This window comes from Tetrao urogallus, assembly GCF_951394365.1.
Source record: "Tetrao urogallus genome assembly, chromosome: 2".
Lineage (NCBI taxonomy): Eukaryota > Metazoa > Chordata > Aves > Galliformes > Phasianidae > Tetrao > Tetrao urogallus.
The window spans coordinates 41,100,774-41,172,862 of NC_136814.1; the positions used below are offsets into that span (position 1 = coordinate 41,100,774).

At 40.2% G+C, this 72,089-nt stretch overlaps 2 protein-coding genes across 2 annotated transcripts in view; one reads left to right on the forward strand and one right to left on the reverse strand.

Moving 5' to 3' along the window:
- Nucleotides 1-1,946, reverse strand: part of LOC306958726 (uncharacterized protein) — a gene marked incomplete at both ends in the record, with an annotated part of 16,311 nt that extends 14,365 nt beyond the window's left edge. The window contains 2 exons of the mRNA XM_079550317.1: nucleotides 293-432; nucleotides 1,745-1,946. Of these exons, the coding sequence (XP_079406443.1) occupies nucleotides 293-432; nucleotides 1,745-1,946 (342 nt within the window). The remainder of the gene's footprint in view (nucleotides 1-292; nucleotides 433-1,744) is intronic.
- A 30,555-nt stretch (nucleotides 1,947-32,501) lies between these two features.
- DACT2 (dishevelled binding antagonist of beta catenin 2) lies at nucleotides 32,502-45,619 on the forward strand (the record flags this gene model as incomplete). Its single annotated transcript, XM_079550517.1, has 4 exons — nucleotides 32,502-33,152; nucleotides 38,693-38,825; nucleotides 40,247-40,534; nucleotides 43,824-45,619. The coding sequence occupies exons 1-4, from the start codon at nucleotides 32,925-32,927 to the stop codon at nucleotides 45,617-45,619; spliced, it is 2,445 nt and encodes an 814-aa protein (XP_079406643.1). The 5' UTR covers nucleotides 32,502-32,924.
- Nucleotides 45,620-72,089: the final 26,470 nt, after the last annotated feature.

A 72,089-nucleotide genomic window follows, 5' to 3' on the forward strand; every position in this document is an offset into this window, starting at 1 on the left:
TATTTCAATATATAGTTTTTCATGAAACTCTTCTTAAGTACAGATTATGTGACACTGAATTTCTGAAGTGTCTGTATTTCTAATGAGTATGTGCTCCTCTCAAGCCCCCTAGAGAGATCATTTATCCTTCAGCATTCAGTAATGCAGATGAGATTCAGTCTGGCCAGATGCATCCTACATAGAAATGGGATAGTTTCCATCAAAGACTGCAGTATTTCTCAAACCATATATTCAAATATTCAGTGTTTGAAGAACCACATTCTCGCATTTTTAATAATTATTCTGTGCCCACCTCATATTTCTCAGTATCTCCAATTTCAAGATACGGAAATTCTTCTAGCTCTTCATCATTAACACTTTTTTCTTCATCAAGTCTTTTTTTTTCAAATGTGGCCACCAGATCACTTAAGATCTGACCTACCCAGTTTGTACCTGAAAGGGGAAAAAATACAGAATTGCATGTAAAGCATTGAGAAAAAGCATAAATCAATTTGCAAGGACAACCAAGAGGTAGCTGGTACTATCTCATGAATTGTCTGGTTTTCTTTAACATGTCAGCTGGCTATCTGGACAATCAGCCTTCAGGGCCCTACATTTGTTGTTACGTAACAATACATATCTTTCACCAACTTAAATGACTAAGTACATCACGGATTATATATTATAAGTAAGAAAGGAGTAGAACTATTGATTCAAGTAAGAAATATAAGAGCAGATAGGGTGTAAACCTGTACCTCAAAACCCAGTGCATCATATATGTTTTCTGATGTGCTGTACAGTTTTATCTTGAGTAGAAAGATGGGTCACAGAACTTCAGCACATACCAGATCTGAAACTGTGCTCTGTATGTTCATTTTCTTTACCAATACACAGTGTTTTATCCAGAAAACCTCTAAATTATTTTGTATATATTTATTGTATTCTTATTAATAACATAAAATAGAGCTTGTTGAGAACTTGTATGATTAGCTTACCATTTCCTGACCTGTGGACACTGGTTCCTACATCTTTATCATTACAGTCTTAATAAGTGCATTTTGATGCATATCATTTCTTCAAAAAGAAAATAGGCTTTAAAAAAACACAAAATCTTTACAAACATGTAAACTGTGACTATCTTCTGTAAGATGCAGTGAATCCTATTGCTGAAGGGTAAATATAACTATATTAAAATGGATGTGTAACACATCCAAGAGCCTGTGTAGGATACTTTTAGGCAGAAGCAGCAGCTCCATCAAAGATCTCTTGATTTCCCAATAAAGGTCAGTGTGACTAATTCCAGCGTTTACAAAAATGTCTTTTTTATATCAATAGAAAATTTTGACATGTATATGAAAATCGAAAAGTAGAATATGTATCATTGCACGTGAAGGCACCAATAAGTCCATTATATTAAGAAATACAAAACTATTACCAACGATATTATGTAACTGCAAGAACAGACCCTGCAATATCAAGAAATCTAGTTATCTCAAGTTTGAGAATTGCATTTTGATTCTTTCCAATTTGTGCATTCACATTCATAACTTAAAAAATTAAAGATAATAAAAATGTATCACACTATAGCCAAGAAAATCAGATTTCTCAGTCACTTGCAAAATTTCCTATACAATGTTCTCATAATTAGCTCTGTTGTATATGTTTGAGGAAAAAATTAGTTCCGGAAACTTCTGAAAACTGTAAATACAATCTACTTATTTGTTATTACACAAATTAATTAATGAAGAAAGCAAGCAGTATTCACCAGATTTAGGATATCCTGCCAAAATGACATCATCACTTCTGGCTTCAAAGGACTCCATGGCTCTGAACACTTCAAGACTGCAAAAAGCAACAGGGTAGAGAATCCCCTTGTAAGAAAAAAGTAGTTCATCACGGTCCATTGCATTACCAGCAACTATTGCCTTATTTATCACATCAATAAATTTCTTCCTAGATTTTTCCATTCTTCCCTCTCACACACGATCTCTGTCGCAATGTGAAATGCTACACAGACAGAGAGACACCAGTTGCCACATTACAGGGCTTTTTCTTTTCTTTGTATTTTCTTTGTGGAGGGGGTGGAGGGGGGTGGGACACTGTAAGCAATAATTTACTACTCTTTCTGAAACTGCAAAAAAAATACATAACTCCAGACAAAGACCTTAAGTCATCTGAACATCTCAGTATCAACAGAAATTGGATATAATTGAATAAGAGAAACAGAAAAACATAGTTGCATCCTAGGTTAAAGCATTAATCTAACTTGAAAATATCACATGCCAAAAATATGCAAGTAATTACAGCACAGAGTTGATAAACAAAGTACATCAAAATTCAAGAAGGGCATGAATTACAGACTTCAGTTTCAATAACACAAGCATATTCTTTTTATCTGTTCTGATCTTTTCAGTATTCACTCTGGGATGTTTTCTTACATAACTTTTTTTTCTTCGTTTTTTTCCATAGAAATTGGATCAAATGTATTAGGACTGGGAGACAAAATATTCATTATATTAGTGAATGCATTAGCAGCTAGTCTTTTTTTTTTTTTTCTTTAATTTCCCTTGTCATGAGACATGTACTAGCATTATGGAAATGTGTTTAATTGGGATATTTACTTGCTGGCTAAAGAAGGGTTGGGAGAGTAGGCATTTCCTAAGGAAGGAAAAAAAAAAGATATATAAATGGATTCTTCTACTCAAGCCAATAGCATTTCTGGACTAGGTTTTCCATAAAAGAAATATAGATCAGTTACTTCCTGAAGAATTATCTAGAGAAATTTTGAGAGAGAAAAACCTATTGGATCTCCAATGTATTTTTCCCAGAGAAAGAAGTTAGGCCAGCCTTTCCCTGGAGACATGCATTATCCTTAGGAACCAGAAAAACAGTATTATTGAAGAAAAACTAATTAGAAGAAATAAGTCATGTGGAGGGATTTTGAGAAGAATTGAATTTCTTGGCATAAGAAATGAATCAGGCTTAATATTAGTAATGTGAGCTTTTGATATAGCCACCAACCATGACACCATAACTGAGAGAACAGGAGTGAACTTTGCACTGTATGTGTTGCATAAGAAAGACCCTCTGATCTTGCCAAATGCTGAATCAGGAGACTGATGGAAAACATCAGTTGGTTTAAAGTTTCAAAGAAGCAGCTTTTAAAACATGGAGATTAAAAAGAGATTAAAGGATTTGGTAATCTCCAGATTAACGGTGTCTGTTGGTCAAGCCACCAATGTGTCTCTAAATGTTTCTCATTTCCCGTACTTATCAGACCTGGTCTTTCCAAGTTGTGGAGTTTTGCAGAAAGAGGCTGTTGACTTTGCCATGATAGCTACAGGACACTGCCAGCTGTCAATTACCTGGTGAGATGATCTGTTTATGAAGAGCCATCCCAGTTAATGAAACAATGAAACAATCCCAAACATAGCCTCAGAATTCAGAGACTGTCCCCTCAGATGGCATATAAGAAAAGATAGGTTTCCATAACTATCTCTGTGATCTGCATTTATCTCATTAAGATGCTGGAAAAGTCTTCAAAAACAGCTTTCCAAAGTGATCTAAAATGGATCTTGATCCACTCATTATGGTACTCTAAAAATATATGCAATATTGATAGAGAGATGAAAAAGAAATCTTCAGTACAAGATACAGGTTCATATTCTTCACTGCTCTAAACGCTGTTCAAGCTTGGGTGTAATCCTCTGTAAAATTATTGATGATCCTCCTTCATCTTTTGCTTTCTTCCTGAACTGTACAGTCTCCTTCGTGACAGTCACCTCCCCTGACCAGAACAAAGCTAGTCCCACCATCAGGTTAGATGACCACCCCTAGTCTGTAAATTAATATCCAGCTCTGTCTTTCCCATATGTCCCATCTAAGCTTTCACAGCTTTTTTTTCAGCCTCAGCTTTGTTGCCTCTGAAGAATTTTCACTGTCTTAATCTCCTCTCTGGAACAAGGTAGGAAATAAGTAATTTTCCACATCTTTCATCATTCTTATTAATGCACGGGCTAGCTGCCAAAGTACAGATGCAAGCTTGACTTCTCCCTCCTGTTAATGCTCCACTAAGTAATGAGAAAGAACATGCCAGCAAATAAAAAGAATTGCGTGACACACTGTGCTGGAGAAACTGTCTTCTTGTACTATCTAAACACGTTAGCTGTATGTTAACAGACTTCTCAAACCACCACCAAAAGAGATTTTGTTTGTTTTGTCTGATCATCACAAATATTGGTGAAATGAACTTAAAAAATATGTATAGGAGAACATTAACTAGAACTTTATCACCACATAAACGTGTAGAAGTGGGAGACTGAAAAATGATCCAATTCACAGTGTTGGTCAAAAAGTAACTTATTGCATCATCGTGTATCAGTACAACCTGACCTTAAATGTAAAAGAGGAAGAGGAAAAAACGGGCAGGAGGGGACAAAGAAGAATGTTAAGCCCTTTACAAAGCATTCCACAATGTTTTGGAGGATTTTCTGATTGTTGCTAATGTGCTAAATGTTCTGTTTTCTGCAAACCTTTCATTAATCTCACTATGGTCAATACCTCTGAAACAGTCAGACTTCTGGGGTCTTTAGTACAGAAGTAATTATGTCATACAATGTGTAATGAGTTGATACAAATGAGGCTGAGCATATAACACAAATGTAATAGATGTTAAGTAGAGCTGATTAAGGATGTATCTTGAAACAGGATACTCAGATGCCCACAAAAAAAATAAATAAATAAAAAATAAAAAAATAAAAAAAGAACTGCCACAGTTCACAGGGGGGAAAAAAATAAAAAATTCACAGATATTTTCCTGATCACAAATCAGGATGTTAAAGCAAACATAATACGCTCAGTGGAACACATGAGACGTAAATGTATATATCCCTATGGGAGCTGGAAGTATGCAGTTTGGGTCTTAAACATGAAGTCAAAATTTTATGTTTTCACAGAGTAATTCTTTGCCTAAATATCATATTTTAACTGTTTTGTGTGTTGCCTTCTTTTTCACTTAATTTATCAAAGACATTTAGTTTTCTTCAAATATTGTAGCATCAGAACTAAAAAGTCAAGCAAAATGAACTATAGAACATTTTTCTGTGATTTATTTCAGAACATATTCCACCACGGATTTTGCTGAGTCCCAGTCATGATACTGTAAATTAATCCTTCAGAAAGTTTAAGATGAACTGCCAGTGCATAAGCTAATCCAGACACTGAATACCTTGCCACCAGGACAACTTGGGCATTTGCCCGTAGTTCATCCTATTTACTCTTGGCCCATTCTCTAGCATATTCTTTATCCTTTCTTTGTTCTCAAAGGACTGAGCTGACTGCACTCCATGTTTTGTGTTCTGGAGGAGGATGAGGACTGCGGTGTACTACTGGAAGAGAGGTTGGGAAATGGAGGGTTATCAGTTTGCATCCATAGCCTCCTATCCTCATAGAGATTAGTACAGGTGTGAGAAGCTGATGTAGCCAATAGCAGGGGAAACAATAATTTGGGTATCAGTTCTCTAGAAATACTCTCTTCACAATTACCTGTGCCATTTTAGCCCAACTAATGGTTATTAAGATTAATGATATTTAGTGAAGGAATAACAGTTAAAAGCTCAAGTACATAATTTAGTGATAAATACTTTTTTGATGCTTTCATGGTGATCTTACCAGCATAATTCTTTTTGTAAGTGTCACACCTAACAAATCCTGAGAAAACATGAGATGTCTATAAGCAGAGCTTCTCCAGACGTTTGCTCTGCATTTCATAGTACCCAAAGTTACAGGGACAGAGTCTAATATTCTGACCATATATAGAGATAACTACACATCAAATGAATAGAGGTGCTGACATGTTAAGGGCTTTTATCTTTCCTGATCAGAAGTCAGTGGAAAAAAAATCCACTGATTTCTATCATACTCAGATGAGAATTTAATTATGGCAGACACCATTCTGCTAGGAAGTGGTCTGATTTGATATGGTCTTTATAAGGGCTCCCAGGTGCCAAATGGCCCTTAGCCTTCTAGAGACATGGAAGAGAATTTCACAATAGGAGAGGAGAGAGAATATTTCTTTAACATGGAATATAGTGAAGCACGGACATTAGAATCCTCTGTATGTGATCAATTAAAATACTGCCCAGTAAACACACTGTTTAGCACATAATGTTCAGCATTAAAATCTGGTACACACTATAAACACTGTAATGACAGGTGTAGTCTGAATACTATTACAGTTGTCTGCAACCTTGACCTTTCTCTGAAGTATTATGGAACAGCAATTCTGATCAGAGTTCAAGAATTGATTACCAGCTCTGTTTGTCTTTCAGGCTTCGCAATACACGCCGTATTTTAACTTTGTTCCCGAAGTGGTTGCTGCAAGTAGTCCACTGAACATTTGCCAATTTACAATCTATGCTTTTCCTTTAAAAGATTCCTGTAGTCACTAGTGCTGCGTAAAAGAAGCAGTACCAACCCAAGTTTTACTATTCAATATAGATATTTTCATAGGAAACAACATTTATATCTCTCTACACGACAAGTGAGGTGAGGGGTATTTTTTATTTCGGTTTGGTTTTGTTTTTGTGGGTTTTTTTTTCAAGACAGATGTTTTACCTTTTTTTATATTATTAGTGGATGTGATTTCTTTCCAAGCCTGAGCAATTCTGCCAGACTACGGGGGCCCCTTGGTGAGGTGAATATCAGCTCTCTGCTTCACTTATCCAGCAGGTTGTCCCAGGCTCCGGGATGAGTGAGTGGCCACAGACCAACTCCTGGGTTGTGACATGGGTGAAATAAAGTTGACTAGCCTGCTTTTTGATCACCTTAATACACTAACTGGACAGTAGCTGTACTTTGGGAACTCTTTATCAACTAGCTAGTTACTCTTGCCATAGTCTATATCTCTAGATTTACTTCAGTATAAGATGGCAATGACACTTTGGAGAAAAAGGCTTACAGATGTTATCTAATACATGGGTGTCCAGCCTTTCGTCTTGCTTGAGCCACACTGAGTGAACCTCAGTGGGCCTCATACACAAGGTTGCTCTGAAAGTAATGCCTCCTATTTAGTCCCATGGAAACTAAAACTGATACAGAGCACAATAACACTATTTGATAGAACAAAATCTCAGCTGCAAAACACTAACTTTCAAGATAGTCACCACCATTAGCTATGTATTTTCACCAGCAATGAACAAGAGCCTGCATGTTGTGCTCATAAAAATCCGTACCAGCAAAGGTGACCCACTGTCATCGTCACTGTTGCTGAAATGCACCACTATCTCACTGCACTCACATCTGCTGTTCAGTTTCCATAAACACTCACAAGCGTTGATGAATGTCAGTGGGTGCCATTTTCCATTTTTTCTGCATGGAGGAATTCAATGACACACCTTTGTCTCATCAGCACTTCCGTGCCAGATAGTTTTTTCAGATTGCCCCTCCACTGCCGTCTGTCTCACAGCAACAAAATGTAATGGGATATTAGTGGGAAGGTTCAACCTCTACTTCCATACCACCAACATTCACCTCTGATACCATGGCCAACATAATAATATAGCAGGCATTACTTTCAGAGCAGCCCTCATAAAATATATAATATTGTTAATGCATATAAGTAACAAAACTTATTTTAATATTTAATATTTTTTTAGTTTAAAAAAAAAAAAAAGAAAGCAACAAAAACACAGAACTAGTGGGATGTGTGAATCTGTTTCTGTGAAACTAATGCGCCACTCTGGTTCGATGGCAGTGGCTGCAATTCTTAGTGAGTTCTCAATGTGTTCCATCAGAAATTTTTGATGAAATTTTACTCCTCCTGTACTTCATCCATGAAAATATTTGTTCAAAAATGTATGTTCTGCCAAAAAGTGGTGACATGAATGAGGTGTGACTGTGAAGAGAGGGATATATCCCTCTGCTAAGATACAGCATATAAAAAATAAAGAGACACAATCAGAATTTTAAGTAGAATGACTGATTGCAACTCCATACATTCCATATGAAAATTCACAGGTCACATATTTATGTTGACTGAAAATGGAGTTGCAAATACACAAAAAAGAAAAGATAATTTTTTTAGCAATTTTGAAACCTGTTCTCAAATTCCTTTATCAAAATGAAAAGCATGGCTGAGTACTCTTTTCTGTTCACGGGACAGTGTTCAGCCAACAAATCAAAATGCATACAACTATTCACTATAACTTGACTTAGCACTGCACTGCACTCTCCCCATGCCCTGGTTGCAGCTCAGACAGTGTTAACAGCTCACTGATGTTTGGTTGCTACTGAGCAGCGGGTGCACCCCTGGGGCAGGGCCACAGTGGCAGAAGGGGCAGATGGCATGGGGCAGCAGCTGGGCTGCACTGCCAGCAGTACCAGGCCGCATGCTGCCCACAGGCCACAGGTTCGACATGCCTGATATAGTATCTGGTTTTGCTGCAGTAGGACGAGATCCCATTTCCTCTTTGCTGCAAAGGAGGAAAGGAACCACTGCCCTATCACCAGCTCTTTGGTTCACTCTGTCTCAGGTTATCTCAATTTGGTGAATCTGATGCACACGGTTTCAAAAGAGGAAAGGCATGCAGAAAGCTGTGTGCTAAGCCAGTTCCAAGACAGTTACGAATTAATTATTTCTTAAAGTTAGAAAGCCTATTGAATGGATTCTTCATCATTGGGAATATTCAGCTAATGCTTATGAAACAAAAATCAAATTTCTCTTTCCTTGTTTTTTACAGGAATGCTGAGATTGTCTTTAAAATGACTGAAAAATTCACTTTAATGTAAGAGAACACTACCAAATGCCTCATGGTTGCCTTAGAGTTCTTCATAGATTAGAAGCTGCTCCTCTGTACAGCAACATGAAGGTGATCCTTGCTGGTCCTTTCCAACTCAGAATATTCTGTGATTCTGTTCTATGATTATCCTTAAATATGCTATTATTAAATGTCAGAAGTAGTTTTACATTTGAAAATAATGAGGATATACTCTTCAATAGCCTAAAGCTATGGTGAGTAGTGAAGGCTCTCTTACAAAGTCCAGAGTACACCTTCACAATCCTGGATGCTGGATGAACTGCAAGAGAGGTCCTCAGAATTGGGATTAGGTTAGCCAATCTGAGAGCAACTCCATTTGATGGCAGATAGCCTGAACATACATTGCAGTGTCACTGAGCGTCAGACCAGCAGGCTCAGTGTGATGGAAGAAGCAGATCAATGGGCTCTAAGAAGAGTGCACATCTGTGCCTTTTCAGACATTTTCTTTTTCATGAAAAATAAAATCAGTTAGAACAATTAGTCAACATTTTATTGCCACTTAGGGTCTCAGCAAGGCATGGAAACATACTGGCAGGTTTGATATACAAGGATGGGCTAAGTACATCAGAAGTACTTTGATCCCAGATGTAAAATAAAATGTTTACTTTTTATAACCATAGATCTATAAATAACTTTTTACATTAATGAGCTAATAATTCTACTGTTCCAGCTGTAACACAAAGGAAGATGTTCCATGCTACAAGCAAGAGTAGTTTAGTTCTAGCTTCATCTTAATAGCATTTAACCAGCTCAAGCAAATCCTTGCTGCATGATGATGTGGTACTGAAAGCTGAAGAGGTTTTTCAAAGAGCACAAACAAGCTTTAAGGTCACAGACTGTTAGGGACATGGAGACTGTTTTGAGGAATTATTTTTATACAATGGATATTCCCTCTTGTTACACTCTCTTGTTCACTTCTGTACATAGGGCACAGTTAAATATACCTTTAGCCTGATTTAGGATGGAACACTAGAATCTCATATTCTTTAAAGACTTCATTTTAACTTGGACTCTTGTCACGCAACTCTGGCCAGAGTCAATATTTATCATGTAATAAAACAAATAAAACATCTGATCTAAGAAATGTCTAGAACTTCAGTATATGTTATATTAAGTAATACTTGTTTAAAGTGCATAGTTAAGCAACTTCTTAGATTGCAATTTGAAAAAGGATTGGTTTTCAGCTTTTATTTCACTGTTCTGTTTGCTTAACTGACAATTATACTTAAAAATAGAGGATCCTAGCCATACATATCAATGAATGTACTTGTAGGGTCTGTAAGTATGGTTTCATATTATCTTATGGAGAATGAACCATGTCAATATTGTCAATCACCTCAAAAACTTCCAGACTAAGAATTTGACTTTTTGCCAAAGGCTATATTTTTACAGGAACTTATGTGAAAATTAATCTTTCCACTTTTGAGTATGAGAAAAATTATTAGGAAAATAGTTTCCTCTCTCCTTAACATGGCCATTATGACTAGGAATTTAGTACTGTAGTCATGACTCAAGACTTGTCCTAGTTGGGGCTTTAACAGGTATAGTATAAAACATGGGAGTTTTGTCCAGTTGCATTTTCTTCTTGATACTCAGAAGATAATGAAAAAAGCTTTTCTCTACAATAAATCACACCATTGCTTATTATTTTACTTGTTGTATAAATGATAGAAAATTACAAGAATGGAAGCTGTTCTGGCCTGCATACTGCTATTGCCTCACCTATATATGTAGTTGAAATAAAGTACGCTAATGGGGTAAGGAGTAGAAACTTGACTTCATTCTTTGCTATCATAAAAGTACAGACCTCTACAGAGCATGGAAGCAGAAGAGCTGAGCCCTACCTTCTGGGCAAAGCTGCAGTCCACTCAGAAGTAAAATCTCCCATCATGAACCTGGTTCTCAAATAACAGACACATCTTTAAGAAAATGTGACTTACAGGAAAAATTCTCATCAGCTGTACTATGGACACTGGAAAGAAAAACAAACAAACAAAAAAGACTATGGATCACATATGAGTTCCCAAAGTACAGATCTATTTGCCACACATTTTCAAATATGCTATACATTTTCTCAAATATAGAATGTCTTAGAAGACAATGTCACACATTAAAGTTACCAGTTTTTTCATTATTATTCTAAAATAATATTTCCCATCTTATTCTTCTGAATTTCTGGATACACTGTGACATAGTGCCCTGGCTAACACCACATTTCTGCATCTGCTACTACCACAGATGGATAATTGCGCCTGCTCCTTCTCCCCTCAGACAGGTATTGCTAAAGCAAGTTCAGATGCAACTCTCATGAAGAGCAGGATCTTCAAATGTAAAAATTATTTTTAAAAACAACCACTCAAAATGGAAACAGATAAATTTCCAGTGATATGCAGGTATGTTCCATGCTCTTATCTGAGTATTACAGTACAAGTTACCAATCATTAAGTGCCTCTCAAAGATCTAAGACTGACAATTACATGTTTATTAACCCCTAACTCCTGCCCTTCCTAACTCAGAGCTCTCATTCAAGCCTGGAATACAAAACCTTTCCCCCCCCCCCCCCCCCCCAGCTTCACATACACTCACCAGCCAAATATCTGTCAGCTGTTATTTTGGTGTTCAGATGTGCACTGTGCTTTAAGCAAACTGTTGTGTTTGATGCTTTTGCTTATTTATTTATAATGGGCACACCCAAAACGTCCTCTCTATGTGGTAATGGGAAAAAACCATAAAACCAGTGTTACTAGTTGCCTCATTTATCGCTGATTTTGGAAGGCCAAACAGGTCTGGCAATAGACCTGAAAATGAGGACCTGATCCTCAACTACTGAAACTATTAAATGAAGAACCCCAGCAAAAAAGATTTTTGAAAAGCCCAAAGTAGAGTGGAAAACCTGTGCAAAGTATGTGTGAAACATATGGATCCCTCATTTTTTGGATCATGCAACATTCATCACTAACATATATAATGTATACATCATATAATGAGAGTTATTTTACTATTTTTATTGTTGGACTTTCCTCAACACCTTTAGGTGCACAAATCCATAATCACAGCATTATACTACCAATTTTTTTTTCCTCTTGTAAGTGTGGGAAGGAGAAAAAGAGAGATAAAAATGCATATCTGATTGGCTACATGGCTTTCTATGTGCTTTGCTTTAAAGCACTTTGTCTTTCTAATTTTATATCAAACTGAATACCTGTCAGCTTGGTGTTTGTTATAACAAGGAAGAAGACAACTCATGTTTGTGCTGTGCCTAACAATTTGTGCAAGTTAATTTTTAGTATTCATTTTAAAGTTGTATTAATATTCATTTTAAAGTTATATTATCATTAAATGACAGAATCACACACACACACACACACACACACACACATATATATATACACACACACAAAACAAGTGATACACAAAGCAATTGCTCACCATCCACCAACTGATGCCCAGCCAGTGCCTGAGCAGCATCACCCCCCAGGACAACTCCCCTCAGTTTTTTGCTTTTATACATGATGTCATTTGTTATGAATATCGCTTTGGCCAGTTTAGGTCAGCTATCCTGGTTCTGTCCCTTCCTGGTTCCTTGTGCCCTCCCCCAGCCCCTCGCTGGCTGGTTGGTATGAGAAGCTGAAGAACTGAAATGTCCTTGGTCTGTATAGCACTGCTCAGCAACAGCTAAAACATTGGTGCGTTATCAACATTGTTTTTCTCCTAAAACCAAAATGTAACATCATACCAGACACTATGAAGAGAATGCGCTCTGTGTCAGCTGAAACCAGGGCACCACAAAGTTGCACAGAACTCAGCTGAATCATACCCTAAAATTATTCAAATACGTAAGAAGACTATGCCTTACCACAGGAAAACTAGCAGAGGTCAGTGAGTAGGAAAATGCTGGGAAATTCTTCAAGCATAAATCTTCAGTGCAGATCACAAGGCAGACAAACTTGCATCCATGGACTTTGAGCCTTTTGACCGCTATTCAAAATTCAGTTGTAATGTATGTCCATAATATGAGTACATAAATCACTCAGTAAATTCCATCGTCCTGACTGTATTTAGTGTACTCATGCTCTAAATTTCCTTACTAACACATTATTTCTCCTAGTCCTTATTGAGTCTCTTTATTTTATGGAGATTCCCTATTTTCCACCCATCTTCTACCCATCTGTGGGAAGGCTTTTCCCACAGTGAATCTAGTCTCAGTAGTATACAGAACCCACAAATTTATTTTGAAATCCAAAAGGAACAATTAAATGTCTCATCTGACCATCTACAGAGACTGAGGACTGTTACCCAGTTTCCTGGATGATGACCAACAGCTTGCTGTGGACTGGACTTCCAGCAGCAGTCACCTACTTCTCTAATTTTCTTTCACCAAGGTGCAATTTGCACAATTTATTGCTGGACTTAAACTACTCTTGTTCCTTATTTGGCAGTTCTGTGCCAGTACTTGAGAGGGAGCAGTAGCTGATTCTCCAACTATGCACATACCTATCATAAAAGTACTTCTGTATGCTTTCCTGTTTTTAAGCTCCCATTTTTAACATTAATGAAAATGTCAGGTGCAAATAACTAAACTATTCACCTTTTCTTCTAATTGTTTCAAAAAACTAAAGGCAAGTTCTGTTACCAAAAAAAAGCTTCCAATGGGGGTGGGAAGAGTAAAACACTATTAAAAGCAGTATCATGAAAAGGCTTCTATATTCCTTTTCTAAGTCTACACTCGGCAAATAAACTTATTCACCTCTGACCACTAAATAATGATGAAATCTCCATGAGGACCTCTGACACATGAGAAAATAACCGTCTCAAGTTAACAGCTTAGTTCTCTATGCTCACAGCCAACAGCAGTGGACATTCGCTCTGCATCTCCTCTAATCCAGAGCTCTCCTCTTCAGTAGAAGAGTTAAGTGGGCTGTACTATATGTGCCATAACAGTAAAATGCCACCAAGTACTGTATATACACATACAGGTATGGAGGCCAGATGAAGACTGCACATGAACTTCTTTTTCTGCCTATTTGTATATAATTCTGACAGCTTGCAACAAATTCACTCGATTTTGACCTCCACAGCAGGAGTGCTGGTACTGACAAAATTTCTTTCCTTATTCTGCTTGTATGGCTCTATTGCAGCAGAGCAATAAACTGTCAGCAAAAACTGAGCAAGAAATCCTCCTTATATAATGGAGTGGAGTGATTCCCTGACCAACTGCGTAAGCAAAAGAATCAGAGAGTGCATAATATCCTCAGAGATGATGCTGCATTAATGATTTTGGCTGTCTTTTTTCTCTGCAGATCATAGTGCACCAGGCATATGCACCATTTTGGGCTAGTGCTAGTTACAGTGTCTTTCCACAGAGTCCTTTACTCCATATAAATTAGGCTGGAATCAAGCAATGGTTTATTGTGGGTATGGTAAGGAAGAGCCTAAACACCCTGGTTGTCAGATAGCCACAACTTTCAGAATTTTGAGTTTGCCTCCAGGTAGGATAGAAAGAAGCCACCTTCATTTATCAGAAGTTTATTGAAGCCAATGCATTACTAGAAAATGTTTCCTTTGAAAAAATAATTTTCAAATTGAATTTCTTTCATCAAACAACCTCTGATTGCTTCCAGCAGATACTAAGATCCTTGCTAAATGCACCAGACAGGCACCTGTTTCTTCCCTTCCCATGCCTCTTTCAGAGCCCATTGTATCCAAGATCCTTGAAGCTTGTTGGTTGTGGATGCCCCCTCCCTGGAAGCATTCAAGGCCAGGCTGGATGGGGCTTTGAGCAACCTGGTCTAGCGGGAGGCTTCCCTGCCCATAGCAGGGGGTTGTAACTAGATGATCTTGGAGGTCCCTTCCAACCCAAACCATTCTGTGATTCTGAGAGATTACAGAGCACAAAAAAAATGAAGTGATTGGATCAATCTGGGGACAGTATTTTGTCTTACAGCAGAAAAATTCTAAAATGTTTTGATCTCTGGAGAAAAAAAAAAAATATATACTTTTCACTTAGTCTGTTTTACCCACAGCTCCTTGACAGTAGTGCCAGAGCCTGGAGGTGAGCTAGACTGCCAACTCCCACATCCCATGAAAGCAGGGCGATGCCACACTGCTCTGAAACCTGTCAGGAGAGATGCTGCTGGCAAACGCTGGATTAACATCAGTTTCCATAAGGACTCGCTTGCTTCAGTAAAATGTTTACACATACTTGTTATTAGGAAAAGTTTCTCAGCTCCAGAATGAATGGAGACAGAAAGAGACCAGTCTGCCTTGAACAGGATAATGGCAAGAGCATCCAAGGTACAGAGCCTGGAATAAGGATACAGGGGCAATCAGAAACAAAGGTGCTGAAAATAGCTTTTTCTATGGCCCAGGCGTGGGGTCATACTGCATGGTGATTTACTGATCATTCTGAGGCTCTGATGGCTTAACTTCATCCCAAAGTAAAGCAGCAAAAGTCCAAACTTGAGGGACACAACAGAAAAATCACACTAGAAAAAAAACCTACAAGGGGTAGGTGTAACTGGACTGCTAGCAAAGAATTTCAATAGATTGCATTTGAGGACAACTCACTTCAGAGTTGCTATGTGCAGCACCAGTGTAGATCGCACTTCTTTCATTGCTTCCCACACACAGTCCTTGTTGGATTTGAGTAATAAATCTGAGACTAACCTTTTAAAATCTTCTGCTCTCGACTTGCTCACTCTAAAATTACCTGTAAGAAAACCCAAGATGTTTCCTTACACTTTTGCGCCATCTACTGTCTTCTACAGATCTTAGCAGCTTGCTGCTGATTGGATGTTTTTAAAGAAATAATTATAATTGCATGGCCTTGTTTCTGAAAGGTAACAGTCAGCTAAGATTCTCAACTCACACATTTTGTTGTTGATGGTTTTTTTTTTCATTCAGCTAATAGAAGAGATTGTTACCACAGTCAGACTGACCTCTAATAGGTCACAGAGTATTCAGAATTTTTCAGACTTCTGCCCTTTAAAAAGTCACCTCCCATTGGTTTTAAAATGCTCCCGTACTTAATTGTCCTGGCTTCAAAAAAGTATGCATTGTTTCTAATGTCTTGTATTCCCAAATAGCATTCTGGTTTTTTCTCTGAGGTGGGTAAAGGTCTTCAGAAAGAAAACACAATGAAAAAAAATAACACTTTATCTTTCCACAAAGAGTGCCGACAAAGTATGCTTTGTAGGCTCTCTTTGTCACATTCCCAGGCTACTTCCTGGACATTAAATTATGTATAATTAAACACTTTCCCCACAGCTGAAGAAAGAACCAGTGTCTAAAACTACAGACCTCCAGCTGCTGGATACCAAATGCTTTGTGAAAGAAAAGCTCCTTGCCTGAAGGCTAGAGATGTTCAACTGAAAGCCCATTTTGAGCACAATGAATACACTGCAAAGAGAAGCCTAAGGCTACCAAAAACATTTCCAGATTTGCCTCCTTAATTATCATCTAAGACATTGGATATGAGGTTAAAGTGGCATGCCCATAAAGGTACTTCACTTACCTTTAAAATTAGAGCCCAATTGTACTTAGTTTAAGATTTTAACTGCCATTCCAGTTTGAATTATACATGATACTAAAAAAAAAAAAAAAAAAAAAATAAAAAGGGAGAAAAAAAGCCATTATAACAGCCATATGGTTAGACAGCAACACTGCAACTATCTAAAATTCATTCCTGATCATAACTAGTTCTGGATGCTAAAGGAAAAAGCCTGAAATGATGCAGCCAGAGAACAACATACTACAATATGTGTGACAGTGTTTCATTTCCATTCTAAAGTTTTCTGGGCAGAAAGGTAGCTAGAAACTTCCTTATGTAGAAACTCATAAAGAAAATGATTTGAAAATAATGCATGTATATTTAGTGCTACGGCAAAAGGCAAAACCTCATTCTTTTATGATGAATTCACAAGTCTAAAGGAATGAAGAAGGAACACATTACCAGCATACCATGATCAAACAGATGCAAAACACACTAAGGCCACTTTCTCCCATATGCTGCTCAGCTTTTTCAAGGATGGAATCAAAATGAATAGCTATGTATGTGTTTTATGTACTTGTAGGTGAGGCTTTTTTTTAGGGATTCATGCCAGAGTTGAAAACTTACCTTTAAAATGTGTGTGCTCTAATGCCTTTAAGGCATTGATACTTTTTAAGTGTTCTATGCACAAGCTACTTTGTTGTATATATCCATATACACACATACAAGCATATACCTATATATCATAGAATCCTTAGAGTTGGAAAAGACCTTTAAAGGTCATCTAGTCCAATTCCCCTGCAACAAACAGGGACACCCATAGGCTAGGTCAGGTTGCTCAGAACTCACTTCAGACTGACCTCAAACATCTCCAAGGACAAGGCGTCCACCTCTCTGGGCAACCTGCTCCTGTGCCTCATCACCCTCACTAAATAAGACTTTCTAATAATCAAGCTAAACCACCATTCTAAGCCTGAAACCAATTCCTCTTGTTCTGTCACCACCAACCCTGTTAATGAGTCTGCCCCCTTTAGATTCTGAAAGGCCACTATCAGGTCACCTCCCAGCCTCCTCAGCCTTCTCCAGGCTGAACACCTCAAAGAAGTGTTCCATCCATTGGATGATTTTTGTGGCCCTCCTCTGGAGGTGCTCCAACATATGCATATAGATAAAATGCAGTGCTGTCTATATGCATATAGATATAATACAGTTCAATTTTTCCTTCTAATCCTGCAGTTCTGAAGCCATTCTAAATACAATGCCATTCAATACTCAGTACTGAAAATAAAGATCAGTTTACCAACTAAGGTAAAGAGGGAAAATGCTATTTCCCTAAAAGGTAAGCCCTAATAATTCCAAAGCTTCTCTTGCTATTGTTATCCCTTACTTGGGATTGTGTATTTTAAACTCAAGCCTCCTACACTTGAATGCAGTACATGAAATATTTGTCTTGCAATAGTAATTAGTAATGCAAAACCACTTTTATTGGTGCCTAAAAGGTAATTCATACAGCAGCTGTAAATTTATTTTTATGTTGGGAACACAGATCTACAATTTCCATAGTTCAAAACAGCTACAGCACAGCACTAATTGGTTGGAAATGTTAGATACAGGTTCTTGTATTAGAATATGCTGTTTTCCTACAAAAAAAAAAAAATAAATAAAAAAAAAAAAATCCACCAAGCCTATTTTTGTAGCACCTTGCTGATTTTGATAAAAGTTTATCTATGTGAAAAATTTACTCCAAATATTTGGGGTTGACTCATTTCTGGAGCACAGCCAGCTTCATTAAAGTAATGCATATTGAAATACAGCTTCAAATGGAACATTATAGCTTACTTTAATACCGCCATTTATTTATTTATTTATTTATTTATTTTAAGCCCTTGCTAAATTTACCTTGCCTTTGTCACTAGATAAATGATTGGCAACTATTTCTCCTCAGCTGTGGTGCTCCTTGCTGCCATTAGATGTCACCCTGGACCATACAAAAAAAAAAAAAAACCCCACCAATGCATGAACTAGCATGATCAGCAAAAAATAACACCAGTTTCAGAATAGGATATACATCTTCTAAGGCTGCATCTTATCCATTTACTCTCTCCAGTACACACACCTTCAACTCCATCTTCATGTTCCTCTATGGGTACCAGCAGTGCTGAGAAAACAGCACATACTAGAAAGCCAGTTAGGCTTCACCTAGCACAAATTTGGCCCACTGTTCCTTTAATTTCAAAAAGGAACAACTTCTAAGGGCCATAGCCATCAATCATACAGGTAGAGAATTATAAAAAAAACACAGCTGTATGATGCCTCTGGGAGGCAATGCCAAGCATGGTGTCTGAGCAAACAGTTGAGTAAGTGGGATGTTTGCTAGATTGGATCTGAAGCCAACTGATTAACTGCTCTGTTCTTACATTGCTGCTTATGAGATCATCTTCCTTTAGTCTTTTTGGTTAGTTTGTTTGCTGCTTAATCCCTACTGAGTTGTTCCCAGATAAGTGGTTCATCAGTTTGTTGCTAATCCCTCAGGGGAAGTGGGGAGTTGTAACTTTGATCTTAGAGAAGTGTGATGGCAAAGTAAAGCACTCCCACTTGTGTAGGGTGGATTCTACAGAAGCTGAAATCCAGAGAAACCTACACATGCACACACTGACTTCTTATTCCAGAAGGATCAGAGTCTTAACTGCCCTTATGGCATTTATTATATTCCCAGCTCTCTTGTCTAAAAGCATCACAGCATTTTATGCAGAGCAGCCACATCAAAACAGGACAAATTCAAACAGTTCTCAGACTTCCTGCTAACAAGACTGTGTTGCACAGCTGTGGTGTTTCTGATACATCCTGGAATTTAAACCAAAGGGAGAAGTTCTACCCAAGATAGAACTTTTGCCCATTGCTGCATACTTCCAGTAATGCTGGGCAGCTCACGAACATTGGAGCATCTTTTGAGTACTTTGTAATCCAAACACATTTATATATTTTTAGACAGATCACCACTTATGTCTAAGCAAGACAGGTTGGATTAATTTAAAATGAAGAGAGAATCATAAAAATCAGAAGTCTCTTCTTTCTGATAGCAGAAGCATTGTAACCTCTAAGAAACCACACACAGGTGGCAAGCCCAAAGAACAGCGGTTTTGGGTATGAGCACTGACAGCTGCGTAAGTAAGCAAGAATTATTGCTGCCAAGCTGAGAGCTCACATACCAGAAATGACAGCCTTCACTGGAGAACTTAGTTCAGAAACCTTCCAGAGGTCCATAGGCAGAGCACAAGCTCCTGTGTGTCACATCACATGATTGTTCTAGGAGGCCCTCAATACACATGAGAGGGATGAAAGTGGCCAACACCTGCCCCCATACACCAAGCATACAGCACAGCTGAAAAAAATACCAAAGTGTTGTGAAGTCCAGTCTGGCCTGTATATACTGTCCTGAAACTAGCATCACATGATTAGTGTTATCTGAAGTAAGGGGTAAAGCTATGTGATTTCAAATTGAGGGGGCCTATTTTCCAATGGGATACCAATACCTTTCAGTTTCTGACTGTTACCATCACTTTCAACACTACAAGGGGCAAGTTGCTGCTCTATACTCTGGAAAAAGGATGGCTGAAGTTACACCACAACTATTCCCTGGAAAAACTGCTATGATTCAGCTGGCATCCTCAAAGGCTCTGAAGGTTTCTTTTTGCAGGCTGAGAAGACATATCTTTTTGTCCTACCTTCCCTCTCTTTCGCAACATTAAAAAGATAAGTATCTCCTTCACCATTATATCCTCATCAGTCTTACCTTTTTTCCTGTTTCCCATATTTATCCAAAGAACAATCAGAACTTAGTCCCAGTCTCTGTCACTTCAAAATAACTGCAACCATATCTGTATATCAACTTATATGGTGGGGAGCACAGATAATGCCATTCATTCCAACATAACTTCCAGACAAATATAAAGACAAGGACCGCCTGTTGGTACCTTAATTTGATGTCCAGGGAGAGGTGGATTACTGTTTCCTAGCCAGTATGGATTTGGAATGGACCATGCTTATTCACAAAAGAAGATGTATACAAAACAAATCTAGTGTTCCAAATTTTCTCTGGGTACAGCTTTACAGGATTCACACAAGAATTTGCTTGCAGGGAAGGAGATTTAGGCATCTAATCTAAAACATCCTGTCCTGTGACAATGAAATATATCTCTGGGTGCCCACACATGTGGAGGTGCTTTGTTTTTTTTTTTGCAAACGTTTCTGTATTTGTCCTTAATCTGTACTGCAGCTGGTAGATCAGTGTTATTTTACAGGTATTAAAAACATCCACCAATGTAGCTGCCAGCTACGATTTCAGACTGCTGATAAGACTTGACAGATGTTCTTCATTGTAACAATGAGGACAGCAGCTGCCTCAGTTTTGGAAGACCATGGAAAAAACCTCGTTCCTCCCTTTTTCTTGGACAGAGGTTTTGTCTTAAGACTTCTAGCTTTTCTCGTAAGGTTTTTTGTTTGTTTGTTTTATCGTTGTTTCGTTCCTTTTCTAAAAAAGCTCTAATATATTTCACTTAAGGTCAGAGGAATAGGGCAAAAGAGAAATCTACCATATTGCCAGCATGGGTCTGGGTACTAACTTCACGTTTGCAAGGCGAACTCTGGATAAGGATTTCTGCATTGAAATCATTTTTTTTTCCTGCTTTGCTGAGAGCTTTTAAAAATTGCCTTTACAGAAAAGAGAGGAAACTTGTCAGTGCTGCAGGGAATAAAAATCTGAGAAACAGGAAAGGAAACAACCAGATGGATAATTTCAGCTGAGCAAAAGTGATAAAAAGATTCTGTACCTCCTGATCCTACATTACTCTAAAGCTACAGCAAAATTCATAGAAGTGAGAAAGCTACAGCGTCTGCCAGGCAAGTTCACACAATGTATTCAGGGGATACCCAAGCCCAGGTGTGAGGCTGTGAGCTAGCACCACAATCACAAACAATATGGTTGTGCTGGAATTGTGCTGAGGCACAAAAGAGCTTGGGAACACCATCACAGTGACATCTATGCAGTTCTGCCAGAACATGACAAAGCATGCCTGAACTCAGTGACACTGATGTGGCACCTCATTTCAGACCTTCAAAATGGAGCAGTACTTCTGTGGTCAAAAAGACCAGAAGGCTTCCCTGAGAGGGAAAAGTCTCTGATCTGAAAGACACAGGAAACAGATATAATAGAAAGAGAAGCCATAAAATCCAGACAGGACCCGAATAATTTCTGAGGTTCTGTTAACCCCTTAAGTGACTTCTGATTTTCTCTACTTCTCTCTATGACACTCAAAGTTCATGGTTAACGGTGGTGTTTTTTCTGTAATTCTTCTTAAATACCAAGCTGTGGAAACATTTTCAGATCATACATCTTCAAACCCTTCAACAAGTTCCAGGTTTAATTAATGTAGTGGGGTAAGCATTGAGGTAAAGCTTTAACCAAGATCCAGAAATGCAGGCCCTATGCAGACCTAAAAGTCACAGCAGTAATGTTTTTTTTATGGTTCTTATGCCAATACTGAGTATTGTGCACGTGCATGGACAAAAAAAAAAAAAAAATCATATTAACATAATACAAGCCCGAGTGAGGAATAAATGCCCCTCTTAAATTCTTTTGTCATGTCTTTGGCACTGGCATTTTAGAAAATACCTGTGCCCACTGCATCAAAGCATAATTACCTCAGTCAGTGGAAGAAGAGACATAGGAACTCCTGCAATTGTGCTGCTCTCTCACAGTGGCAGCATGTCTGTTGTCCCAAAAACCCGATAGCAATCAGAGGAAACAGCCTGACAAGCAAGCTCAGAGGTAGTTAATTACCTGGACACTTTTCAAGAAGGACTTAGCTATGTTCACAGTCAACCAGGATTAATAGCTTGAATAGACAGACAGTTCATATGTAGGAAGTACTGAGTCCTTACCACATAATACTTCCTAGTATTGCTATGACTGTCGTGCACTCTAGCATCGCTTGTGCTTCTCTAGGATTTAGAGAGTGGCATCTTTTGGGAAAACAACTCTGCTTTCTCAGTCTTGATGGAGGTCTAACCTGGCACCCTCTTCATAAAGACCCCCTTCAGTTTCTGCAAGCTCTTGAACACCTGTCCACACAAGAAAGTACTGCACAAAACCTCTTTGACTATAAGAATATTTAGCAGGAGGTAAAATTCAATATACTTATTTTGTAGCTTGGCACAGGTGGGAAGAAAGTATCTGGTATCACTGCAGCCAAAAGGACAGCAAGAGAAATAAGAGATACCACGTACGCTCACATTCTTATACCAGAAAGGCGTGTGGAAAAGTCGTATGGGCCTCTTGTGTTAAGGGAAAACATGTTAAGTGCTGTAGTATGTATTTCACATAATACTGAATAACCTCAGGCACAATTAACTGGTACTGCATTATATGTCAAAGCAAATGGTTTGATTAAGGAAGATTTAGATACGAGTTGCTGATATTCACACATACAAGTGATTTTAAGGACCTAATATTTTATAAAATGCTCTAATTTCCTGACTTCTATCTTACCCAACTATTCCTATGGTGATGTATTTCGTAGTCAACCAAGTCTAATAAAAATGCAATTTCATAATTCTGTGATATAAATGAGGAATCTTCTCAGGTACAATAAGCGACAATAAATGTAAATTTGCTGAAGAGGAATAAGTTGAAGGATGACACAGCACAGTCAAAAGACATAGATACTATATGCATGCATGTTTGATCACTGCCTATTCACACAAAAATTGGTGAACAGCAATGTTAAACTCCATAGCCTCAGTGCAAACTCCATAGCCTCATAAGCAGAGGAATTAGAGATCAGCTATGCATCTCCCATTCTTCTTCCCTGGCCTGGAATGTGCAATATGTGTTTTAGCCCATCCCATTGCTCAGCACACAGCCACTATCTCAGCATGCAAGTAAGTTTTCAATTTGTTTTTTCCACAGTTCACTAATGACTTAAAACTTCCCCTAATCACCATCCTGCAGCAAATAATGAAATTAGCAGACCCTACATGAGAACAGCAAAGCATGTGAATGCTGCCAGTGCTGACATGTCAAAGCAATTTTACAAACCTGCTCGTGTTACAGCATATGCTGAAAAAATAGTTTTGCACAGTAAGAACTATCTTCCTATTCTTCAAATGACAGGAGCTGCAATATGCCTGAGAGCAAAGAACCATTTTCTGCAAAGTAATACCGTTTTTTTCAGTAGTTAGGTTTAGTTAACCTTCATAGGAAATAAAAAAGTGAAAGAGCAATAAATACCATTATTTTAGTTTGCCATCTTTTTAGAGATGAAAAGTGAAGCAAAAGTTTTCTTCATTGATTAGAAAAGTTCACCAAAGTATTGTTCCACAGATTCACCATTCAGCAGTACTGCAGTGGGTGGTATACACAATAACTTTTGCCAGTTTACAGCTCTGAGGCAATTTCTGCTATGGTTTTACCACTGACCCACCTACTGGAAAAATGGGGAAAGAGTGAAGGCTCTGTGAATAACTCTTCCAATGTAGCCTGCAGGAAAACATGCTCTCCAAGGCATGTTTTGCACACAGGTGTGCTTCTTATACAGAGGGGTAAGATGATGATTGGAACACACGACTGAGTATGTGTGTTTCTATACAGTTCCATCCTAGTGGAATTAGGTTTTAATACTATTAGAATAAAACAAGGAATTTGATAAGGTCTTTTCTCCAGTCTCAAGTGTTGCTGACATTGATGCCCTTCTACAGGCATATATAGATCTGCATTTTCTAATGGAAGTCATTCAAGTGAATACATTACCCAGCCACCACAGCGCTCAGCATGACTTTTAACAAGCAATCATATAAACCTCATTAACTGACAAAACTCACAAAAATATTCCCACCATTTATGCACATCAGTGAAGCAGACTGTATCTGCCCCATTTTATCTTTACTGAAAGAGAGAAAGCATTTCAAAGCACATCCAATAAAATCTGCAGTCTTCACAAGTCAGTAAGTTGTTGACGTAGGTATTTCTTGTTAGTAGAGGTGGTGGGCTATTTTTAGAGGAAGAATCCAAGAGTAGCAGTCCTCTTAGCATCCAGCAAGCTAAAAGTGCATTATCTGAATGCATTCAATGCCTGTTAGTCAATAAACGCTATCCTCTGCATTGCAGTCTAACCCCCATTACCTGCAAAGATCTCCAATGCAAATAAACAGAAATGTCACCTATACCAGCATTCTGTAAGACTCTAAGAATTTTTTTTTTTTTTTTACATGTTTCTCCTGGCTATCTTTAAAGTAACAGATCTATTTTTAACAAAAGACATTTCATTCTGAATGCTCTCAGCCAGAATGTGAAGAAGTATTTTACAAGATTAAAATAAGTGGACCCTAAGCTTCAGTTTAGAGAGATATTAAAGTGTATGCCTGTCTTGAAGCACAGAAGTAGAGCTGTTGACTTCAGCAGGACCAGTCACCTATTTTGAAGTAGCCAAGTGTTTAAATACCCTGCTGAATAGATGCCTTGGGGCTTTCTAACCATATGTCTTGTAATTTTTTGCCATCTTTAACTAAATTTGTCAATACGTTGCTATGAAAGAACACAGTTTTTCCACTAAGAATAAAACTTAATACCATTTGGGATTATTTTGTAATAAGCTTCAAATTTCACCTGTCCTGAAAAGAGGTAGTACCTTTCCTTTATAGGGCTTCGGAGTTAACTAGAGAAACCTTGAAGAAGGACCAAAGGAAAATTTTATATTGAAGAATCACACATTGATGTTTAGTTCTTCCTGTTGGAGATACATTCCTTTTTCAAAGAAGTAGGCTTAACATATTGCACAAGACTGCTTTTGCTTTGTTTTTCAGAGACGTAAGTATTTCGAAAATACTAATATCATAGATCACACACAAAACAGTGAAAAGACAGATCCATATGCAAATGCTAGTTAAGACTCTGACGTGATTTGTCCAGTGTGAAATATGAAGCAATGGGATGCCATCCTCCAATTGCTGTAACTTTAGAGGTTATGATGATTCCATTTGCTCTTAATGCTGAACAAGTGAAAGGAGAAAACTGGGATTCCTCAAGCTAAATGAAAATGATAAATGATCAAATCAACATAATAACATAGACTGGGATTCCAAATATTTTTAGAAGGCAAGTGTGGAAACCAGAAGTACTTCAAATATTAGCAAAAAGGCCCAAAAGTAAAAATAGATTAAGCATTTAAGAAAGAGAGCAACCATCAAATGATGGGCCACAAGTCACCTGGATTAATCTAGTATGCAAACGGAAAAAATGGCAGCTTGGATATGCAAATATAATTACTTCTATTGAAAAGCTGTTGAAGGGTAATGAAGTAAAGGAAAAACAATTATTAAGAGCAAGGACCGAACTAGAAGAAGTGCCTGGAACTGTACTACTAATAGCTGGAATTATCATTTAACATTAATGATCAGGAAGAGATTTTAAACAATAATTTAATGAAATCTCCAAGTGATAGGAAAATGCTAAGCATTATGAATGCTAATGAGAGCATAAAAACAGTGCTGCAGGGCTCACTAAAATCAGGAAGATAAGATTATGCTGGGGGAAAAAAAAAAAAAGCTATAGTCATTAGGAGAAAATGTGGAAAAAAGGGAAACTGGGAGAGAGAATAGGCAATAATGTCAGGACTGACTTGCAGTCAGTTCTGAATTCTCATTGAGATGCCAATGAGAGAGAGAGATTGATGTAAAAAGAAGTTATCACCCTCACAGAAACCAAATTAAATCTTTCACTTATTCCAAAGTTTCTTAATACCTGTTTTGTGTTCAGTCACATGAGCAGGTAGAGGTGCAGTGACTGTCTGAGCAGTGGCCTCAGACTGACTGTACTCACCACATGCTCCCCCTGGGCACCTCTGGTAACAATCTGTTATAAACTTAGACCTTTACCGTTCAAATGATTTCTTTGTGCTTCAGCTTCTTCTCAGTCCAATGAGGACGGCAGTGCCTTCAAGGTTCCTGCCAAGAAGCCATTATAGCCATACATAATTGCACCCCTTCTTTTCTGGCTTAATTCTCAAGCTTCTGTCCTCAGGCTCATCCTAGTTATTCTTTGCCATTCCTTTTGCCTCCCTGGATTTCTAGTGCCCACCATTTTCTCTTTTCTCCTGCACATTCTGCACTTTCTGAGTCCCCATCTGTAAAACAGTTGATCCTGATCTACAGTTTATGCATCTATCCACAGATATATGAACAGGTACACATTCTTACATGGTCTAAAACAAGGCCTTTCTGACAGGAAGATTTCAGTTGGAAGGCACAAACTGGAGAAAGGTGAGAAAGAATGCTTTCATGATAACATGTATAAGTCCTGAGGGAAAGCTCATCCCTCCTCCCATCTGCACAACTCCCACCACCCTGCTGGGAAGAACAAGAGAGAATCAATCTGCAGACTTGGAAAGAAATAAACAGAAATAATCGCAAAAACAGATGGACACCTCCTAATCCCTAGTAGCTGTTTTTAGAAGATCCTCTTCATAAAGATCACACCCAAACTCTGTTTTTGTAGCAGAAGCTGTATGCCAGCTGCATTCTCACTTCTTTTCCCTCTATCAATTACCTTGTAAGCTATAGTTCAAAAAGTCACTTGTTTCAATTCAAATTGAATTCTCTGACCTCTAGAAAGAGACCATCTCACCAGTGATTTGTTTCTTTCTAATTAAATAAAGTAATCCTTGAGACATCATCATTCCTTAAGAAGAATGTTTTCAAAAGCAGCTGCTCTGCTAATTAGGCACAATGCTTGGATGAATGCAAATTGCTTACAGTCACCTCTCAGAGCAAGACAAAGTACTGTGCATTCTCTGGCAAACAGTGCTAGCACAGAGCTAGCACTACATAGTGTGGGCAACGTAATGGTTAATCATTCAGAATATTCTTAATTGCTGAAGTTAACATTTCCTGAAAATAACAAAAGGTTCTATCCCAATTCCTAGGCAAACCCTACACCTCTGAGAGGTGCCTCAGCCTTCTCCATTAAATGATATGCTCAGAACAGGCCTTCTTGGACATGAACAGTAATGACAGGTACAGTAATTGCACTTTGGGTTATCATAAGTAGGATAATGACTTGTTAGGCTCAATCCACATCTGGCTGTTCAGTGTTCTCCAAATAACCTCCTACACATCTGCCAGATGCTAACAGCTCAGAAATATTCCTTTAGGCAGTACCTCTGCATGAGACATTCAGCAGGATAGACAGCAAGAGGCTCGCAGAGCTCCCAGGAGCAACAGGAAAGTTTAGGAGACAGAGAGGCAGGATGGCAAAGTAAAGATGATGGTGTACCCAAGAAGTTCCTGTCATGCTAAGATGCAGTCCTAAACAGCATGGGATGAGTTTCTCTCTCAGTTAATGCTGTGCATGCCAATGTCAGTACAGGCTAAAACCACAGCTAAGAGATACATGGACTGAAGTCCATACAGGAGACACTTACGTCTCCACAAGGTGGTAATACTAAAAGGATTCTGAACGATTTTTCCAAAACAAAACATAAGCAAATCTGGAAAACAAGCTGTAGTTTCACTCTTGAAGCTGTCTAGTACTACCACTCCATTTTCTGTACACTGGACTTCATCCAAAGCCAACATTCAACTATTCTCCTTTTAAATACATCTGGAGGTGAATACAAATTGCCCTCCCATTAACATTAGCCCCACACAAAATGGCTAATATGTATTCATAATACAGGGAGTAAAGTCACTTCGTGGTGAAATTAATGATGTGGCTTTACTTCCAAGACCAGCTACAAGTAAAAGTGTTAACATCTTTGTACAGCTTAATTTGCAAAACAGGGTAAATAACACCTGCCTAATTTCTGATAGTTTATGACGCTTTGAGGGCATTTCTATACCACAGGTGTGGGCACACCCAAGCTGACTTCATAAAAGCAGCACTCTTGTTGTGTTTAATGCATAATTGCATTCCTCATTTTTCTAGGAATTCAAACAAAAATACTCCATTTTCAATTTACCAAAATGTTGACTGTTCAAAACTGCAACCGAAGAAAAAGACAACTGTCCTTGAAAAAATTTAACAGACCTACATTAACAACATAATAATAAGTAGTCTGAAATATCAGACCAAAGGCGTCTCCAACGGGCACCAAAATGAATATCTCTGAAATGAAATGCAGTACCTCAGAAGTGCCTCCTAGAAAACAACAACAACAAAAACCTGCACACTTTTTGGGATGCTGTAAAGACAGTATTAGTTCCTACTCATATAATCACAGTAAATGAGGCATGAGGCAACAGGATGTGAAATGGTCATCCACTCACTACACAATTTTCATTCTATACACAGCATGAGAAATGGACTGGTAGAACTACACCGAGCAATCATATCATATAAACTAGGGCCCCGAGTAAGGTTATGCAGATAAACTGTGTTGTTACTGTTTTGGTGTTTGATTTCACAATCATTTAACCAAACCTTTACTACAGCTTTCTCTTAAAACACAATGTATGTAATGACCTCAGAATCCACATATGCAAAACAGAAGAATATCATAGAATTCACTGCTATCATAGAATAGAAAAAAAGGTTGGAAGAACCCTAAAGCTTATCCAGTTCCAACCCTCTGTGGTGGGCAGCACTGCCACCCACCACATCAGGCTGCCCAGGGCCCCATCCATCCTGGTCCTGAACACCTCCAGGGATGGGGCATCCACAGCTTCTCTGGGCAGACTCACCACTCTCTGAGTAAAGCTTTCACCTTTATAACTACCACTGTCCCACATAATCTCATAGTTCTAAACCTGGGGGCAATTCACACCTTTTACTTTTTCTCCCCAGAAATCAGATAGCACAAGCTATTTGTGGAGTTATCTGAAAAGATTAGGTGACATCAGAAGAGTTCTGGTGAAGTAATCAGTACAAAACAGGGGATAATCAGGAATCTGATTAGAATAAAGATACTGCTGTGATATAGCCCATTTGAGACTTAATGTATGAAAACATTAAAAAAAAAAAAAAAAGATGAAAGAAAATTAAGAACAAAAAGATAATAGTTCTTTGCAAGTGAAGGAGGAAAAGAAAGATATATAACCTCATATTATATAATTCACCTAGCAACTATACACTAAGCCAGGTATGTTCAACTCATGCCCAGCACAGCTTGCAATATGGCCACTCCCTGCCTCACACCATCACTGAGTAATGCCAACTAAAGTTATGGCAAATAATTGTAAGCATCTGGATACATTGGCTAAGCACTGCCCTGTGAAAAAAAACATGCAGCTGTGCATTCCATTTTTATAAAGGAATCTGAAAACAGGTTTCAAGATCACCAAAAAGTTATCAACTTTCTTGTATACTTCCGATTCCATTTTCAGTCAACAAAAATACATGACCTGCACAATTTCAAATGGAATGCATTGAGTTGCAATCAGATATTCAACCCCCAAGATCTGATCGTGTCTCTCTACTGGAGTTTTGTAAGCCTTACCATTGCAGAAAGAAGTATTCCTCAATCAAAGTCATGTGTGATTCACGTTATCACTTTACGACAGTATGTACAGTTGAAACTATTTCTTTTCAAGGATGAAGAACAGGAAAACTAAAATTCCATCAAGCATTGCAGCCACTGCCATCAAACCGGGCCGATACATTAGTTCCACAAAAACAAGGTCAAATATTCCACTAGTTTCAGGGTTTTGTGACTTCCTTTTTGTATTTTAATTAATAATAAAAATGTTTTGTTACTTATATACATTGACAGTATTATATATTTTATGAGGTCTGCTCCAAAAGTAATGCCTCCTATTTTATGATGCTGGTCCACAACATCAGAGGCAGATGTTTGTGATAGGGCAGTAGAAGTTGAAGCTTCCCACCAATATTGTTACATTTCGTTGCTGTGAGACAGATGGCAGCAGAGGGGCAGCCTGACACAACAACACCTGACATGTAGGTAAGTTTGAAGCACAATGTGTTACTGAATTCCACCATGCAGAAACAGTTGCACCCATCGACATTTGTCAACACCTGCCAACATTCACGTAGACCAGTGGATGTAAGCACAGTGAGGTGGTGGGTGGTGCATTTCAGCAGTGGCAAAAGCAACTGTGGGTCACCTCTGCTGGTGCAGGATTCTATAAGCATGACACTAAGGCTCCTATTCATTGCTGACAAAAATGCAAAGCTAATGGTGGTGACTATGTTGAAAATTAGTGTTTTGTAGCTATGAATTTGCTCTATCAGCAATACTGTGCTCATTGTATCTTTTGTAGTTCCCGTGGCAATAAATAGGAGGCCTTACTTCTAGAGTGACCTACAAATATGCAGCCCAAGATGATTCTTCTTCACCCAATGCAGCCCAATCCAACCAAAAGGTTGGACACACATACACTAACTGGTATTTGCGTGACTTGTATTAAACAAGTTAAAATACAGTTTGAATAAAATAAGAAACTGCGCTGTATGTCTGTTTAAACCAACTCCAAGCCAAGTGATTTAGAAAATGCTTCAGTTCCTCATATCTGCAATGCCATTTTGCAAGATCCTAGTCACATGTGGCACACGACTGGTAGTCTGCCACCCTTCACCTGAGAGGAGGCAGCACTTTGTGCTCTCTTTTGTCAGCACCTTGAAAAGCATCTCACTTTTGCAGTCAGTTTTTCTTCCCATCTAATAGATTGAGTCCTTTGAGGCATCTCTCTGCATTAAAGGATTTCAGTGAGATGGACTGGGAGGACAAACAAACAAACATAGATTACATCATTCATATTGTACTCTTTATAAAACATTAACTAAGCGCCCCAGGGTTGTGATCGTCAGTCATACTTCTTCATGAGTTCCATCCAAAACCTGTCGGAATAGGATCTCTCTGAAACCCTTCGGACCAACATCTAGGGCAGATGTTGCTAGACCATTAAATAGACAGACCATGAAATCTGTAAAAAGCAACATAGTAAAGGCAAGTCTTGGTCTTACTGATGCTGCCAAATAACGTGTTTCACGGGATTCAGTGAACAAACACATCAATAACTTGGCCTCCTAGAAGGACATGGTTTTCACATTGCACTAGTGCTTCTGGCACTTCTACAACTAGGGCCTGCTGCCAGGAAAGCTAGGCTGGTTCAGTCTTGGAGGAGGAAATGGCCACCCACACATGGTATTCAAAGAAGACTACTTGGAGAACAACTGACAAAGCAACAGGCTCGACTTATGTATTCCAGTACAAACTCAAGTGGCATTCAAATTAAAGTATGCTAGCTTTTAAGGATACATCAAAGGACCAAAAGGAGATAACCACAGGCTAACCAATTTACTGCTTTGCAGAGAATCATTCACCTTTCTGAAATTATTAGAATCTCCTTGAATGTAATACAGTGATTTCAGGTTCTCTGGGATTCAAATGCTTCCTATTTCAGTGTAGGCAACAGAACATTGTGTAGTCCCCGCTATGTTCACCAGGCTCTTGGTATCAGGGCTTCTTCTCTCCTTTGCTTCACAGTAAGCTACATACACAGCTAATCCATTGCCTCTTAAGAAACTTTAGCTGCCTGTCTTGGGAGCTTTAAACAGTTGCATCTCTTGGTAGAAGCAGCTCCATAGACTTGGATTTCCATGACCAAACATTTTCTAAAACCCATTTAAAATAAATTCTGAGCCCTTGAAATGACTTTTTGTGAGGCTGAGGGATACATTGAACCCACAAAATAGATGTTTGCTGTGCTTCCAAAGAGATGACCAAAGATTCAATATTAGATAGCAAATGTCTGCAATTAGATGAAAAAGGTTGGTTTCTAGAGAGTAAGGAGACATGTGCCAACCCTCTGTGTGTGTGCCTAATGTGAAAGCATTAACAAACAAGGGAAGGAATGGAGTTACAAGTACCATATGTTTTGTAAGGGAAATTTTATACCTGAGAGCTCTCAGTACACTAAAATCCTCACTGTTTTCAAATGGACAATGTCAGTCTTGTGCACATGTTGTAGAACCACTGACAGGCAAACCAGACCAGATCTTGACTCGCAGGGCTCAGCCAGGATCTGAAAGAGTCTGAAGGGAAGCAGAAAACATTCGTATTTTCAGAGACGCTCTGGGCAGGAAACGTCCCCCTACAGCGAGCACGTTCTCCCAGGACACAGACATAGACACTGCTATACCCAGCTCTGCAGGCTCCTGCTGGGAGGGTGCTCTGTCCCGACCGGGACGGGCGCTCCCCAGCAGCTCTCTCCCGAGGACGAAGGGAGGACGCCCTGCCCTTCCCCGCCGCCGGGAGGGGGCCGAGGCGCGGGCTGCCCCCAGGGCAGGGGTAGGAGCGGGCAGGCAGGCAGGCAGGCAGGAGCCGCCCCGTGCGGGGAGGAGGCAGCGCACGGGCGCTGGCTCCTCTCCAGGCATTTCCACCCCGAGAGGTAGCCCCGGCGCTGCAGCCCTCTTCCCTTCCCTGCCTCCTCCCTCTCTCGCTCCCTCCCCCTTCCCCACCTCTCTTCCAAAACCGCAGGAGCCGCCGCGGCCACGCTGCACTCTCTCTGCCGCCAGCCGCGGAGCGGTGCGAGCGGCCCTGGCCGCAGGCACGGCCCGAAGCGGGACCAGCCCCGCCGTCTCCCCGCCGCCCCACTGCCATGGCCGGGGCCGCGGCCCAGCGCTGAGGATGCTGCTGGGCGCCCCGCGGGCGGGCGGCTGGGATCGCGGCCGGGTGGGCGAGCGGCTGCAGGCGGCACTGGCCGGCCTCCAGGAGCTCCAGGTGCTGCGGGAGCGGCAGCGGGAGCTTGTGCGGGCCGCCCTGGCTATGCCGACGGGCGAAGGCGAGCATCCTCTGCGCGCCCACAGCAAGGAGCTCCGACTGGAGGCCACCCTCACCGCCCTCAAGGAACAACTGGTAAGAGACGGGACGCGCCGGGTAGGGGGGGTGGGTGGAAGGGAAAGAAAGAAAGAAAGAAAGGAGAGAGAAGGGAGGAAAAAAAAAAAAAAAAAAAAGCACCACCGCTATCCCCTCTCGTCGGAACTCGCGGGGAACCGTGCCTTGTAATGGACGGCCGGACCTGGGCGCGGTGTCGGCAGCGGCTCCGCGCAGGACGGGCGCTGCGGGAAACCTTCAGCCGGCGTTGCGCGGGGCCGGGAGCGCTGCTGGATGCGGCGCTGTGCGGAGATGAGAGGAGGGCGCGGAGCGATGCTGCAACGTGAGCGCTGCCAGGTGCGGCGTGGGCGCCCGTGTGCGTGTGCCCGTGTGCGTGTGCCCGTGTGCGTGTGCCCGTGTGCGTGTGCCCGTGTGCGTGTGCCCGTGTGCGTGTATACACAGGTGCGGGACTGCATGCGGAGAAGGGTCTCGTGCGCCCTCAGCACTTTGCTCTCCCACGGACAGTAATAGCTGAATGCCAGGCCTTGTGTTTGAAGGTTCACGCTTGCTTCACGCTTTTGGGACAGAAAAAAATCCCGCTAGCTCGTGACTGAAACGAGTTTCCAAAGTGAGGCAGCAATCACAGCTTTAATCTCCAAGGTGGGCCAATTGCGCACCTCAGTAATCTCAGTGCAGAGACCTTTTAGTGTTGGCGCAAGGCTTGCTGTCAATTGTCGTCCGGGTGCGAACGCGGCAAGGACGCTCGCTGCTACCGCAGCTCTATCAGGCGGCAGCTGGGGAGAAGATTGGCTCGGACCTTCGGGGCCGCCAGATGTGAGAGCACACGAGAGGCCCTGTGGTGATTAAAGTGAAAAACCGCAGGATGAGTGGGCTGCCGCCGCCTGATTACCTGTCACACATCATGTTAACTAATGACTCCACTTCATACACGTGTTTAACAAAAAGAAAAAAGAACTGAAAGTATTTATTGCCCGTCTGGGGCCACTGGGTTAACAGAAACACCCCATGACCCCTGACCAGAGTGACTATTTGTTTTTGTTATTTTTTTTTTTAAATGTCAGCTGTTGTGCTGTAATTACTCATTTGTTTATGTATTTTTCACATAAGGGCTGAAAATAGAAGATTATCTTGTCAGGACTAGATGATCCTGGATCCTTAATGATTCTATGATGCTATTACTGTACTGGTACTTGAGAAGGCTTTCAAGGGCATGGGAGAAACTAGACGATAAAATGAAAGAAATGGTCCCTTGGGCCTGCATGATTCGGAGGGCGAGAGTATCTCAGTGATGAGGAAAGATGATTTCAGAAGGACATACCAGTGTAAGATGGGGAACACCTTCTGGGGGTACTTAGGAGGGAAGCGATGGAAACACTTGAGTGGGGAAATTCACAATGGCATCAAACCAGGGGCAGGTTTTTCCACAGAACTGCGGTTGTCTGTGAATGCCTAAGGTTGTCATACAAAGCACTTCCGATTGACCCGTGGCTGCTGGAAGCCTTCCAGTCTGGCATCTCGGTAGCCTTCTGTTGTTGTTTTTCTCCCTGCAAATTGCAGACATATATTTAAAGAGGTGCAGACCTCAACTTCGCATTATACTAAAATAAGCATAAGTGAAAACATGGTCTTCAAAGAACTGTTAGGTGTCCACAGATCCTAAGAACTGAGACCACAGACTGAAAAGAAGTTCCTTTGTGCCTTGTGGTCAGCATATTGCAGTCAAACCCTTTGAAAATTTTGTTCGTGATCACAGGAAATTAATTTAAAACTAAAAGCAACAGGGAATGCAAAGCACAGCATTGCTCGAGGAGTGTTATGTCTTCATCGTTGTTGTTCTTGGCCCAAGGACAGTGAAGTATGTGATCACAGCTCTATAAGCTTTCAGATTGAGAAACTCATTAACAATGTAAACATGGTTTTGCCTTGCAGTGTGTCTTGAGCCAAGTTTCAAATAGGGTTGTAGCCCTGGGCTTTTGTGTGGTGGTTGTTGAATTCATAAAAAGTTTGGTCTTTGCAACATGAAATAGGGAAATTTTATCAGCCAGAGCTGGCTGAGGGCTTCCAGGCAACGGATATAAGATCAGTAAGAGTCAGTTCAGGTTTCTCCTGTGATATGAAGTTGAGAAACTGAAGTACAGAGGCTTCCTGAGGAGTCAGGCACAGAAATTTCCTGAGGAGTTGAGTGCTACCAGCAGGATCAGATGGAGCGGAGCCTTCAAATGCTTAAGGAACCACTTGTGGATGTCACTCCAGCATCCCAGTTTCTTCCTCAGCAACTAGCCTATCCAGAAGTTTGCCTTAGGCAGCAAGGCCACAAGCTTTCTGCAGCCCCAGCAACCACAGGTTATTTTGCCCTACAAATAGCTCTTTATCATGGTCAGGGGCTCTTCTGAGAGGTGCAAGATACTGTGATTATCTGTAGTAAATACTGGGAAAAGAAGCGGATGTGATGCCAATAATGATCCCAGAGGTGCTAATCTAGTCTCTTGGCCAAACTCTATCATGGTGACCCCCAGGAGAAAGAAGAGATGCAAATAAATTCAGACAGTACAAAGAAAGAAGTCTGTGACACTTTCATTAAGTAGACAGATACCTAAGGCAGCAGCATGCAGTATTTCTCACACTTTCCCAGATAATATATTTATGAGATCTTGTTGGTTTAATTGAAATCCAATGATTTTGTTTTGCAAGCCTGTGATGTTAGTAAAATGTAAAAAACGGACAGCAATTACATGAAAAGAAAATAAAACACTTGGTACCTTGCATTTTGCACATTTTTTTTCTCCTTTGAATAGTTCTCAATAGGAGAAAACATCTTGTAAATCCTGTATATGTATATTTTGAATATTAAAGTTTTGGTCAGCTGAGAAAAATAGGTGCTTGCAGAAGGAATTCATCTTGCACCAGAATAAGGGTCTGAGACAGACTCGTTTGCTTTGCAGTATCAGTCAGAAAAGACCCAAGAGTGAATAGATTTTTAAATGTACAGGCCGAGGTAAGATTAATGCTATATTCTTTTTCATTTTAAAATGCAGTTGGATTAATAAAACCAGTATATGCTTGTCTATGACCACAGCAGTATATATCAAACCTTACTGCTGAACTGAGCTGATGAACAGAAGAGCAGAATAGTCAAACCTGATGAGTGCTTTTTGGTGCCTTGATTCTGGGTGCCAATTCCTTCAACTCAAAGGAACCTGCTTTGCAAAGAGTGTTCATCCTTTTGAATAATGGATAGTATGATGATATCCCAGGCTTGGCTCCAGAATGAACTGTAGTCCATCAGTAGTACAAGTTGATTTGAAAAGCTTGGTCCTGCATTGTACAGTGTGCAGAAGAAGTCACATCTGTGTTGCCCAAGCAAACAGATGGTTTCACCTTCCAGGTTTTGTCTTATATAAAATTCATATTGTGAATTAGGGAAGTGTATTTAGGTTTTATTGTTCTGGGTGCTGTTTAGCGTAGTTATTACAGCAATAACAACCTCAAGCAACACACTGGAAAAGTTGTCCTTATCCAACCAGTGTGAGAAGTGCCTCTTGTCTTGGAGAACAGAAGGAGTTAACTGAAAGATCAAAGCTATGAAGTCTGCCAGAAACACGAAAACCCAGTGGTGTGAGACACCATAAAAGGGTTAAAGATGATGATGTAAATCATGTGTGTTGGTTAAAATGCTGTGAAAGCGCAGACAGAACCTGGAGGTATAATAAATAATCTTTGAATACCTGAGAGCCTTGTGGCCTCTCCGTCATTAATCAGAAACCACAGACTGAGGGATTGGCTGGCAAAACATTAATCATTAAGCAATTAATTCCAGCCGTGATTTCCTGAGTAGGTGGGATTGAAGGAGGCATGGCATGTTTTTGCTTTTTCACTATAAAGGAAATGAAGAGGGATTGAGGAGGTCATACATTCATCATGTAGATGGGATAGAAAATCTCCTTTATTATCCTGGTCTTCCTTCTGTTTATGTGAGACAGGAAGCGTGAAAATCACCACCTGTTTTCCTACGAAGCAATAACGAACTTGTTGAGCTTAAACATTTCTAGATGTGCAACACTAACAGAAAGGAGATTTCTTGTGTCTTATGTGTTTTCTAGTTCTCTATAACAGCGTGCAAAAAATACTTTCTTAGTTTTTTCGTTATCAACAACCTTGTGAAACTCAGGACATCTGCCTTTTGCCTTTTGTTTGAGTCTCAGTTTCTAATCATTTACTGATTACTGAAGGATCTTTGCTTTCCTTGTGTTTTCTATTTATAGCTGAGGAGAAACCTAAAAATGCAAATCTTAAAAGGTGAATAATCGCAACATAAGGAAAGTGGAGGTGAAAATACGTACATGCTGATTTTCATTTTCTGCACGTTCTTTAATTTTGTAGATACTTTCAGGGACCTACATATTTATTTACTTATAAGGGGTTGGAAATGCTGCTAGAACTGCCATTTACATTTTTAAATGTGAAATGTACTCATAAAGAAGGATCATTTTCAAGAGTGTTTCAAGAAGAATGTTTTTCTTGCCATTACTGAATGGAAACCTGGCTTTACATAGGTTATGAGCACCATTTTACGACCAACTTCAAGAGACTACCTTTCTTTAGAGTGCTGTAGGATGCATGGCTAGGCATGATATAATTATAAGCCTCCTAAATAGCGTCTGGGCTTAGATAATTTGCCAGGTGCCATGTGAGAAGTTTGACAGAAACTAACTATGGTTCTTTGACTGGTACCTTAATGATTGGCCATCTGCCCCGCTAAGCTGGCTGCGTAAGTATTGGGGAAGCAACTGCGGGAGCTGTTACTTCAGATCAGCCTGGTCAGTGACTGCAATAGGCAATAGGCCATGTTGTTATCTTGTGAAGGATTATTTTAAATACAGTCACTTTCACAGCAGAATTCAAATGCCAACTCTTCCTTGCATAAAACATATGTAAGTAGCTAGGTAGACATGAGATGTGCAAGGGAATTTTTCAGCAACATAGATGGCACAATTTGTGTAATGTGCTCTTTCTACTATAAGGAGATGTCATCAGACTAAATGTTTTGCAGAATTCAGTATGCTGACTGTACTTTGTGTGCTAGTAGAATATGTACCCATGCACAGTAATTTCCATTCATCAGAAAGTATCTTAGAGTTCTTTCAGGCAATTCACAATGTTGATCTCATCCACTACCCAGAGGCAGTGTACAGAAAATGCAGTACATACATCATATGTTAATTAATGAAAAGACTGCCATCCTGCTTAGTGATACAGTCCCTGCCATAGGTATAACAAATACAAACAAATAAGCAAAGGTTAAAATAGTACATTCAGAATGATACATTTTGAGAAAACGTTCAGCTGGGCAGAAGGCAATAAATGCTGAGATACAAAACATATTGTACTTGCCCATTATGTCACTTTCATTACAGAGAGCCAATTGCAACAGTCCCTAGCTAAGCAAAATACTTTGAGTGCAGAATCTGACCAGCACAGATGGCCTGAATTCATGTTTTTCTGCCGAGATTCTAACTGTGATTATTCTTCATTTCCCCCTTCTTTTCTTGATTTATGAACAGTCTCGCTTGAGGAGACAGGATGTCGGCTTGAAAAGCCACCTGGATCAGCTTGACCAGCGAATAAGTGAGCTGAAACTGGACGTCAGCAAGACTTCCAGTGAATACTTGGACAGCGACAGCCGCCCCAGCTCAGGTAATGTGCACTTGGTCATTTATTCCCAGGGATGTGGATTGGGTAGAACTGAAGATGTCAACTGCTGAGCAGAACTCTTTTTTGTTCTGGTCATAAACAGTGCCCCAGGACTGAGGTGGAGAGTAGTGATCTCACATAGAATGCACACACAGAGGTGATGGGAAATTTCCTGGAAAGTGAATTTACTTGGGAAATGCTGTTTGACTCCATAGTATTTTTTTAATGGAAATTTTTTATTTAAAAAAATGATATTTGAGCCATGAACAGAAAGAGAAAGAGGATACAGATTTATTTATTCATTACTGTGTCCAGCAGAGAATGGCAAAGTGGCTGGAGTACCTGGTAGAAAAGAAGGAGACCAACAGCCAAGTCAGTACTTTGCTTGAATCTGTAGCATCTTGAACTTAACTGAAGCCTTGAAGATCATTACCACTAATGAATTTTTCATCATTTATAGAAAAATGAAGCAGCTTTATTGAAAGACGCTGAGAAAAATACAACCCAGCAGTTTGATGACTGAGGTTTTCACAGACAGAGAGACAGGTTTCTGGTCTGATTGACATGGAAAGCTGATCCTCTGTCTTTTATAACTGGGAAATGTCTATTAAAACCAGCTACTGTTATCTGGTCTGTGACAATGGGAACACCTCTTAAACAGAATTCTGAAAAGCCTTCAGTCTTCATTGAGACGAGGAAAGATTTTTTATTTTTTTTTTTTAACTCTTGAAAACTTATGGGAAAGTCTTTTAATGCCTGATTTATATATAAACATTAAATATTAATACTATCCTGAAATGTTACAAACAGCTGAGCAGAAAAGAGGAATCTTACCGCTAACTAGTTCTTCCAATAGTTTTCAATCATGCGTTTTGTATCTATATGGGTATGCATATGGATTTGCAGGATAATACTTGCGGTAGCTCTAAAGTGTGCAAATTTCTGTGGGTGTCAAGAGTGTTCAGGAGTTGAACACTTAGCACATACACAGTTGGAAAGCTAAGTGCATCCTTTGCTGTTTGTTTTACCTGAGCGCAGGCTACTTTTTGTCTGCTTTCCTAAGCAAACTCTGCTTGTATGCACCTAGCACAAGTTAGAACAGTATATGATGGTTCTGTTTTACACCAGCTGCATAGCATACACTGCAGGCATTCTCCGATGAAGAACAGAGTATGATGGTGCTACACTTAACCCCATCTCACCCTCAGAACTAAATGTGCATATCCATCCTGACCTGGCTCAGGGCCAAAGTACATATGCCGAAGTCCAATAAAAGGTAGCTGCTCTGGAGCATGCCTTTGCAAAATTTGCCTAAATAAATTATCACAAATTTAGCAAATAGCAAATGGAGATTTATCTTCTCTGTTTCTTCCACCTAGTTACTGTAATTCAGAAATATTTTCTTCTTCATTTAAACTCCGCAGGCTTCTACGACCTGAGTGATGGTGGTTCTTGCTCACTCTCCAATTCTTGTACCTCTGTGTACAGTGAGTCCATCTCCTCCTCTCACACCAGTCTCTTGCCCAGCTCTCAACACCCTAAAGCGAGGCTCAGTGTGTTTGATTACCGACCCAAGTCTGCAGATGAAACTACTGTGCACAACACGAGCTTCCAACAGCAGGGAACCTATGTCAGCGATGGATGTCGGATTACAGCAAGCACGGACGTTTCTGGGACTCCTGCCAGGTCCAGACCGAGGCCAGTTTCCACAGGTAATCAATTGCAGAACTGGTGCTCATTCAAGAGAAGGTCAGAGTCTTCTTTATTACTCTTAGAGCAATATACAACCACTAGTGTAATCAATATAAAGCACTCTTTTTAAATACGCAAAGTAAGAATTAATTGAAACCACAGAGCCCAGCCATTTACTGTACCACTTTCACTTGCCTCATACTTGGATACTTATAACGGTAACAAATACGCGGTCAGATGCAATTAGAGATAGAAAAGTATCTACGTGCATGAGGTAAAATTGTAATGAAATTCTAGATAACTTTTTAATTTTTCCTGCTTCTGAATTTAAAAAAATTGCATATTTGAAATGCCTTGTGTGAAAGTACAGGATGTGTGAAAAATATGAAGTGAATTCAGTATTAGAGTTGTCAAGTTTTACCAAGAAAGATTTTACAACAAATTTTAAGAGAAATTGCCATTTCTACACTTAATGTCTTTGTTCTCAATCTGTTGTAAAACGAGTATGATAAGATTTTTTTTTCAAGCCATATTTATTGAAATTAATATGGATTTGCAATATTCCTTTTCATAACTTACTAGGGATAGGGATAACAAGCACCAAATATTAATCAACCATCTGGAAACCAGACTTGACCCTAGTTCTGCATCAATTATGAATTTATGTCACACCTTTACATGTAATGGATTAACCTGATAATGTTCTGAGTCTCTTGTTTACTGAGTTGTTAAGTGGTATCATGTTACTATTCACTCTGAATCCTTCCATGGCCAGAACAGCTTTGTGTTAGGGTAGTTCTTAGGGTGACCCAACCAGATGTGAGGCAGTTCCATTATAGAAGTAGTAAAGCTGTAGACAGTGTCTTTTCAGGTACAATGTTCCTGTGATTTTTGCAGCTTCTTGCCCTAGCCTCGCTTACCTCTGGCTTGCTTAGAGCAGAAGCTAAGACCAGGTATGATGTACCTGTCTTTGCAGACACACCTGAAGTGATTATGGTAAATTGCAACATAAAATCACAATCTTCTCAAGTCTTCTCAGATGCTAATGAGTGGAGCTGGTCTTAATGGTCTATACCTTCCAAATTCAGACTGCAGACTTGCTGTTGCAAGGTTTTATTCTTAGCAAATGGGGCTTTTAATGACTTTTGGATATGGAGATAGGCCAGTAGAAAAAGGGATAGTTGATGTTAATCAGGGAAGAGTGAGGATACAGACCTCTTGTAGTTCTCCTTCTTTCCTGCCTCCTACTCCCTGCTTCCTGGCTACAACCTCTTCCTTTTTTCAACATGAGAACCGTAAGTAGTGGGATTGTTGCTTCCATGTATTCTTGAAAAAACAATTCCTGCAAAATTGACCGTGTTTCAGAGAAGTGAGTCAAGACGTTACTTCAGAAAAGCATCATTTGAAAATTGGAAGAAATTCTTTTTTCCTCTCCTTAGCTTGCCCCCACCAGTAACTACAGGTACAAACAGGTTGCCCATTCTTTCAGTGGCAGCAGGAAAGCTTGCTAAAACACCACAAGCACAGCTTTCTTTTAACCCTTTCCTGGTTTGTTCGCAGTGCTGAGTCACTTCTTTGAATTTTAACTAACTGTTCACTTTGTAGTGGAATAAGTTATTCTTGTGAAAAGCTTGTGATCCTGATGCTTTCTCATCATGTAATGAGTCTGGATTTCTGTTACACAAAGGCATGCTTTGTTTGAGCTAGAACGTGTTTGAGTTTTGCCTTCCCCTTTAGTGTAATGCTGAGGAAAAATCAGTTTGTGGTAGAACAAACCACCTTTTTATGGAACTTCTATGCTGCAGAGAATGTAAAAAGCATTCCTAAAGAATGTTGTAATTATTATGTAGTTATATTGTGTGAGATGTCATCATCCTGATCTTTGCTGTAGCGGAATTGAGAGCACCTTAGGTAGGACACTGCGCAAAACTCCAAATTTTAATTCTTCCAGAAGCTTCCTCTAACAGAACAGAAGTAGTCACTGTAACTGAAATATGTTTGGATGTAATGCTCAGCTTTCATGGCAGCACGAATCAGCAGCCAGGAAATTAGCTAGCTGAGAATTTGTAGTGCAGTCTGTACTGCCATACCAAGAAATCCAAGCTAACTGCAGATAGTTCCAGCAGTCTTAGCACCGTAGTATTCTACTGGCAGACTCATCCAGATGGAGCAGTCCTGCTCCTGAAACACAGCCTGGTTCTCACAGAATAGGAGATGCTCCTGAGAGGGAGATGCAGCAGTCAAATGTAACTTGCCCTTAGACATCTTTTTTCTTGTGTCAAAATAAGAAGGTTTCTTAGTCCATTTTTCTGTGTAGTTAAGGTAGACTTACTAAAAATCCACACGCAATTACAGCAGTCCTGATTTTCTGCCTCGTAGTAAAACCTCTGAATATTTATTTCTGGAATTAAATGTTCCAAGAAGTTTGAGTATAAAACAAGTTATTTGAGAAAGGCATGAGGCTGGCAATGATAGCAAATTAAATTAGAGACCTGGTTAGGAAGTTTCATTGGATTTTGGGTTGAAGAAAAGTAGAATCACATCACTCTAGTCTATAGGATGATACAGCTTCCAGCCACAAAGAGGCTAAGAAGCACTATTCTGTCAAAGTCCTTCTAAAGCAGCTGGATCAGTACTTTAGATTTTTTTCCAAAACACGTGAAAAAGGGGTTGGAGGAGAAAAAAATATATATATATATATTGTTCCCTGTGCAGGTCAGGCTTCCCTCTGTGCCATCCAGGCCAGAGCTCTGCAGAGCTTCTGCCAATGCACACACACAGACCTCTTTGTATGCTGGAAATATCAGGAGTTTCTTTCTGAGTTATAGTTTTAAAAAAAGTAATTTAGACATGAGAAGTCTTTGTCCTATTCTGGGGAAAGAGTATGAGAAAATCTGTATTTGTTGCATTGAATAATTTTACCTGATATTTAGCTTCAGGCTGTATGGTTGCTGAATTCTTTTTTCACCTCTACTAAGAAATAATTTTTTTTTTTTGTGTTCCTCTTGATCTGAATTTCTGGAACATTTTTGTATATACAGAGATTCACTTTCGTCTAAGTAGGACAGCTGAAATTTCCTGGAAAGTAATTAGTTTTATCATATGCAATAAAACGTATTCTAATCTTTGTTTTGCTAAAGCCTTGAGATAATTTGATATTCTTGGAGGACTGAAGCTATTTTCTGCATTGATGCTACTGATTTTAGTAAAAGTTAGCACATCCCTCTGTAACAGTGTTTTTAACACAAGCCAGTTTGAGTGTAATTGTCTGTGATTTAATTAGGTTATTTATTTTCATCCACTGTGTAGGTGACTTGGAGAGACTCATTCCAGCAGATGCTAGATTTCAGAAAGAGACAGATCCCAAATCCTCCTCGCCTCTGTGCCAAGCAGACTTGCACTTGCTCAGCATGGACCCCAAGTTCCAGAATGACTTGGTCTCCAAGAATGGCATTGATGTGTACCCTTACCCAAGCCCCCTTCATGCAGTGGCTTTACAGAGTCCCCTTTTCTCCCTAATGGGGACATCCACAGAAGCAGACCTCCACGCTTCCCCCAGCAAACCCATGCCTAGTGTGACAGGTCCCACCTTGATTCGGACTAGGCCAACCACCGAAGCCAAACCAGGGGGTTACATCAATAAATTACTGCAGCTGACAAGATGCAAAGGGAACAATCGAGCCGATGCCAGCGAGCGGGTTTCAACAAAGAGCCAGCCAGCCACAATGCACCAGAGACTCATTATAACCCCCAGTGCCGGTGGAGTGAAAATTAACAGCAGCAACAGCCAGCTGGAAAAACAAGCAAGTTCTCTGGAAAGTAACAAAGCTGAAGGAAAGCTGCAGAGAGAGCTGCCGGAGGGGGAATGTGCCAAGCTGCAGGAGGCCATGCACCGTGTGAATGAAGAGCAGCCGTCCGGTTTCCCTGATGCAGAACCATCAGCTGTGAATAGTTGTCTTCCTGCCAAGTCTGCTGCAAGGGGCTCTCCCCTGGCAGAAGCAAGGGAGAACAGTTTGGAGCACAGTTCTTCATGCTCACAGCTGTGCCAGGAGGACTCCAGCTTTTGTACCTGGAACGCTAAAGACACCCCACCTAAAAAGTTGTCCCTCAAAAAATGTGGCAGTGCCAAATTGGCTAATGCTGGAGGTCAGGAGCGAGCAGCACGTGGTGAATTTGTCCACGCTCAGTTTGTCCCTGCAGAATCCCATCAAGTCCGAGTCAAGTTTGCCAGCTCCAAAACAAAAGCAGTGAAGATAAAGAGGAGAAACAGTGAAAAGGTACTACGTCCTGGGAAGCAGGCCTTTTATTTGGAAAAGGTGAGAGGGACTCATGGCACTGCCAGGCTGCCTGCTGAATGGAATCAGCCCCACAGACCACATGGAGCAAAGAGCCTTGCCCGGAGACCTTCGTACTCTGGTGATGTGACTGGCAGGTCATGCTCAGAGTCTAGCTTGTTCCCTGTGCAGGTCAGGCTTCCCACTGTGCCATCCAGGCCAGAGCTCTATGGAGCTTCTGCCAATGCACTCTATTCCCTTGAAGCAACTTGTGAAGACACAGCCAGCAAGAAAAAGCAGCGCAAGTGGCAGTCCACAGTGGAAATCTCTGCCAAGAGCCATGGGGCCAGCCTCTCTGGTGGCTTTGGTGTAGGGGCACCAAGGCAGCCGGGAAGGAGAGCCGGTGTCCTGCGCACTGTCAGTATGAGGGCTCGCCCCAAGAGTCATCACCATGGAGCTTATGCCAAAAGTGAATCAGACCATTCTGAGTACTCAGCAGAGTGTGCTTCCCTCTTTCACTCCACCATTGCAGAGACGAGCGAAGGAGAGGTCAGTGATTTCACCGCTAACCGTTTTGGGGACAGTGAGTCCAGTGAAAGTGATTCAGATGACAGCAGTAACAGTAGCAGCCTTGCGCTTGAATATGATGAGGGGGATGAAAGTGAGCTGATTTGGCCTGAAGGATCGGTCAGACAATTGGGGACTGTCCAGGTCTCTTCCAAGCCTCTTCCCCCAGTGCCCAAAATCTGCCGCATCAAAGCTTCAAAGGCACTGAAGAAGAAGATTAGGAGATTCCAACCTGCCTCTCTGAAGGTTATGACCATGGTTTAAAGGAGAGCAAGGATCTGTTTCTTGCCTTGAGACATCCTGCTGGCTCTCATTTGCAAAATAAGAGAACCGATGTGCAGAGAAAAGGACTTGCTTAATGAACTTTGAACAACCTCTGAGTCGGCACAAGGGACCTTTTTGTTTGTTAATGCCTGGATATAAATGTCACTGTATCTAATTTCCTCTTTTGCCATTTATTCTGTAAATAAGTATCCATATATATTGTGATGCCTTTTTTTTTTTTTTTTTTTTTTTTTTTTTTGTAACTATGCAGAAGGGTCGTCGTAATAAAAATCAAACGTCAGTAAGAGACAACATGTCCAAACAACCTCTGCCATAACATTTTGCAGGGAGGATCTTGTCCATATGCATATCCACAGAAAAAGCTTCAGATACAAAGGCCTCCTAAGAGGCTCTTTCCAATTGGAGATTTAGGAATGTCCCTCCCTCTTGTGAATAATTCTTTCTAGTCTAAAACAGCATTTATCACTTTTACACTGCTGATATGGAAAAGCTCTCAGTGCTCTCCATAGTTGTACTTTCTTTCAGGACAACCATTCATGTGCCATCTCCAAAACTTCAGGAGAATTACTTTGTCCTTCAGTATAAACATACTATGGTTATTGCTAAAGGCAGTTTGTTTGCAAATGAGAGTAAGACTTTTTTGTTTTCGAAACTGAGAGTACAGGGTGGTTTGTTTTTTTTTTTCAGTTCCACCTCTTAATAACATTCTATGTTATTGTTCATTTATTGAATGAGTGAAAGAATATGAGAGCTTGGTACAACAGTGTATGGGTAACTTGGACTGAGATTATAGCTTTGTCCCTGAAATTACAGACTCAATAAAAATTATTTAATGTACTTCTGAAAACTCTGCTTGTCTGTCTTTCACATCTAAAGCAAAAGGTTCTGGGAAAATGTAAGATGCTGACACTGCATGAGGCACGCAGGAGGAGCATTCTCTGGTGGAACAGATAGCTTTTTCATTATCGTTATGCAGAGGGATTATTTATTTTTTAGAGGTTCACTTACAGCTTGGGAGGAACCAGGATCCTTTTCAGCTTCCATGTCAAGAAACATACACTTTAGCAGCTGCTTCTAAACGAGTGAATTTGAAAACTTTTTACATTGAGGACAGTAGCATCTCACTTAAACTGATGCAATTTTACTGTAAGACACATTTGTACACACAACATATTTTGAGTGGACTTGAGGGCACATACACAAAACTTTAAATTTGTTAACAAACTGATAAAGGTGCTATTTTGCATTCAGACAAGCAGTCTCAATTCTTTCCTCTGGACACAGGAATTTGGAAGCTGAGCTGAAATTCAACCCGTATTTACCATGAACCAGGTATTATTCTTCTGCCTCTATCCTCTATTTTTCAATACCCAATCTGAATACATTCCTGGCCTAAGAGATGTAGGCATTACCTCATTCAAGAATGTACTGGGTCTGAAACAAAAGACAAGTGCTTAGCAGAAACTGTGGGTAAAAGAGTGTTTGTTTACTCTGAGGATTCATTAACAAATAGAATTATTGGAAGACTAAACTTTTAGACAATGTCTTTCATTTTTGGAAGCTAAATTATTTTTTTTAAACCACTCTATTACAGATCATTTCTGGAAATAGAAATAAGAGGTACAAAAATAACTCAAATATTTGGAGCTAATGCCTAACACCATCCTTACTGTAACTAGTGAAGTATTACATTTTAGTCAGTGGAATATGTTTAAGTGCTTTTTCATGATCCGAAGAGTAACTACTCCAGTAGGATTAATGGAAGAATTTCACAAGTCTGGTGGTGTTTTCTTGTTCGGCATGTCCAGCAACAGAACAAACAAAATAGTGATTTATGCTTTGTTGACTTTCTACGCTACAAAAGGATTCTTTTTCCCGTTTACACAAAAGGTTTGGCTTGGGGGAGTGTGTCAAAAGTTACATATGAACCTTAATCCATGAGTTTTCTGTACTGAGGTGGGGTTTTCTGGATGGATGGGAACTTTGAGTTTGGTGGGGTTTTTTTTTTTTTTTTTTTTGTTTTTGTTTTGTTTTTTGGTTTTTTTTTTTGTTTTGTTTTTTTTTTCTTCCATGGGGGAAGAAATGCTCCTAGCTAGAAAACTGTTCTGGGTAGGAGCATTCTGAAACCTGATAAATACCACCACCCAGTAGCTCCCTGCCTTTTTATCAGAGTAAGCTGAAACAATAAGTTTGTGATCACACAGCTCAGTAAATCCCAGTTTAGAGCTGTTAATGCTCTGTCAGAAATGCTGCCAGACACATGATGAAAGTGCTGATCCAGAATGAATGACACTGCCAACTCAAATAAAGAGAAATGATGACTTAATTTTGTACTGACAGGTTCTGTGCCAGATCAGGTATCACTGCCTCTACTGCTCAGACCTTCTGCCAGGTCAGATAATGTCTCTCCTCCCAAAGCAAGCATAAAGCCAACATAAAAGTATAAAACTGCACAAGCTTCATCATTATGTGCCCCAGCTGATTTGACAGAAATATGACTGTGTGCCCACACTTGATCCAGAGCACACCTGTAGTCCTGGAGAATCCCAGCTGTGCAGAAGATATGCTATTAAGCATTGAGGTATCACCATTTCACTACATGTAGTGATACCATTGGGCCGTGACATTCCAAGAGTAGCTGACTTAGGGCTTTGGGGGCAGTGTGGGCAGTAGTTTCCACCTTTCCTTGTCCCCTCTTTGTGAACTGAAGAACTGATGGCTATCTTTGGGAAGCTTCATCCCACAGTGCTAGACATGGTTGCACAAAGTCCCTTGGAAAACACTCAGATCTACTTCAATGCAATCACTCCAGGAGAGTGGACCTTCTCCCTAGCGTTTCCCTTTGGAAATTGACTGTTTTCCTCAGCTGGAGAAAGGGACCAAAGCCCTGGAGGCAAGAAATAGGGCAATACAAAGACTTGGATGGCCAATATTCCAGGAAGATTGGCACCAAAAATATGACTGTGGTTCACTACACTGATAAAAGTTAGTATATTCTGGTGCCACTTACACTGAGGATTTTAATAACAACCAGATACAAAGGGGAAGTGTATCAGTACTCAGTCCATCAAAGACCAGGGGCTGACTCTGCTGACAGCACTGCGAAACATACACTATTAAAACAGATCTGAAACACAATCACAAAATATCTATAAACAATTTCATGCAATGTTATTTTATATATGTATGCTGAACATCATACAAACATCTTTCAACTACATACGCAGCCTTATAGTGAGAATCAGAGATGCTCAACTTTGCTGACTGTTGTGGCAATACACAATAGAAACATTCACCATCTACTTCCCCCATCAGAAGCAATATGCAAAATCCATCTATTTCACAGCTACTAGTAGTACAAAGGCCTAAAAGAATGCAAAAAATGTCAGACAGGGAGTCAATTAAATGTCTAGCACCAAACCTGGCACACTTTAGGAGTGAGAAGTGTGGCACTTTCACTGTGACTTACTTAGCAAATGCATAGTTCTGACAGCTATCTGAGAAACAGCTTTATGTAGCATCTCCATTGCAGGAGCTAACAGTGTGGTCATTGCTCCAAGTGTTAGTGAATCCAAGTCATTTACTGCTGAAATGGATGGACCACATCAGCAGTTTCCTTCTATCAAAGAAAAAAATGACGTTTACACTTTGTTGTAGAAGCAAATTGCTCCTTAACTATCCTTAACCACAAGAAAGAAAAGAAACAAGAAAAGAAACCGAAGGGAGGGACAGAAGGGTGAGGGGAGAGAAAGAGTCAGAAAGGGAATTAAGGAAGCTTCAAGAAACATTTACAGACTAGACCAAGCTAATGTTTTTTAAAATTTCATCAATCCTCTAATACTTTTGGAATTGGATAATTAGCAACCTTCTTGTCTTTGATGCAATCTGAGCTTTTTTAGTCTCCATCTGTTAAGCAAACCATGGGCCAAAATCTCCTAAGCTACAAGGTAAGGGAGAGCCCAAGCCCAGCCTTCTTCTAGACCAAGTGTAAAATCCCCAGAGATGCAAAGATTGCTCAGTGGAGGCATGCAGATAAACAAGGCATCTGTGAGCTTTGCCTCCGACCAGGGACAAAGCAGTGGCATGCCAGAGATGGACTGACCAACCACTCTCTGCAGCAGTGGCTCTGATGCAGCAGTGTCAGCCTCCATTTTCAAGCACCTTTGAGCCCTCCTCAACCATCCAGAGGCTGAAGGGATCACCCTGCCTAAGTCTCATTTCTGAAGCTTTCCTATGAGGAATGTAAACATGCAATGGCCACATCTTTCAGATACATCATTGAGTCTCTTTTCTGATATGTATGTGAAAGAAATCTGGTATGCCACCATTACTCCAGTCCTTCACAGCAGTTGAAGTGAAATCAACAGGAAAATGTTCAGCTAAGGGTGGTTTTCTAATGTTTGCCCTTTTCAGATTTAAAACCATTGTGGTATGTCTCATTATACTGCAGTGCAGAAAACTAGCAGAATAACAGCTGAAATGAGCCCAAGTTCAGCCACTATCCATTCTATTATTTCTGTGTGATATCACTATAATGAAGCCTGGAGATTACTGTTAGCTAACATTGATTTTTTTTTTTTTTTTTTCAAGCAAGTTTTTTCTTTCCTGGCTCAGAATTTGTAACTACGGATGCAGTGCATCAAATTTACCCGTGGCATAATTCCAGGGACGTCACTGGAGCCACCCCACAGGCTCCTTTATCCCTCACACACAGTTCTCAAGATGTCAGCAAGTGGGATGATGGGAGCAACAGATGGAAAAATAAGAAGGGCTTCATACCTTCAGCTTTTGATTGGGCTGCATGCTGTGGAAATAACATTTGCTGTAGTATCACATGTGTGTTAGCAAGAGAGCAGGGGATGTGGGAAGGGCTGTGCATGGTCATATCTTTTCATGCTTACTCTGGTTTTGTAAACACAATTTTAAAAGGCTATCAGCAATCTGGTGATCTCTGTCCCCATAAAGCTACAAATTGAGAAAGAAGGAAGTGCACAAATCAAATTGACCAAGTAATATTGAAACCAACTACAGATTTACAAACCCCAAAATAATCTCAGTTTCCGCAGGAGTCTTGAGCAGCTGGATGTGCTCAAAAAGCTCCATCAAATCACTCCAGGTGCCGCTACTCAGCATTTAAAATGAAGATTTGAGGCCAACAAGCTGCTCTGAAAAATATATACTGCTGTAACCTTTACTTCTGCATTCACTTACAATACTTTCTCTCTACTCCTATTTCCCCATAAATGGGTATAAAAAGCCACAGGTTTGTGTAAAGTTGAAAGTTTTCTCAATGAGTTACTACATTCAAGATTCTGTATGAGATTCTTTTATAGTGTCCAAAATGGAGCAATGCGGGTACATTTACTCTTCAGACCACTGGATGAGCCCTTCAGCAAAAATCCAAACAGAAAACTTACACCCACACAACAAGATGTAGCATCAACAGGAGCTTTACTATTCAATATATGAATGTATACGATTTTCCATTGCAATGATCCAGAATAAAATACAATAAAACCTTAAATATTGTAAGATCTGTAGCTCAGTCACTGATGTAAACCAAAAAAGTTCAATCATGAAAACAGCCTTTGAGTCTGGCAACTCTCTGGGAATACGTTGTTTGGCAGCAAGACAGCTTTATACACAGTTCTTCAGTTTTCTACTTAATATTCCCAAAATAATAAAATTAAGAAGGAAAAAAGGCATGAATCTAAAATAATAATAATAATAATTAAATATTCAAAAAGTATTTGCTTAGGCTTGGCTTTAAGGTAAAAGCTGTGGCTGAAAAACCTTTTATCAGAACATGCTTTTCCATCCTTCTGCGCAGTTATTTGGAAGCTTGCTCTCATAGTCTGCTTTTAAGAAAGAGAATTAGACCTTTAGTAAAGATGAAGAAAAACATATTTATTCCACCTCCTTAATAAAGCAAAAGTATTACCACACCAGCCATTGCAAGCTGCAGCCTATAGTGTTGGGTCACTTTTAAGAGAAACCAAGACACTGCAAAATCTGTTCAGATCTGATGTTCCCAGCATATGTTTCTTAATTTGTGCCCTCTGCGAGGACTCTTCTCCCCATCTTTGCTATTAACATACTGAATTGTAAAAGCACATTTTCACATTTTTCATTAGGAAGGTCGCTTGACTCAGTGCTGCCTTGATGCACCATGCTCCAAGTATAAGCAGATCAATGCCTCTTTGCCCCGAAATAGCTATTTCACAGTGGCAGCTACACTGCGGTCTCTGGTTGCTGGGTACCTCACCTTGACACAGAAATCCCATATATCCCATAAGGAGTGAGGTCTATGAGGTTATTTCTTGAAGTGGATATTTGCCATACAACTTCATAGCGTTAGATGAATATAAAGATTTGAATAGGGGCAATTCAGTGGATGAGTGGATATAATTAAGTCCACAGACATCGCCTTGGAAGTAGAGCAGAAAAAGGCTTTGGGCTACACATCACAGTTTCTGTGTCCTGTCACAGACCGACTGAATTTTTGCAAAGAAAGTAAGTCTTTAGTAAAGAAGTATTGAGAATGAAATACCGCTGATTAAAATTAGTACTGTGAAAATTTCTTTTTTCCTTTAATCGCATCTGCAGAAGCTAATGAGTTTGGCAATAGTTCTATCCAATCTGACATTGGAGTGGGCTGAATTCCTTGAAAAATCATTCCATGATGTAGTTTGTTAAATCCAGATGTTAGGGAAGCTTCATATGTGCCTGCTCAATTTGCACCTGAGTTCTGAATCCTCTGAAACACATTCATAAACAACTACCAGAAAACTCTGCCTCTTTTTTACCCTTACTCCAAAAAGAGCAGAAACATGTTGCTCAAGAACAAAGTATGCTAATAAAATGAGAATGATAGTAGAAGGGATTTTCTGTTTTTTCACGCTACATTTAGATTCTGTGGGTTTACTTATATTTGTGTCCCGAGTCTCCTTTGTTGTCACTATGGCACTGGAAATGATATAGTATTTGTATACTTACAGCCACAGCTTTATACCTAGTATTTATAGAGCACGGGCTGCTTCTAAGAGGTCAGAGAGAGGTAACTGTAAAGAACAAGCCTAATACCAGCAGGCTTAACTTCACTGTACCAAATTTTTCAGATTGCACAAATCAAAGAAGCCTGAAAACCACCAATTGTGTCCCAGGTACCTGAGAACCTCTGAGCGAAGAATCCATAAAGCCAGAACCAGAAGGAGTTCCAGGAGAGCTGAGCAAACCAATTTCACAGTCACAATTTCACAGGTGATAAGTTACAGCAAACCAAGGAGAAAAGCCCTCCACAGATGGTGTTAAGTAAGTATGGAGGAGGACTGAAACAAGCTGCAAAGTAGGTAGGGAGAGTGATAAAAAGGGGTGCTTTAAAGTTTAGTTATTACAGAAGGGTTAATAATTGTCCAGCCCTTGTTTAAGGCATCATAGAATCATTGGATGGCTTGGGTTGGAAGGGACCACAAGGATCATCAAGCTCCAAACTCCCTGCCGCATACAGGACCACCAGCCTTCATATCTAATACTAGACCAGGCTGCCCAGGGCCCCATCCAACCTGGCCTTGAGCACCTCCAGGGACAGGGCATCCACAGCCTCTCTGGGCAGCCTGTTCCAGCACCTCACTACTCTCTCTTCCCCCTGATAACCAACCTAAACATCCCCAAACCCTGCTAAAGAGTCTGTCCCCTTCCTTCCTGTAGCTCACCTTTAGATACTGAAAGGCCACCATCAGGTCATCTCAGAGCCTTCTCTTCTCCAGGCTGAACAGCCCCCGCTCTCTCAGCCTGTTCTCATAGGGGAGGCGTTCCATCCCTTGGATCACTTTTTTGTGGCTCTCTGGATGCACTCCAATAGGTCCATCTCTCCTGTACTGAGGACTCCACATGTGGCTTCAGTACTCCAGGTGTGGCCTCACCAGTATGGAATAGAGGGGTAGGATCACCTCCTTCACCCTGCTGACCATGCTTCTTTTGATGTAGCCCAGGATACAGTAGGCTTTCTGGGCTGTGAGAGCACAATGCTAGCTGCTAGCTCACATTCAGCTTCCCATCCACCAGTACCCCCAGCATTTTTTTATTTTTATTTTTATTTTTTTTTTTCAGCAAGGCTGTGCTCAATTCTTTCATCTCCCAGCTTGTATTTGTAGTGGGGATTGCCTAGTTCCAGGTGCAAGACCTTGCATTTGGATTTGTTGAACCTCATGAGGCTTAGCTGGGCCAACTGCTCATGCCAGTCTAAGGTCCCTCTGGAAGGCATCCTATCCCTCAGGCATGTCGACTGCAAACCGCAGTTTGCTGTCATCAGCAAATTTGCTGAGGGTACACTCAACCCCAGTGTCAATGTCATTTATGAAGATATTAAAGAGTATTGGTCCCAGCACTGGCCCCTGGGGGATAATGCTTGTCAGTGGTCTCCATCCAGACACTGAGCCATTAACCACCACTCTTTGGACTCAATCCTGCAGCCAGTTCTTTGTACACTGAATGGTCCACCCATCAAATCCATATCTTTCCAATTTGTTGTGGGGTATCTTATCAAAGACCTTAGTGAAGTCAAAATAGATGTCATCAGTGGCTCTTTCCTTGTCCATTGATACCATCATAAAAGGTCATCATGTTGGTCAAGCAGGATTTGTCCTTTGTGAAGCCACGTTGGTTCTCCCATATCAACTCCCTGTCTTCCATGTGCCTGGGCATAGCTTCCAGGACGATCTGCTCTTTCCTGGTACAGAGGTGAGACTGACAGGTTAGTAATTCCCTGGGTCACTGTTTTTACCCTTCTTAAAAATGGGTATGATGCTGCCTCTTTTCTAATCAGCAGGGAATTGATCTCATTGTCATGACTTTTCAACATTGAGAATGGCTTGGTGACTACATCAACCGATTTCCTCAGGATTTTGGGATGCAAACCTTTCTCTACAACATCATCAATAAATAGATACTGCAATTACACAGCTAATTTCCTTCATTCTCACATTTACTTGATGCTTCCCATGACTTTTTCAAGGTTGCCACACCAGCCTGGCAGTGAACAAGTGTGTCCTGTGACAATTAGGCTTTGGATCCTTTATGATGCATTTGTCACAGTGCACGGCCTGCAGTCTCCTTTGTCTCAGTAGAATTCTAAGGCTGCTCATGGAGATGGATAAGTTACCATCTCCAGAGGTGGAGATGTTCAAGAAATATGTACTGTAGGACATGGTTTAGTGGGGAAATATTGGTGGTAGGTGGACTGTTGGACTGGATGATCTTAGAAGTGTTTTCCAACCTTGGTTATTTATGATTCTTACTGATTTGCTCACAGAGAGAACTTTCCTTCCCCCCCCATATTCCAGAGCTAATTTGAGTGCAAATTGCCATTAATAAAATTGCATTCCATAAAAGAACATATTGCAATGATGAGTGTGATTTGCAACAAAGAGCCACTGTTTATGTTTCCATATGGATTCAGTTTACATAAACTTTCCAGGTACTAAGGTACTAGAAGGCCAAGTTTGTATCCAGACTAGAAGGATTATACTATATATATAAGTATTCAATATAAATATACAGGTTTACGTAAGACTGTAAGGAAGGCATCAAGGATAATTACTAGTCACATACTGATAAGAAAAAAGCCACAAATAAAGCATCTCCTTTAATAAATCATACAGCCATGCTACGTCATACCTGCTTGGCTGCTTAATGCTACATCAATGTAATTGCTGTTTTTTACTCAAACACGTGTAGGAAAGTACCTTTTTTTCTGTAAAGTTAAAGGTCTTATCTGAAACACAGAGCCTACTGTCTGTGGCTTACCTGGCTGCCTGACTTAGCAGACATTCTGCTCTTCCTTTAAATAAAAGAAAACTGGATAATGATAGCAGTTTCCTTTGAATATTTATCTGTGATGTTGCAAAATTATGTTCAAAGAAGCAAATAATTAAATTTTCCTTAAAACAAACCTCATTTTAAAGAGCCTCAGAGCCAAAACTATCTCTGCATTGTAAAGTCACCTCCAGCATTCCAATTAGCATTTGTGAGTTCAAGTCACACCCAAACAGTTGTCTAGAAGAATATAATGCTTTTCCTAGTTAAAAATGAGGTAGAATTTCTGTCTTACCATTAGACTGTATTCAATGGAAATTACTCTGTTAGTCCAGTAGAAGCCCCTTTTTGTCCTAGAAGGAATATTTATGTGTCAGTCTGAAGAAAAAAATATCATCTCATTTATCATCTGGCTTGTAATGTGCAGCAGATCAGACTAAATTCCCCTGTAATCCTGAACTTTAGAGTCTGTTATGTTTTATTCTGTTTCCCATGCTGAATTTCTGTATTAAGATAAGAATGTTCTTATCTTGAGATCATGAGAAATTTTAGAATTTCCCAGCAAGCTGGAGAAAAAAAAAAGTCTCCTCCAACATCTCAGAGGCAAATATCTGTGGATTTGGGATGGAATTTGTTATGTCTGTTTTGAGGCATCTAGAATTTAGGAATCTGGGCTAAACCCATCCCGTAGGCATCTCATTGCCATTGGCGAGAGTGAGCAGCACCTCCAGCAATGAAATTATCTCCTTCCAAGGAAGGTGTCTCAGACAGGGGGCTAAATCACTTTCGGGAAGTGCTGACTCTAAAGGAGCCGCCATGACTCACTTGGGTAGATGCCTGTCTTTCAAATACGTAGCACTAGATGAGACTCATTTGATTACTGAGGGTGTGGAGCTGCTGCTGACTGATATTTGTCATTGCGGTAATCTAAGGAATTGTTGGAAGAAATAGAAGGGGATTTCTACATTTTGGTTTTCATAAAAGCGTTATTTTAGACAGCCTTGGAAATGCTAGTAACGAGTTTCAGGGTAGGCACAGCTCTTAAAGATGGTACGAGTAAGGGCAAGCCATAGCAAACACACAGCATACAGCTGTGACTCTGCTGTAAGTGATATCCAGACCCTGGATTCATCTGAGAATAAAGAAATAAAACAGGAATCTATCGGTCAAAAATTGCTACATTAGAAATCCCTTAAACTCATGCTTTTCTTTTGACTTGTTCTGAAGAGATGATGAATTAGTTTTACTCCAGAGGACAGCAAAGCTTGAACAGACTTGTGAAAAAATGGTAATAGCCAACAGTGCCTAGAAAGTTGCAGAATCTGCCTTCTTTGACATCAGCCTGCAACATTGTTATCCTCTTTCTTTAGAGTTTCAGTTACTGTCCTATTGAGTCTGTTTAAGAATTGGTTTATTGGTTCTTTTTAAAAATCAAGGAGGCACATTACTGCTCTTTATGTAGTCCCTCAAATCTAAACAAATGGAATTCACATATAACTGGTTTTCCACAGGCTTTGAGAAGTGCAACTGATTTTTAAAATGAGTATTTTTCATACGAATTTCCATAATTCCAAAGGTGTGAAAAACTTCCATTCTTCCCACAGTGAAAAAAGAGGAAAAAGAGACTTTCTTTCTGAATCACCAATCTTTAATTCTGAGCAAAAGCACAAAAAGAAATCAACATAAATTCTTCATGAAAGAGTGTGTGTCAAGCTTGCCTAAGACATGGCAAAAGTTTCATTTTCTGTTGAGAATTGCTGAGTGGAAACAAAGTGGCTCTGGTAGTCTAGATGCTGCTAGTCTCCTACACATTCTCTCAGCAGAAATAGGCCTGTTTCACAGAGACCACTCCAAAAGTAGACCTATTTCAATTCCTTCATATTTTTGCCTCTGTTTCACGTTCTGTCTGCAATAGTCTGAATCGCCAGGTGCTGAATAAAAGGGAACTGAGTCACTAAGCCTCTGCAGATTCACCTAAACGCATGGAGTCTCAGGCAGTGAAGTCAGAACTCCTGTTACAGACATACATGTGAAAAAAAGACGATAAAGTGAAGTACTGCATCTCATTTCCTTTGCCGATGCTAATTTGTAAGTAGATAAGCTACACTGATTTAGACATGTGCACATCGTCGGTTTTTGAAGCTCTGGGCTCTTTTCTAGGAAGTTTACAGTAAAAACAACAACAAAAAGCAAACTTTGAAGAAAAGAAGTTTAAAGGGAAAAGCGTAGGCCCCAGAGATGGGGATTTTCCCGGCAGGATACTGCGTTGGGTGGGATGGATAAAGGTAATGTGCGTTCTTTTTCCCTTTAGTAAGAGGTGTGCTTTCGTAACTCTCGTAAGGGAAATTGCTGAATAGTTTTAGCAGTTGCTGTGCTGTGTTTGTTTCAGCTCTGGAATGTTATTTGGATATTGTTTGGGAGTTAAAAAAAGAAAAATAACAGCAAACTTCAGAGCAAGTTCCCGCAAGCTCCATGAGCTCTTCATGTACATATGAATGGGAAGGGACAATTTTCCTGCATGCCAGAGGAGGAGGGCAGCTTTTGATGGCAGGTCATTCAGCTATAGGGTGCCACTGGACTTAACTGTATCTTATGCAAGAGATAGCTCCTTCTGGTCTTAACTGAAAGCTTCCTGCCCAGGGGGTCTGGAAGGAATCTCCACAGCATTTCCATTTTGTTCAGCAGTCTGTATTTGGTTGACCAGTTCAAATGCACCTGTTTTCATAGAAACTGCTCCCTTTGTTTGATGTACATTCCAGCACAGTGTAAAAACCCACCAAACATGGTCAAAAGGTCACTGCTTGCAGCTCAGCTCAGCGCAGCTCTGAGGACTGCACCATTTGGACTGAGACCCACTATTTCTGGAGCACCCTGCATGGCAAGGAAGCTGAATGTGCCTCTGCATGCTGTCTGGAGAGGAGCAGCTGCTCAGCTTTGCTATCTCACCAGATGCAGGCTGTCGGGGATAACCAAGCCTTAGATAGTCACTTATCATCATGTTGTTTTTCCTCATATGGCTTTCAGCTATCCATTGGGCAGGCCCTTGTTCTCAGGTTTTCCCAGCTGGTCTGATTTCATGCCAAAGGCTGACCAGTTTGTTTCCTCACATGCACGCTTCCCCATGTCTGGACAAGCCTACCCAGGGTTTCAATGCAACCTCTTAGCTTGCCTTTTCCCATTTCAGTTCTCCATTCTGCACTGGATGTTGTACTTCAATCATATAGGCAGCAAGGGTGGGAGCAACTCCTGCAAAGCAAATAACTGCACACAGATTTTATATGAGTGCTATCCATCTCTTCCTGTGCTCTACAGCTATGAATAACTCCACAAAAGGCAAATATCTTCACACCTAACCTGGATGCTCACTGAGACAGCAGAGTTCAGAGAGGCTGGAGTGACATTCAAAGAGAAAGACCTAGTAAAAATAATGACAGCAAATAAATTGCTGTGCATTATCAGTTCTGATGTGATAGCTCTGCCCTACCTCTCGCTTCTCAGCACTGAAAACAAACGGTCTCATGCTCTGAAATACGTTTAGACTGCAGTCTCTCTGAACTGTTTCTTAAATGTTTTGAATCCTTGGCTGTTGTCATGTATTTCTCTGATTTCTGCCTGTGCCCTTTTGCCTCATACTGAGGTGCTGTGGGACAGAGCCCCCGTTCTGCATCTGCCTCTGTGGGTTACAACTGCAGCTGGTATGTTCACCCCAGGGAATATCCATTTAATAATAAGAAGAACTAGCCTCTGGGAAACTTCAGAAAATGCTTTAAGTCCCTCATCTCTTAATTCCTCTGATATCATTTACTTGCTATCACACTCCCATTTGGATGCAGTAGATGGCTGAAATCCTTGTTAGTCCCATTTTGACAAGCAGAGGGACAGAAAATCTTTTAAAATAACTCTGAATCTCAAGGTGCACACAGTTCTCCTCCAGACTGTTGCAGAAAGAAAGTTACTGTGCAAACACTAGACAGTCCCACCCAAGCCAGAAAAGAAAGGTTCAGAGCTTTTAATAAGAGGCATGGTCATTCCTTCATTATTTGCCCACTCACAGACAAACCCAACTTTTCCCCTTGTGAAAAGGGGAGCTTCTGGTGAGCTCATTGTATGGCTGTATGGTGCAGTCTTTCCCAGTACATAATGGTATTGCTAAATGGATGCCTAGTTGTTGTTCATAAATTAAGTGTCTTTTGTTTTTCCACCGGGAATCTTGGAGTGTTGCATCGATTGTCTGTTATCTGTCAAAGCATCAGTCAGCAACCAAGCAACTCACAGCTGGAGACTGCCCTGCTTTTGCAATTAGCAATAAAAAGCTTTTGTCACTGCACAATGATGCCTCTGAGGTCTGGTGCAGGGTTTCAGGAGGGTTTTCTTAATCAACAATAAGATCAAAAACATACATATTCTGTTTGCTTTAACAGTGAATTGGAAAAGAAAATATTTAGCTCAAAAAGAAAGAAACACTACTGCATACTGGAGTAATTATTCTGATGCATGTAAATAAGATTTCAGAACCTTATTTCCTACTTCTTTACATTGCCTTTTTTTCTCTATTAATTGTAACGTGGAATGTTTTGAAGTACAGTTCTGCAAAAGACGTGAATAACTAAAATTACAATTTACAGTATGTTTAAAAGGAACTTAAATTGCATGCTCAGCTGCTACAAGATCAGCATCACTTCACTGAGATGTGTTACATACAGAAGCAGCTCTTTCAGAAAAAAATCAAGCACTTAACTGGGCAAGCTGGACACAATCAGAATCAGAATCATAGAATTCTTAGAGCTGGAAGGGGACGACCCTTAAAGATCATCTAGTCCAGCTCACCAGCAATGAACAGGGACACTCACAGCTAGACCAGGTTGCTCAAAGCCCCATCCAGCCTGACTTTGAGTGTCTCCAAGGACAGGGCATCCACCTCCTCTCTGGGCAACCTGTGCCAGTGCACAATTAACCAATTAACACCACTTGATCCTTCTCTTAAGTGGCACTAAAGCACATACACACTAATCACAAATCAGCCAGGACTACAGGGATAGCAATGTTAATCCTAATTATGTGTAGCTTATTCAAATACATTAAAAACTGCAATTTAAGGTGACATCTGTCAGAACAGTGCTGCTACGTACATTACTAGTTTATATGTAGCTTTACTACTGTGCATTTCTGTCAGCTCTCACAACATGATATACCAGATATTTTGTGTGGCAAAATATAGATTATAGAAGCTGGAATTCCACCTTTACAGAGATTCTAATTTCATGAAAACTTAAATGTGTACCAGATGTCTGGAGCTGACTGGGGTTAGGGAGGAATTCATTACTAAGAGAGTAGTAGACTTCATCTTCTCCACTCACCATGATACACTTTTGTAGTGACAGAAGTATGAGCAGTGGGGGGGAGGAGGAAGAGAGGAAGAGGGGTTAATAAAGGGAAAATGTGAAACAAGAAGACTAAGATTAAGAAGCAACAGGAAGATATTATGAAGATATCGATTGCTATATTAAACCTGATTTAAAAAAAAAAAGATATACAATAAGAAAGCTTGAAAGAAAACAGTGGAAGAGGAGAGACGTCTTTTAATGTAGGAAATAGTACTCATTAGAACTTGTCAAATTAAAAGAATGATCATGCAGTTTTTTTCTTTCAAAATGAACTGCAAAAGGAATAGCTACAAAACTTTCATAAAATAACCTTTTCAAATCTGGTCCAGGGCTTGTACATCATTCAATGTAACTCATCTAAATCTTTACAGAGACCACTAGTATATCTGGCTTTCATGGGTGTATTGCACAGAAAAAACAGATAATGAAGGAAATTAAACAGTGTTCTGCATATATACTGCATCATGTGGGCTACAAAACTTTAGAATGCAGTGCTCTTGTTCCGATATAAAACACTCAATTGGGATTATAATGAGTTTCCAAGAAATACAGCAGCTTCAAACAACAGCTGCAGTTTTTAAATCAACTTGACAGAGGAAAGTTTATATTAAACATGCAAACTCTCTTTTAGATATACTGCCCGTCTTGGGCCAGAGCCAGCATTCATTTTTTAGCTTGCAATGAGTATATGTACATATATATACATCGATGAGTTCTGGATTTTAAGACTTACTATTAAATGATCACACAAAATTATTCAGTTTCCAAAGTATTTGTATACATAAGGCAAGCTTATAAACAGAAATGATATTTTGTTTATTCACACAAAGTTAGTTCTTTCTCCCCCTGTAGCTGATGCAGAGAAGGAACTGTCTGATGTAATTACGAACTAAAATAGAATGTTTTGAGCTTTCAAACCATGTATTTCATACTAAAAGTTTTAACTCAGTAAACTTTGGCCTCATGTATTATGATTTGTATCTACTATTTAAATGCATAAATCACATAAATAAGATTTTTTTTCCACATTACCTTCAGTTACTGATCTTTTGGCATTGCAGAACAAATGTTATTAATGATAAAATGTTATTTTGTGAGGCTTCTCACAAAAAATTACACCATGAAGAACATCCTTTGTGATTATGTTTCAGTAAAACTTACCCACATTGCCAATTCTAATATTAAATGAAATTTAACTGTGGAAAAGCACACTTGATCTGCCTCAGGAAAAGACATGCAAACAAACAACTAAATCAGTGTGAGCATGCCAATTTAATACAGTTAATGCAGTTTTCTTCTCAGAGGTATTTCTACACTTACAAATCTGCCAAACATCCTTGCTTTGGTCTTTAGGGAAGGAATGAGGGACATTAGGTAGAAAACAAGACCCCTAAAAGGAGGAACCCATACACAATGTTTCAAAAGCCTTGCAGGTCAAGATTTTTAAATATCTTGAGATGATCCAGAAGGAAAATCTCTGTTCTGAGGCATTGGTAAAAATGAATCTCTTCCATGTGGTACTGCCTGAGACTTCCCAAATAATTCGGCATATACATGCACATACTTCACTAGGTGAGGTTGACCCCCACTCCCAAAGATATCTCCACTTTGACAGATGCTTTGGCAGTTGTTTTATTTTGTATGAAATAAATTTTGGCAAGAGGTAGTCAACTTTCATTTTGAAAAAATCACTTGGGAAGTTGCTGCAGAAGTAGGCAATCTGGAATCCCTTCTGAAAGTGACAATCTCTCCCCCCGTGACAAACAAAAGGCAACATAACTAAATGAGGCTGCTCGCCTATCTTTTTAGATAGCTAAAATCTTGTTAGTGAACATGTGCTTGTCTGCAGTTGCCACCCATTCTGGATTGCTGATGAAGAATGAAGGAGTGGGCGGAAATCAAATGAGATCCCTCAGCCCAAAGTTTGGTCACTCTCACTGCAGTAGTACTGCTTATTCAGATGGAAAGCCTGTATTCTGACTGTTCATAAGAGTGTGCTTTTGTGACTAACACTTAAATTTCAGAGCACTACCAAGAAGACTTTGTGGGATATACATTTTTCTATGGGAAATCACTTCTGTGAGTTCCCATAGGCATTTAAACTCCTTGGGGTACACTTCCACAGTCAGGTAAGCATGGCTACAAACCAGCTCTTCAGATTAGACTCTTCTGTTCCTCACTTTGCAGACCTTGAAGCCCTCACTCAGTGGAATACCTTACCTGTGTGTTAGCCCTCCCTCCTGAATGTGTGATACAGCAGGGTATGTGATAGAACAGTAAAACCCTATCTCTCATCCACATGGCCTTACAAGAGAACATCCACAAGTATTCCCACATGATTCAGTGGTAATTACGCCAAAGTCTACTTTTCCTTCAAATGGTGTGGATCCTCCTGGCAGGAGCTGCAAAAGCAGAGGGACTCCAAGAATTTTAGGCCTGATCCCTATGTCTTGGTGCAAAAGCAGCACTAGAGTTTCAGACCCTTTAGAACGCCTCCAAATGGAGGCAGATTTTTTAATAACAAATTGTACAGAGCGCAGAGAAAGCAGGAGTGCAGTGGCCAGGCTCTTCACCTTGTATTGAATGGCTATGAGGTAATTTAATGAGGATGTGGAGGTGTAAATATGCCAGGCTGCCTCTGCAGCTAGGATTACCTAGGCATTTTTACAAAGAGAAACTACCTGAGGCTGCTAGGAAATTATTAACTAATAAACAAAAAGCAGTTTTTGAAGTGGGAAAATAAAATGTGTCGCACCTTTCCAGAGGAAGCCATTAGGCAGTTGAAAGGAAATAGGTTAGGAGCAGAAAGGCAGAATACGGGCTGTGACCAAGCCTATTAAGTGGTCGTTACGATTTTTATGCTAGATAGGGCTCCTAAAGTTTAAAATAGACTATTTTAGTTGACTAATATATTTTTTAATTCACATTCCTCTCTTTTTCTTTTTAATCTAGTATTACAAATGTTCTGTACAGAGCTCTCCTGAGGGTCCCAAGAGACTTGTGCTTGTCTCTTTTTTCTGAAATGCCTGTTAAAGATCAATCAGATGGCTTTCTTATCTAAACTAATAATCTCACTTATTTTGCATCCCTTGGCTGTAGTCCTCCTCTAACTCAAGCTTCTTAGGTTCCACCTGGAGCCAAACGTTTTGGAGTAGGCTGCACAAAGCAGTTCTTGTTTGCTAGTGTGATACTGACTGTAAGAAGTATTATCTGAGAAAGCCACAGAGCAGAGCAGACACACCACTGCTGGCTCTGTGCCCTTCTCTAGCACCTATTTCCACGGCATGGACTGCTGCTTTCCCAACTTACTTTGGCCCTGTCCTTCCTGAAATAAATTAATGGATGAGATTTGGTTAGTAAAACACATAAATATGCACTCTCATGCAGTGCCATCTCAAGGTAGGTGAAACAGGAGAAGTTAATTATTTAATTATATCTTTAAAGACTGTTATTTTGTGGTTTTTTTTTTTCTCTTTGTAGCCTAGTTGTATTTGCTCTTTGGTCCGGCTTTTTTGGCTTTTTCAGGTGAGACAGGGATGAGCAGAATGACTGATAAACTGATGGCAAGGTCACTCCATGCAATGGAAGGACTAAGATTCAGAATCCAGCTCTGAAATAAGGAAGGTCAAGAACCCAGCTGAGTCTGGCCCTGTAGTGTCTGTGTATCACCTCTCCTGGCTCATTCTGTCTAGCCACATCCTGCTCCTTAGGTTATCAAAGCCCAGGGCAAAGTCCAGTAATTGCTGGTTTCTGTTGATTCATCCTGCCCTCGGCCAATGTGAGCACCCGTCACTCCTTGGCTATGTCCTGCTCTGGTATGTTTCTTCTCCCATCACCAGTGTGAGCTGGAAATGCTTTGCTGTCCCTGATGTCTCAAAGCAATTTAGCTTAAACCAAAACTGCTCTTTCATTTGTACCATCCCCTGACCCTGACTGCAAACTCATGGCTATGCCAAGGTCCATACAAATTCTCATCTCTGGCTAGAACATAGCCTTCTTGCCTAAAAGCTATGATTGTCTTTGGACAGATGATTGCTCTTACTTATTTAAAATGGGGTTAGACTAAATTGCTTTTTAGCCAGGTTGGTCACTCAGAGGGAATGCACAGTACATTTTGTGGCAGTATTGTGTTTCCTTTGCATCCCATCTCATTAATGGATTTGTCTGTGGTTTTTACCCTCAGGAACAACCACAATTAAAGTGACAAATTTTATGCTTGTTTTTAATAATGCTTTCTAAATTGACCCACATAGATGAAAATAATTCTGTCTTCACTGACCATGGATAGCTCTCATCTTCCATTCTGGGAGAAAACAGCCATGCAATTCCTGCAATTTATAGCAGAAGTTTATGTCCCTGGCATACCCTATGATAGTGTAGCCTATTGTTAAGCGATTATAAAAATGAGAAATGTTCTTGATATATTCAGACTACATTCAGTAATGGCCTCAAACCTTGAGAAATTTGTGATCTGCTCCCAGAGATCTTGCTGTGATGCAGCACAGCAGCCATGTCCTGCAGAGACTCTTCTTTCATTCTGTTTCTTCTGAATTACATATTTTATATTGACTTAATCTCTCTTCATTTTTTTCTTTCTGCTACCAATGTTTACCAGCGGAAATTCAATTGCCTCCTGGCTATTGTAAGCACCACCAATCTATAATCCCCAACAAAAGCACCAGGTTTCCTATTCAGTTCATTGCAACATTTTCCCCCACTACTTCAGGAGTCTAATTACGGTCACAGACCTGGAACATGAAGCTGCAAACCTATTTGCAGAGGTCACATTGCAGCGTATTGCCCTTTTGCCCTATGTAAACCTTCAAAAAAGCAGAGCACTGCAGCCATGTAAGGGGCTGCAAAGATGAACAGATAGTCCAGAGGCAAGTTTAAAACAACAGTGGCTGGATAAAACATGCAGACAAAATTATTCTCTTCATTACTGTAGGCGGTATAAAAAACCACTCTTCATTCTTCTCTTTCTATATAATTCATGCTTCTTTAAAATATATACATATTAAAAGAAACTCACCTGAAATATAATTGAAAACATTGTCTGTGTTCTCCTACTCCTTTTTATTTAGAACCACTCAAGATTTATCAAATGATGGCTGAAATTTTCAGCTGACTACTCGTTGCATCACATATTTCATGTGCATGGATGTGCGTCACACAGCCAGAGTGGTGTCAATTTTATCTGCTTTATATCCTTGTCTTCTCTCATTGATCTCTTCATACTGCTGAATTGTACTGCCAATTTCATGCAGCAATAGCTTGTGCTCGTACTGATGAAATCAATCATTCTATACTTTCTAGTGCTGTAACAAGACAGATCTTTACCTTAGAGTATTTTCTCAAACCCTTGGCAAAAAAAAAAGCTCTATAATTCTTCTCATTTAGAAATTGGTCTAAGTAAGCTAGAAGTTCACAAAGTTATCCATTACCTTGTAATCTACCTACCTGAAATATATGTGCTGATATTTATGTGGCCCCCAGTCACAAATGCATCAGAGAGCCTTGTAATGTTTTCTGCTCAACATGCCAGTTATCTGGGAGCTGTTATCCTTTCTGTCTTAGAAACAAGATGCCCTGATGTTAGTCCACTGTGTTTGGCTTGCAAGAAAATGTTTGTTTGCCCACACCCCGAATCTGACTGGTGCTGCACAGTTGCACTGTAGCTCCAAGTCCAAGTTTAATAACTTGTTATTCAGAAGGAATGCAAATATTTTGAGGTGCCTCACTTAGAAGATCAGAAAAGTTGACAGAGGATGAAGTTTCAGAAATAGGTAGATAGAGGAAGAGCAGATAGCTAACACGAAGAGCGTGAACTTGAATACAAATGATTCTATTAATGGATTTGCTTTGAAGAAATAGTTCTAGTGCAATGGAAGGGACTAAACCAGGTCAAAATGCTCGAGGAGTACTGTTCAAAGCATGTTCAATGGGCTGTGATAGAGAAGATATGGAAGGGATGAAAAGATGAAGTGGAAGTTGTGGATGAGTGTGCTTTTGAAGATGGTTGAAGCAGAGGAGTATCAGTATATAGAAAAGTCCTTGGCACAGAAGAGTAGCTACCTGCTCCCAGAGAAAAAAACTACTTCCATGAGAGAGTAACTACAAGCACTTGTGTTCAGCAGCATCCTATCTGCATCTTTGGAGCTTCAGGTTTAAAGAGGCTTTCACCTTATAGGAAAGGCCCCATTTAAACATGTTTGTTGTGTTCCTCTAGACTAAAGGCAGACCCTAAGTACTGGAAGTGTAGTGCAGACTAGCAGAAAGAAGCTAGAGTCAGCTCAGACTGTGGCAGAAGGGACCTACTCCATTTGTACATAACAAAAGATGACTTTGACTGCAGCTGGACAGGATATCAAAGGAGAGCATGGTGTAGTCAGTCATCCGGAAATGGATGTTTCCTACATGCAAATGAAGTGGAAAGCATGTGAGTATTGTGGGAGTAGATATGTTGGTTAAAACAAGAACAGAGCCTTCAGCTGGAGGAAGCATCCAGGAGGGGAACTGTGCCATCACTCAGCTTGGACACCCATAGCTGCCTACCAACTCACTTGCTGGGAGCAGAGCACATCTCTGGTGCTGAAGGACACTGACGGATACACTTCTTGCTGTCTGCTCTGGTCTGTGCTGAGGTGAAGCCCACCTTGCTTGAGTAGATGCTGGAGCCAGTGGCCTGACAGTCTAAGAATCAGTCTGAAAAATGAATATGTTTTATTTGGGTATTGTTTTCAGGCCAAAACATTTTAACATGGATTTTATACCTTAAACTGTTCACTGTTGAATTTCCGTACTGAAAAATTCTAATCACAAATTTCCTGTAGCTGCATTGCTTACTTAATTTTGACCTACTCAGCCTCTCTGCAACCCTGCAAGCCACAGCCACATAGTCAGATTTGGGTTGCTGCTAGGGAAGGTAGTAGCAAGGTCATTTGGCTCTGCAATAGTTGGTCATGGCATGGGCTTGGCATCCTGCACATGCTCTTCCCAATTTGATTTTAAAAAAATTTGAGAGGTGGTGATTGCTGTTAATTCCATTCTGCATATGGGTTCATGGACTGCAGTTGTAAGGACAGATATCAGCACAAGCTGGAATTTCAAAGAGCAGTGAGAGGTGAGGTGGCAGCACCTGGATATCTCTCCCCCAGTCCAGGAATCAGCCTTGAGCAATGGCTGGTACACTCTTTGGAGTCCCCTTCATATGTTGAGTCCCTGATTATCAGAATAGACAAAATGTAACTTTCCAGTTCTTTAAAAAGAATCAGCTGAGACAAAGAGAGAGGGGAAATTAAAACTGAGCTAAGAGAATAGTTTTTGGTTTTTTTTTTTTACCACTAGAATAGTCTCTGTTTGTGGTGCAACTTTGCTTTCTGTGTTCTCTGTGAGATACATTTCCCCTAGCAAGAGAATCTGATTCAACCCATTCAGTAATTCATTCACAGAAGTGCTGGGCCAAACTGCTCCTGCACAATACTGCTATTAAATATAAATATGGTCTCAGGAAAATAACATTAAACATTTGAAAGACCTCCTTGTTAGAAAGCACTCAGATATTTCAATAGAAGGTATATCTCCTTCCTACTTTTGCTAAAGTGGTGCTTACTTCAGCTAATGGAAAAAGTCTAGCTATGCAGCCTTTTTTTTTTTTTTGTTGGGTGGCAAGTGTGCAGAGGTCAGGGTGTGCCTCATGCCTTTTCCATGATGTATGCCATTTTTTCTATATCATGTTGCCAGATGATGTCAGGGAAGCTGAGTTTGTGTGTCTGACATCAACTGGGACAGTCCCATCTCAGAGAGATCCCCTGCCATTAAAAATAATTCTCTCAAGCATCAGACTGCAGAGCAGCCTAGCAACTAACTGAATCATCCTGATTTAAGAATATCCGCTAATGTCACTGCTAACGAGGCTGGTATTTCCAAAGCCAGCTCAGATGTCCAGGGGCCTTTGAGGCAGACAGGATTTGCATGGCAGTATTTCAGGGGGCTACAAAGTGCCATCAGCTCAACTCTTCGCTAACATCAAACAGATTCCTAAGTATGTTAACTGACTGACAGTGGTGCTTGTTGCTAGTCACCATCTTACATGTGGAAGGGAAATGCCCATACAGCCATGCCGTGAAATTAATGCCAAACTTGTGATCAGATTATCAGGCTCAGTCACTCTACAAACAAGTGGACATCTGCATGCTCTCTCATGAGGCAGCTTGTACTCATTAACTTCTGCAAACCCTGTGTGATTGATGCAAGGACTGCGCAAAAAGCAGCCTTCTTCTGTGGAATTTCAATTCTCAGCTTTAAAGTCTGTGCTGGAGCAGAAAGGTGGGTGGAGTGCAGGGAGTTGCCTCACCTCTTGGGAGACTGGGAGAGTTGTTTTCAGTGAGAATTCATGATGAGGTTTGGGATGGGAGTGGGAAGGAAGGAATTTCTTATCAGCACCTTAAGAGATAATTTAGATGAAGAAACCTCTTTGCACGTTTTAGTGTGTTACTTCCAAGGTAATTTGTCTTTTACAACTTCTTCAACCAGCAGATACAGTGACAGGCTGAATTTTTTTACAGAGTGCTGCAAGCTCCTTTCAGAATGAAACTAAGTTTTTCTGTACAAAGTCTCAGGATTCTAAGATTTTATGAAAAACCTCCAGAACCATCATTTACTCTTGCACCACTCTGTAGAGCTCCAGTAAGCTCCTCCTGCCGTATGGTTCTTCAGCTGTCTGCCTTAAGCTCCTCCAAGGCTCTAAAGGGATGCTCAGCCCCAGCTCCATGCTTGCACATTCACATTTCCCCAAATGTCCAGGGGAACTCAGTCATGCAAGCTGTGATGGGTTATAGCACACTCCATCCAGACCAAGATCTAGATGATAAAGAACAACCAATTCACAGAGTAGGTATAGCCAATGATAAATTCAGGCATGTCTCCGCTTCACCTGAAAATGAGAAAAGTGGGATCTCATTATCAGCAAACAGGAAAGAATTTTCCCCATCTAGTTCCAGGAGCTGTGTTAATGTGAGAAAAAAATTGTAGGTGGACACTTATCCTCACTCAGTGCAGTCTGTCTAATATTAACACATTGAGTATCCCTCTTGGGATTTAAAGTTCTTCATTTTTGTCTCATTCTGTCACTCATGCAGATACTGCTGAGATTTATCTTCTCTTTTCCAGGTGATTAATTTCAGCAGCACAGCATGGCGACAATAAACTTTTGCATGCTATAGAAGTTTTAAGTGCCTACCTTTCTATTTTCCGGATGATAACAACATATCTAACCTACAAAACACGTAGTTGTTAATGTACTTGTGGAGTCAACTAATGTAATCAGGTAAGATACTTTAAGAAAAACAGTAATTGAGGGGATAACTTAATCAGCAAAGACAACTGATGAGCATAGGTATGGGTATATTAAACTCTGTGAAGAAATACTCTTTGCCAAATCACTATGCTGCCTCTTGCCACAAGAAACTGCACAGTTCTGATATACATTTTCCAATCTGTATGGCCATATACACAAGATGTGAGACCTTGTCCATGAAAGAGACTGATAAATAAGCTTATGAAGATATTGAATTAAGCCATAGTAAACTATGGCATTTGATTATACTCTTACTTCAAGAGTCTTCTTCAGCCTAGCTTGCCTTGATTCTTGCATTTAAGTCCACCCTTCACAAATAAATGAATATCAATCATATCAGAAAATTGTGATTTCATAATGCACCAGTTGAAGAACTTAGCAGAAATAAAACAGGGAAGGTACCTACCCTGCATCTTAAGTTGCTCAATCAGGTCAGGATATCCAGCAATGAGGAAGTGAAGGTACACTGTAGACATGAGAAATCTGGATTCAAGGTCCTAATTCAGACTGAGTAGGATGAGAATTCTTGCATGGGATTATTTCCTTGCCAAAGGGAGCCCTCACCCTGCAATGGGAATGTCTCTTTTCCTGCTGAATCCTTCACTATGGCTGCACATTGAGGAGCTGCGTAAATGACTTTTTTCTGATGAGATATATGCTCTCTCACTTCTCAGCAAACAGAGAAAGAAGCACTTGAACAATTGTTGTCCTAACTCAGACAATATCTCACCCTGTATTTCCAGTGAGCATAGGGTCTGCTGTGCTGGGAAGCAGGTGACTGGGCAATGCTCATATATCCGCTGGCTCTGACACCAACTCTTGCACACTGGAGAAAGGGAATGCTTCCCAGCCCAGTACACAAATCATGAATAAAGTGGCTTCAGAGAGACTTCAATCAATTTTCCTGCACAGACACGCAGGAGATAAACTGAAACTGCTCCCCAGCTACAGCATCCTGGAGTCAAGTGCTTCCGTCAGCCTTCTGCCAGATGAGGCATGCCACAGGCCGCAGCTTCCAAATGCCTCATCTCAGGGATGGCTTTGCCTCAAGCCACCCCTTCTGCCTAGGGGCCAGAAGGCATTCCAAATGCTTTTCAGTTCAAAGATTAGCTTGAAAATCTACCTTTAGTGAGCCAGGTTATTTTCCTGGCCCACAAATCTCTATGCCAGCAAGTATGAATAGCAGCTTCATTCCCCTGCAGCCCCAGCTGAGACCCCTGCACGGACTCCTCAGGTGGGCATCTGGTGTATTTCAGTCCTTCTTACCCAGGTTGGCTTTCCTCAAGCTGGATCTCAACTTAGTCCTTGGAGACGAATGTAGAGGATAAGAAAAGAAAAAAAAAAAAGCCTCTCCAGATTTAATCATCCCCAAGGGTAAAGCAATGTGCAATTGGTAAGAAAGGTCACTGAGGGTCAAGAGGATTCAGGGAGGAAAGTGCCTTTCATGAGGAATTGCAAATGTTTACTTTAAACAAGTATTTAAAAAGTCAAGATCCTGAAAGAAACCATATGTTTTGATTTTGAGACCAATTAGTCTGCCTCATCTGCAGCTTACTCTGTGGACTTTTGGCCTTTCACTTCTTCTGAAGGCAAAGCGACTAATGTGTCCACATAGCCCCTGAGACGCAAAAGAAGCCAGGGCAGCCGCCTGAAATTATCTTTAGAGATGCACTTGAGCATGCTTTTCAGAAATGATGCAAAGACTGACTGCACAAAGAAAAGAGGAATTGGACTGTGCTCCTGTTGGAGGAGAGCTCTGGCAGTCAGCACACCACCACGCTGATCCATTTGCTTTTGGTTATTTGGTTACTCGCTGGTAATGAGAGTCCTTAAGAATTCATTAAGACTTTGCATATCTAATCATTTTGCTTTCACCTCTGTCTTTCCACAAGGA